The 70,680-nt window shown below is 47.9% G+C and overlaps 2 protein-coding genes across 9 annotated transcripts; both read right to left on the bottom strand.

Moving 5' to 3' along the window:
- Window positions 1-10,854: 10,854 nt before the first annotated feature.
- On the bottom strand, window positions 10,855-54,968 carry ISG20 (interferon stimulated exonuclease gene 20). 8 transcript variants are annotated; one of them, XR_010317377.1, is made up of 6 exons: window positions 54,745-54,961; window positions 54,219-54,469; window positions 44,552-44,752; window positions 33,116-34,397; window positions 32,580-32,724; window positions 18,249-18,342 (listed from the first exon to the last, which is right to left on the bottom strand). XR_010317377.1 is itself a non-coding variant. In XM_064267113.1 (4 exons), exons 2-4 carry the CDS (start codon window positions 54,444-54,446, stop codon window positions 18,175-18,177), a joined length of 597 nt encoding a protein of 198 aa, XP_064123183.1. In that variant the 5' UTR covers window positions 54,447-54,469; window positions 54,745-54,966; the 3' UTR covers window positions 16,225-18,174. The 8 variants fall into 8 exon arrangements, 4 of the variants coding, with proteins under 4 accessions (XP_064123183.1, XP_064123181.1, XP_064123182.1 ...); XR_010317375.1 differs by lacking the exons at window positions 32,580-32,724; window positions 33,116-34,397 and adding an exon at window positions 10,855-11,748 and having other exon boundaries at window positions 17,632-18,342; window positions 54,745-54,966; XR_010317376.1 differs by lacking the exons at window positions 32,580-32,724; window positions 33,116-34,397 and adding an exon at window positions 10,856-11,748 and having other exon boundaries at window positions 17,681-18,342; window positions 54,745-54,966.
- Window positions 54,969-58,311: 3,343 nt separating this feature from the next.
- Window positions 58,312-69,227, bottom strand: AEN (apoptosis enhancing nuclease). Its single transcript, XM_010593839.3, has 4 exons — window positions 69,111-69,227; window positions 64,056-64,659; window positions 61,782-61,982; window positions 58,312-60,710 (listed from the first exon to the last, which is right to left on the bottom strand). Exons 2-4 carry the CDS (start codon window positions 64,593-64,595, stop codon window positions 60,531-60,533), a joined length of 921 nt encoding a protein of 306 aa, XP_010592141.2. The 5' UTR covers window positions 64,596-64,659; window positions 69,111-69,227; the 3' UTR covers window positions 58,312-60,530.
- Window positions 69,228-70,680: the final 1,453 nt, after the last annotated feature.

Genomic DNA, 70,680 nt, shown 5'->3' with positions numbered 1-70,680 from the left:
ATAAATCTGACCGTCACGAGGAGATCTGCAAATACTGGCATGGAAAGATGCACATGATGTGGAGAAAACAAGTCTACAAACTAATAGGTATGCTGTGGTTTTATTTGTTTAAAAATATGTCTATCTCTAAATATGTACCATATGAAATGTCTCTGAGTGTATAAAATATGTCTGGCAGACTTCATACCCAACCAACATTGGTTACATCTGGAGTATGGTTTTGGTGAGAATGGGTGGGACAATAAACTAAATCAGTGGTTCTCGGTGGGGATAGTTATGTTCCAAAAGACTGGCTTGTGTCTTGTTCTCTCTCTCTGCTTCTGCTGCCCTGAGGAAGCAAGCTTCTGTGCTGTGACTTTTATGGAAAGAAAGGCTCACGAGGCCTGCCAACAGCCATGTGAGTGAGCTGAGAAGTGGATATTCCCTGTCAAGCCTTGAGATGACCACAGCCCCAGCCCACACCTTGACTGCAGCCTCACAAGAGACCACGAGGAACCCCAGTACCACAACAGTTAAGCACTCAGCTGCTTAAAAAAAAGGTTGGCGGTTCAAACCCACCCAGCTGCTCCATGGGAGAAAGACCTGGTTGATCTGCTCCTGTAAAGATTACAGCGTAGAAAATCCTGTGGGGCAGTTCTACTCTGTCACATGGGGTTGTTATAAGTTGGAATTGACTCGATGACACGTAACAACGAGGGACTGTGAAATAGAAGCACTTGCCTAAACTGCACCCTGATTCCTGACCCACAGATACTGAGATAACAAATATTTCCTGTTTTAAGCGAACTTTTGGAGTAATTTGTTATGCAGCATTCAATAGCAAATACGTTCCCAGTGACTTGCACCCTCGTGTTACACTTTAAAGCAACACAGTTGATCTCTACTCACTCTCCATCTTCAAATAGTGGAAAGTTGCTCACACACCCATTTAAAATCTTTTATTTTCCACTTTCTTCACACACCCCTCAAGGGTATGGGATAGTTTTTAGATTCTCTGTCTTCTCTGGAAAACGTGGGTGTGCATACAGACTGTAACCTGGTGGTCTGACCATGGTCTGCTCAGGGGTGGCAGGGCTGTCACCTCTTTTTGGCTTCACTATTCCTGTGTTTGAATCCCACTTTTTCACTCACCAGCTGTGCAACCTTGAGTAAGTTATTAAACTTCCCCAAGCTTCCATTTCCTCATCAGTAAAATGGGGATAATAATAGTTTCCTTCACCCAGGATTATTGTGAGGATTGGAGCCCTGGTGGCACCATGGTTTAAGCATTTGTCTGCTAACCAAAAGGTCAGCAGTTTGAACCCACCAGCTGCTCCTTGGAAACCCTATGGGGCAGTTCTACTCTGTCTTATAGGTTCACTATGAATTGGAATCAACTCGATGGCAATGGGTTATAATGAGGATTAAATGAAATAATGCATACTAAGTGCTTAGAAGAGTGCACAGCATATGTTGTTACTGGCTGTCCAGTCAGGTCCAACTCAAGGTGACCTTATGTATAACAGAATGAAACGTTGCCTGGTCCTGCACCACCTTCATGATCTTTGGTATATTTGAGTCCATCGTTGTGATATTATGTCAGTCCATCTCACTGAGGGTTTCCCTTATTTTAGTTGACCCGCTACTTTGCCAAACATGATGTTCTTTTCTAGTGATTAGATTTTCCTAATGATGTGTCCAAAGTGAGCCCAGCATACAGTGGGTACTTAATAAATCCAGTTGCCACATTGTTGGTTTGCATTAAACACCTCCCTGTTCTGTTGAAAGCAAATGTGCAAAGACAGCTGAGGTCACAGAAAATGGGAGGAGAACTTATTAGTGCTGGTTCTTATTCTGCAGAAAACTCCGCGAATCATCATCCGTCCACTGGAGTTATTTCTCCACCTCAAGTCATACCAGCTGAAAGTAAGTGTTCTGTTAGGTAGAAACACAGGCTGACTCACCTGGCGAGGAGTTCTTGAATCAGAACAGGTAAAAGGTGCTACGCGAAGAATAAATTCAACTTTCTTGTCCCCACGTAGCCATCAAGGTCTGTAATAACCACTTAAAATTTTCATGGTTCCCCTTAAGTTCTGGGCATGGAGATCTTTGATTTGCTTTTGAACAGAACAGGGACCACTCTGAAACAGAGACACGCTAAGCATGATGCAACCCTCTGGACCCAGAGCTCCGGGCTGAATGGCATCAGTGTCTGAACGGCCTGGATTGCCTGTGAAGGGTGGGGATGCTGATGGAAGGAGGCCCTGCCATCTTGATGAGGCAGTGTCTGGGTTTACTCGGAAGTGTCCTCCCCTAGTCCTCATGCCCTGTCATTGCACACCGAGGACCGGGAGTCAAGTTTGGGTCTCTTGTAGTAAACTGTCTTGCAGTGATGAAGAAGCTGTGTATCAAGATGTGAAGGCCGATGAGAGAGAGGCAGCACCAGGGTGCACGGAGGTTTCCGGATCAAGCCTCAGGAGGCCCATGGTTGAGTGAAACTCTACCACTGACTCATTTTGTGACCTTTCTGAAGTCTCAGTTTTCTCATCTACAGTGTCTCTCTTATTCTTTCCCAACAAAGAAAAATTTAAAAAATGGTTTCTCCCTCTTCTCACACCCCCTGTCTAGTCTACCAGGAAGTCTGTATCTACATTTTTCTGGTAATTCACTTTTATTGTATTTTATGAAAGTCTTGGCCTATGACAAATGGAAAACAAGAAACAAACCCAAAAAATCCTGATCCTTCAGCGCAGGTATCTGCTCTACATCATCGAGTTCCAAAGGATGTCAGTAGGTGTCATGGATTGAGTTGTGTCCCCCCAAAATATGTGTATCCATTTGGCTGGGCCGTGATTCCGGGATTGTGTTGTCAATTCTGTCTCTATGACGTTAAAGAAAGGGGATGGGGAGCAGTTGTGTTGATGAGGCAGGACTCAATCTACTGGATTGGATTGTGTCTTGAGTGGTTTCTTTTGGGATATAAAAGAGAGAAGCAAGCAGAGAGACGGGGGACCTCATACCACGAAGAAAGCAGTGCTGGGAGCAGAGCGCATCCTTTGAACCTGGGACTCCTGCTCGGAGAAGCTCCTATTCCAGGGAAAGATTGATGAGAAGGAGCTTCCTCCAGAGCCAACAGAGAGAGAAAGCCTTCCTCTGAAACCGACGTCCTGAATTTGGACTTTTAGCCTACTTTACTGTGAGGAAATAAATTTCTCTTTGTTAAAGCCATCTACTTGTGGTATTTCTGTTACAGCAGCACTGTATGAACAAAGGGGTACCAAAGTCAACTACGGTTGGGAAATACTAGATTAAAAAGCTAAGCATATTTCTTTATCATGAGGCTTCATAGGCCCTTACATAGGGCAGTGTGCATTATAAAACTATCAAAAGGGAAATACATCAAGAATGATCAAAGAAGTTTCCCAAACTTTGTATGATCAGAGAGCTCTTCTTCATGGAGAATATTGAGGAACTATGTTTCATGGAATACACTTTGGGAACCAGTGATACTCAACATGAACAGTCCACCAGCATTGACCTGAAAGGCTCCAGTGTTACCGTACACAGTTGCCCATTCCATTCTCAGGCAGCTTTAGTTCTTTTAGGGGTGCAAAGCTCATCTGCCTCCTGTTCTCTCGAGCTGTACAGAACAAACCCAATCCCTATTCTGCTGGATGTCACTTTGATGACTAAGGTGCTCCTAACCCAAGGAAAATTGCCTTATATGCATGCAAAAGTTGGATAATGAAAATGGAAGACAGAAAAAGAATCAATGTGTTCGAACACTGTTGTTGCTGAAGAATATGGAATATATCTTGGATTGCCAAAAGAATGAACAAATCAGCCTCAGAAGAAATACACCCAGAATGTTCCTTAAAAGTGAAGGTGGTGAGACTTTAGATCGCTTACTTTGGAAAGGTCATCAGGGAAGACCAATTGCTAGAAAAGAACATTATGTTTAGTAGAGTGTCAGTGAAAACAGGGAAACCCTCAATGAGATGGAGTAGCCACAACAGTGGACTCAAGCATACCAACGATCGTGAAGATGGCCCAGGACTGGCCATTTTTCGTTCTGTTATCCATAAGGTTGTGATGAATCAGAGCTGACTCCATGGCATCTAACAACAATTTTGCTGGATAGTTGTTTTAGTTATCTAGTGCTGCTATAACAAATACCACAAGTGGATAGCTTCAATGTACAGGAATTTATTTTCTTACAGTTAGCAGGCTAGAAGTCTGAATTCAGAGCACCAGCTCTAGGGAAAGGCTTTCTCTCTGTGTTGGCTTTGAGGAAAGGTCCTTGTTTCTTTTCAGCTTCTGTTCTTGGGTTCCTTGGTGATCTCCATGTGGCATCAATCTTCCCCAACGTGTCCTTGATTACTTCTGTGCCTAAGCTGCTCCTTTATATCTCAAAAGTGATTGGCTTAACTCCATAGACACATCCAAAATCCCTGAGGGACCAAATTACTGGGCTGAGGGCTGTGGGGACCATGGTCTCGGGGAACATCTAGCTCAATTGGCATAATATAGTTTATAAAGAAAATGTTCTACATCCTATTTTGGTGAGTAGTGTCTGAGGTCTTAGAAGCTTGTGAGCAGCCACCTATGATACTCCACTGATCTCACCCCATCTGGAGCAAGGGAGAATGAAGAAAACTAAAGACTCAAGAGAAGAATTAGTCCAAATGACTAACGGACCACAACTACCACAGCCTCTACCAGACTTAGTCCAGCACAACTAGATGGTGCCTGGCTACTACCACCAACTGCTCTGACAGGGATCACAGTAAAGGGTCCCGGACAGAGCTGGAGAAAAATATAGAACAAAATTCTAAATCACAAAAAAAGAAGACCAGACTTACTGGTCAGACACAGACTGGAGAAACCCCGAGAGATGGCCCACGGACACCCTTTTAACTTAGTACCAAAGTCACTCCTGAGGTTCACCTTTCAGCCAAAGATTAGACAGGCCTATAAAACAAAACGAGACTAAATGGGCACACCAGCCCAGAGGCAAGGAAGAGAAGTCAAGACAGGACAGGAAAGCTGGTAATGGGGAACCCAAGGCAGAGAAGGGGAGAGTGTTGACATGTCGTGGAGTGGCAACCAATGTCACAAAACAATATGTGTATTAATTTTTTAATGAGAAACTAATTTGCTCTGTAAACCTTCATTTAAAGCACAATAAAAAACATAAAAATAAGAAAGTGATTGGCTTCAGATACACCCTACATTAACATAGGCTTCTTAACATAACAAAGAAAAACCCAGTTCTCAGATGGGCTTATATCCACCTGTATAGAGGTTAGGATTTATAACACATATTTTGGGGGGACACAAATCAATTCTTAGCTATAGTCTTCTGAAAAGTTCTCGTGTATCCTCGGATCTCCTCCTTTCATGTCTTAAGGACCGAATGTCTAGAGGTTTGGTGCTTCTTAAGGGAAGGAACTGGACTTTGCTTGTTGTATCTTCAGTGCCTGGCACACAGTAGGCACTTGGTAAATAGTTATTTAGTGTAAGTGAAAAAGGAAGAGTGAAGAATTGACACATTTAAATTATGGTGCTGGTGAAGAATATTGAATATACTGTGGATTGCTAGAAGAATGAACAATCTGCCTTGGAGGAAGTACGACCAGAACGTTCCTTAGAAGCAATGATGGAGAAATTTTGTCTCGTTTACTTTGGACATATCACCAAGAGGGACCAATTTCTGGAGAAGGACATCATGCTTGGTAAAGTAGAGGGTCAGAGAAAAAGAGGGACACCCTCTATGAGATGGATTGACACAGTGGCTGCAACATAGGGCTCAAACATAGCAACGATTGTGAGGATGGAACAGGATTGGACAACATTTCATTCTCTTACGCATAAGGATGCTGTGAGTTGGAGCCGACGCAATGGCACATAGCAACAACAGTATAAATGAATAAAGCTTCTCTCAGTTCTCTCAAACACACCTCTCTGGACCTTCTACCATCCTTGTTGCCTATTGCTAATGAACCGTGGAGCCACATATATTGGTTAGTGCATTTCCTATGATACTGAATCCCAAATGCTCATTGTTCCCTTGGACACTCTTAACTCTCCAAATCTCACAACCCTGTTACATATGATCTCTTGATAGCCAACTTGTTCCTACCTCAAGGCCTTTGCACATGTTCCCTCTGCCTGGAACATGGCGGCCTCTTACTCATTCAGTTTTCAGCTAAAATGTCTCCTCCACAGAGTGGCTTTCCAAAAGTAGAATCCCTCTGTCACTCTCAGTCCAATAGTGCTGTTTTGTTTTCTTCAATGTACTCACACTCATTGGAAGATTTCTTGTTCAAGTATTTGTTTATGTGCTTGTCCTCTGACTCCCCCACTAGAGGGAAGCTCCATGAGGACAAGCACCTAGCTTCTGGGTTCACAACTGGATCTCTGGAGCTACAACAGTCCCTGACATGGATGGTATGGATACTTCTGTTGAATGAACACCAAAATAAACCATCACGGAGGATCTTATCACCCAAGACAACATAACACAGGCTCCCCTTCCATGTGTTACCATAAATGCTCTTGTTCGTGTTCAATCAGACTCCCAGAGGCAGAACAAGGCTTCAAGCCACTGACTTTTCAACACAGGCTGATTCATGAAGAGCTGTCTCTGGCCACCTGGCCAGCTCAGGTCAGCCAGGGTCTGTGAAAGAGCCCTTGTCACATTCCCCTGTGTGGTCATTCACTGAGATGCCTGTCCGAGAATTTCAATTTTTTTTAAAAAAATGCAAACCATCTTGAAGCACACAAGTCAAGCATCCAGGCACAGGTAGGAGAAGGATGAATACATGTATTCGGGGAGGCTCCTCAAGGAGACCACAGAAGGCAGGAGCCAAGGCCACCGCTCTGAAGCCTCTACTTGTGCACCAACGTGCTTACACTTCTGACCGAAAGCACTCAGTGTCTCAGTGCTCAGATGATAGGAGAGGCTGGGAGGACGTGGGAGGGATCCAAGGGTGGCTGAAAGAGCCGGGGACAACGTGAGGCTACCATTGACCTCACGAGCTTCAAATACCTGGCACACTTGCCCTCTCCACATTTTCATGATTTGTTGAATGTAAGCTCCCTAAATATTTCATGTATCTGCCCCCTGCCCTCCATTTCTGAATGGCCTTGACTCAAGACCCATCATCACACATCTGGACTGTGGAATTGGCCTCCAAACTGGCCTCCCAGCTGCCAAAGTGACAGTTCCTTACCCAAAATGGGCATAAAAAGTAAGAGTTCCAAAGTGGAAATCTGATTGAATGACACTCTTTAAAAGATACTTACCATCTACAACCATTACGGAAAACAGTATGGTGCTTTCTCAAAAAACTAGAAATAGAACTACCCTATGATCTAGCAATCCCACTCCTAGGTATATGCCCTAAAAAAAAAAAAACCCATTGCCGTCAAGTCGATTCCGACTCATAACGACCCTATTGGACAGAGTAGAACTGCCCCATGGTGTTTCCAAGGAGAGCTTGTTGGATTCCAACTGCTGACCTTTTGGTTAGCAGCCATAGTACTTAACCACTACACCCACCAGTATTTCTAGTATATGACCTAGAGACTTAAAAATAGTGACATGAACAGACATATGCACACATATGCTCGTTGCTGCTTTATTCAAAGTAGCAAATAAATGGAAACAACTAAAATGTCCAACACCAGATGAATGGATAAGCAAACCCTGGTACATACGCACAATGGAATACTATGCAACCATAAAGAACAATGATGAGCCCATGAAACATATTATAACATGGATGGACCTGGAGGCCATAATGGTTAGTGAAATAAGTCAAGCATATAAAGACAAATACTGTATCATTCCTTTTTTATAAGAAATCAAGAATAGATAAATATAGAGAAACCAGTGTTCACTGATGGTTACCAGGAGGAGAGAGGATGGGGAAAGTACACTTTATACAGTAGAGACCAGTTGTTTTTGGTGATGGGAAAATGGCACCGAATGTGGGTATAGCGAGCACAGCACAACCAAAATAATGCAGAGCATTTCAGCATGTATGGATAGGTACAGGGAAATTAGAATACGGGTAGGTATAGAATATGGGTAGGTATACACAAAGGTGAGAAGAGATACCTATAAAAAAAAAAGTATGTGTAAATACAAATATGTAGGTGTAGACACATATATTCACTGAAGACACAAATACGGATACTCATCAGACAGAACCAAACACCTTCCAACATTGCTTTTCTGGTTTTAAAGGCTTAGGATCATAGTCTCATGGGATAACTCAGTCAGTTGGCCTAACATAGTTCACAAGAATCATGATCCGCTTCCTAGTGAAGTGAGTAGCATCTGGGGTCTTAAAAGCTTGTGCATGGCCAAATCGAAGACACAACAATGAGTCTGTACTCGCCAGGAGCAAAACCGTAAAAAGATAACTGAAAGCACGGAGAAGAAACGAGCCTACAAAAGCCACAACCTCATCCACCCTGAGACCAGAAGAACTAGATGGTACCCAGCTACCACCACTGACCTTCTGACTGGGCCACAATAGTTGGTCCAGGATAGAATAGGAGAAAAATATGAAGCTGAACTCAAATTCTTAATTAAAAAAAAACAAAAAACAGACTTACTGGAACAGTAGAGAACAGAAGACCCTCTGATACTATCATCCTGAGACACTCTTTAAACCTAGAACAGAGCCTATCCCCTGAGTTCACCTTTTAGCAAAGTAGCAGAGTGGCACACAAAATAAAGGATACTACCTGTAAGATAGAATGCCTCCTTAAAAACCATCAGTATGAGACCAAAACGTCAACAATTTCTCAAAAACATAAATGAGAAGATACAGGGGCAGGGAAACTAGAGCAGTGGAAAAGGAACAATGAGAATACAATTAAAGAGAATGTTGACATGCTGTGATAAATGTAACGAATGTCACTGAACAATTTGGGTGGTAATTGTCAAATGAGAGCTTAACTTACTGTCATGATTGAATTATGTCCTCCCAAAAATCTGTGTATCAACTTGGTTAGGCCATGTGTGGTTGTCCTCTATTTTATGATTGTAATTTTATGTTAAGAGGATTAAGGTGGGATTATAAAACCACCCTTACTCTGGTAACCTCCCTGAGCCAATGTAGAGGGAGTTTCCCTGGGGTGTGGCCTGCACCACCTTTTATCGCTCAAGAGATAAAAGGAAAGGGAAGCAAGCAGAGAGTTGAGGACCTCATACCACCAAGAAAGCAGCACCAGAACAGAGCACGTCCTCTGGACACGGGGTCCCTGAGAAGCTCCTCGGCCAGGGGAAGATTGATGACAAGGACCTTCTTCCAGAGCTGACAGAGAAAGAAAGCCTTCCCCTGGAGCTGACGCCCTGAATTTGGACTTATAACCTACTAGACTGTGAGAAAATAAATTTGTCTTTGTTAAAGCCATCCATTTGTGGTATTTCTGTTATAGCAGCACTAGATGACTAAGACACTTGCTGTGCAAACTTTCACCAAAAATTCGATAAAATATTATTTTAAAAAATACCAGTTACCATGGAGTCAATGTGGCTCATGGTGATGTCATGTGTGTCAGAGTAGAACTGTGCTCCATACGGCTTTCAATGACTGATTTTTCAGTAGATCACCTTTCTTTCGAGGTGTCTCTGGGTATACTTGAACCTCCAACCTTTGTACCACCCTGGAATCTTACCCCTCCTTAGAAAACTTCATCAAGCATCATCACTTACAGTTAAAATCTCACTTATTCCCTGGCTTTCAGGCTGTCTAAGCCATAAGCCCTCTCTGCTGCTCCTGCAGTGCCTCCCTTACTTTTTACATCTCACTTGTCATGTTTGGGTAAGGCTAAGTAGCTTGTGGTGTCCTGTGCACACCATGCTGCTCACAGCAGTGCAAAAGGTCAGGTGTATGAAGGTGGGAGCTGATGGAATCCAGATAGAGCTGATGAAATCTAGGAAGGCATCCTGGAGGAGGTGGTGTTGGCATTAAGTCTTAAAGGAAAAGTAGGGGTTAACAAGGCAAAAAAGCCAGGGGGCAGTTTCAGGATTAAATGATAAGCTCAAGGTCCCACAGATCTCTGTGGCAGAGTTGATGTCACTACAGTTTGAGGGGGGAGTGTTGGGAGGTGGTAGAAGGGAAGTTTGCACATGGTGACCTGAAGGCTGGGTGTTTATGCCCATTTGGGGTCAGGAAACAAGGCAGGGGGATGGCACAAGGTAAGGAGCTGGACCTGAGCCAGTACCACATGGGTCTGCCGCCTCAGAACATGGGTAGACAAGGACAAGCCATGGCCATCAGCAAGAGGGAATGACAAGGCTGCACATTGGTCTCCACATGAGCTTTGGGTTAAAAACAAAAGGTCTCCACAGGAGAAATCAAAATTCCAGGTCTACTCTTCACAGGGGTTTGGGCCCAAATTTACATGACCTCTCTGGCCCAGCAATCCCCACAACCTGAGAAATTAGCAACAGTTTGTGGCCTGGTGTGCCTGGCAGAGAAGCAAATGCAGAGCTGTTCTGGGTGGGTGCTCCACAAGTCCAGGCTAAACTCTTCAGACAGGGATTGGGCTGGACAATGGGTTGGAGACGGATGCTGGTGAGGAGTGAGCTTCTTGCATCAGGTGGACACTTGAGACTATGTTGGCATCTCCTGCCTGGAGGGGAGATGTGAGGGTAGAGGGGGTTAGAAGCTGGGGAAATGGACACAAAAAGAGAGAGTGGAGGGAGGGAGCGGGCTGTCTCATTAGGGGAAGGATAATTGGGCTTATGTAGCAAGGTGTATATAAGTTTTTGTGTGAGAAACTGACTTGATTTGTAAACTTTCATTTAAAGCACAATAAAAATTAAAAAAAAAAAAAAAAAGTCCAGGCTATAAGGTTCCCATGGAAAACCAGAGTCCTGCTGAATCTGAGCTCACAGTGCAAAGAATGACGAACTACAAGGAAACGATCCCCCCGTGAGTGAAGGCCAGGGAACTAGGGCCACAAGAGCTTCAATGAACACGACACTAATTCAAAAGAGTCAGTAAATAAATACACTCTGATTGATTAAACACATTAGAAAAAAAAAAAGAAAGAACAGGAAGATTTGAAAGAGAACTGTAGTGTGTTGAATAGTGTCACCCAAAAATTCATGTCTACCTGGGGACCTCAGAATGGGACCTTATTTGGAACTGAAGTCTTTGCAGATGTAATCAGTTCAGAATCTTGAGATAAAATCAGCCTGGATGTAGGGCGGGCCCCAAATCCAACGACTGGTGTCTTGATAAGAAGAAGCAGAAGGAGATTTGGACAACGAGAAGGCCGTGTTAAGATGGAGGCAGAGATGGGAGTGAGGCTGCCACAAGTCAAGGGCTGCCAGGCGTCACCAGAAGCTGGAGCAGCAAGTCAGGATTCTCTGCTAGAGCCTCCAGGGGGAACACGGCCCTGCCAACGCCTTGATTTCAGACCTCGGGCCTTCAAAACAGCCGCTGTTGTTGTTAGGTGCCATCGAGTCCATTCTGACTCATTGCAACCCTGTGTGACAGAGTAGTCCTGCCCTCACAGGCTGTAATCTCTATGGGAGCAGATAGCCAGGTCTTTCCTCCTGTGGAGTTGCTGGCTGGGTTCGAACTGCCAACCTTTCAGTTAGCAGCTGAGTGCTTAACCATTGTGCCACCAGGGCTCCTTCTTCAGATGGTAGGAGAATAAATTTGCTTTAAGCCACGAAGTTTGCTGTAACTTGTTGTGGCAGTCTCAGGAAACTAACACAAGAACCGCGATGAATTTCTAGAAATGAAAAATAAAATCTTGATCATATTTTTAGGAAATGTACAGAAAAGTTTGCCCAACCCTGCTCTAGAGTATGTTGGTCACACAGACCCAAGGGTCCTTTATTATAACCCAGTGGACCTATGAGTAGGAATCGACTCAACGGCAACAGGTTAACAGGTGAACCCTTCACGTCTGAGACTCAGAGACTGAGAACCACCAGTCAAGAGAAGAATTGTGGTTGTTGTGTGCCGTTGAGTTGATTCCGGCTCATAGCGACGCTATAGGACAGAGTAGAACTGCCCTTTATGATTTCGAAAGAGTGGCTGGTGGATTTGAACTGCTGACATTTTGGTTAGCAGCCACTTCACCACCAGAGTTCCACTGAAATGTTAGTCAGCCCAAATACCAGGCTGGGAACAGAAACAAGTAAAGGGGATAAGAGGGGGCTAAGGCCAACTGAAGCGAGAAGCTGCATTTGTAAGGGGGATGGAGTGTGCACAGAAAAACAAGATGCAGAAAAATGTATGTAACATAATCTCATATTTGTAAAGTGGGGGAAAGTCTACAAATACAAACATGTGTGCATAATATACATAAACCAAACGAAACCATTGCTGTCCAGTCAATTTCAACTCATGATGACCACACGTGTTGCAGAGTAGAACCGCTCCACAGGATTTTCTTGGCTGTAATCTTAACAGAAACAGATCACCAGGCCTTTCTTCCGTGGCACTACTGAGAGGGTTCAAACAACCAACTTTTAGGTTAATTAAAAAACCCATTGCTGTCAAGCAGATTCTCTGACTCATACGCCATCAAGGGGGTATGTATGTACATAGATGTCTAAACATGACTTGGGAGTGTATGAAATATACTGAAGGCTGTATATTAGGTTGGTAACCTGGGTATTACCAGGATGGAGGGGGGTGAAGGGTCCTATGAATGAGGAGAGAGGCAAGCCAAGCAAAAGAGGGAAAACGAACCAGATGTGTTATGATCACATTCCTGCTTTATGTCAAATTATGTAGTCAGTCTTCATTATTCACGGATCCCATGTTTGCAAATTTGCCTACTTGCTAAAGTCTATTTGTAATCCCCGAATCAATACTTATGGCGCTTTCTCAGTCATTCAAGGACATGCGCAGAGTGAAAAATTTGAGTTGCCTGATGCACACCGAGGTGAAACAAGGTGACGCTCTGCCTCCTTGTTTCAGTTCTCATACTCTAAACAAGTGTCTGTTTATCCCCGTTTGTTCCTTTTCAACTTCCCTGAACCCATCCTGCAATTGCCAGCTCAGGCTAAAAGACAACTCTGGGTCCACTTAAGGCTGCAAAGGGAGGGCCAGGGGAAGGAGTGAGGAGGCATGAGAGTTCCAGCTGGGCGACCCTGGGCAAGGCATGTGCCCTCTCTGGGCCTCAGTTTCCATGTTGGGTAACAGACACAAGGGTGCCTCCTACTGGCTGTGGAGGTCAAGCGTGCTCCCTGTTTGGATCCATTTTGGTGCAAATAGTTAACGTTCTCAGCTGCTAATGGAAAGGTCAGAAGTTCCAGTCCACTACAGGCTCCTCGGAAGAAAGGCCTGGCAATCTACTGCTGAAAAATCAATCACCGAATACCCTATGGAGCACAGTTCTACTCTGACACACATGGAGTCGTCATGAGTCAGAGTCAACTGAACAGCAAATGGACTGGGGAAACTGAGGCTCTGTTAAGTAACTTGTCCAGGCTCAGCAGGTATTAAGTGATGGAGCTAGGGTCAAACTGAGAGCTGCCCCCCTGAGAAACCTTTCCTCCAAGGCCCACGGCCTCCTGGTAACTCAGAGCTCTCCACTTCCACTCTGCAATTCTTCCCTTCCTTTCCTTGCCCCCCTTCTTTATCTTCCCTGCTCACTCCCTTCCAAGTTCTATGTGTGTAGGTGGTAGCAGGTGGGGCACAGCAAAATCTGAGGTGTGCTTGGATGGGAGCACCATTTATATGCTCTTAGATAGAACTGAAAGGGGGCTGTTAGGCACGACCCTCCTGCCTTGCCCAGGGCCGCCCAGCTGGAATTCCCATACCTCCTCACTCCTTCCCCAGCCCTTCCTCTGCAGCATTAAGTGGTCGCAGAGTTGTCTTTTAGCCTGAGCTGGAGATTTCGGGATGGGTTCAGGGAAATTGAAAGGAAACAAACTGGGGTGGGGGTGGGGGCTGAGGGGATGTGGTGAATGGCTTGACACCTCCCAACCTCCCTAGCAGCTATCACTGGGACTCAGTGCAGCTCCTTCCCACACCCAGGGCGTGGCCACTAGAAGGCCAAGTGGCTCTGGCCAGGGCCAGCATGTGCTCTTACCCGTGAACTCTCTCTCTTTCTCTCAAGGGCTCAATAGCAACTGGGAGCTGAAGGGGATTTGCGAGTCACCCAGGTAGGACCTTGGGGCTTGCTCTGTGTTTCTCTTTCCAGCCACAGCTTTTCCTCAGGGTTTATTATTAGCAAAAGTGACAAAGCTCCTAATGGCCAGAGGCTGGCTGCCCAAGACGCTGGTCCTGCGGGCGCCTGTCAGCAAATAGTTTCTTTGAAAACAGGGCAGTTCTCCCTGAGGAGGGATCCAGGGCGAAGGAGGGGGCAAACAGAGGAGATGCTCACACCCCCTCAAGCCAGAGAGCCCTTGCAGGAGGCCCTTGTGTGAGACACAACTGCACCCCTGTCTTAGGCAAGCGACCCCAGTCTCCAAAGGAGTGGTCCCTACCACTGTCGCCGTGCTGTCCCCTGTCACAACTTTGAAACCCCTTTAGGCCCCTGGATCTGCCTCTCTCAGGTCCTTCTCATAGCATGGGGAAGCTCAGCTACATCCCTCCATCCCACCAGGACACAAGAATGGGCTGCCTCAGGCCATTCTGAACCTGCATCCCACCTAGCCATTTCCACTCTGCTGCTCCCTCCCCCCCGCAACCCCAGTCCTGGGTCCATCCTCAGGGCTGCCACTTCCAGAGCTCCAGATGAGAATAGGGCCACAAATGGCCCCATTTTCAGATCCTGTGCTTGAAGGGGAGCGATCACCCTCTGCCCACCCTCCCTGGGCTGCAGTGAAAGGTCTTTCACATCAGCATCCAAACCCTGCTCCAGGGCTCATTTCCACCTCCTGGCTCCTCCCCAGCTGAAAGCTACTAACCAGTCTCCCCAGCCAGAAAAATCTTGCCAATCTATCATCACCCCTAGATCTTTCCAGACTTGTACCCGAATGGCAGCTTTGAAACTTAAAAACCAAAAAACCAAACCCGTTGCTGTTGAGTCGATTCCAACTCATAGTGACCCTATAGGACAGAGTAGAACTGCCCCATAGGGTTTCCAAGGAGCGCCTGGTGGATTCGAACTGCCGACCTTTTGGTTAGCAGCCGTAGCTCTTAGCCACTGTGCCACCAAGGCTCCTTTGGAACTTAAAAGCCAAACATTATATTGATTACATCTGGTGGTTCTTTCATGGCTTTATACCTTGGAGTAATGTTGGGTTTTTGTCTCCCTTCCCAAATGGGGTAGGGTCACACGTTAAGGTAAAAGTAGGGGGAAATTGAAAACAGTTAATACTTCACATGTCATCTTGTCGCCATTATACTGCTCTCATTGTGCTAACTGCCATCTAGCTGGCCCTGACTCAAGGCCTTCCCACACACACCGAAATGAAACTCTGCCGGGTCCTGTGTGCTCCCCATGATCCGTTGCAGACCAGCCTGTTGTGATCCGTAGGGTTTTCACTGTCTGACTTTTGGAAGTAGATCTCCAGGCCTTTCTTCCTAGGCCATCTTAGCCTGGAAGCTCCACTGAAACCTGTTCAATATCATAGCAACACACAAGCCTCCACCGACAGACAAGTGGTGGTTGCACATGAAGTGCACTGACAGGGGATCGAACCCAGGTCTTCCGGGTGGAAGGTGAAAATTCTACCACTGAACTACCTGTTGCTGTTACCCCATCACATACCCTGTTTACCCTTGAATCTCACCCCTTGATAAGTTCCTGCTTTCCTCCCAGCAGAGGCATGTCACCTCAGATGACAGTTCCTTGTAGTGACGGCTGCAGGGAGGAAAGATTGGAACAAGATTCTCTTTGGGTCGCTGTGGTAACGTCCATGCCCCTGAAGGCCCTGGATCTCTGCAGCCTGTACACAGCCAGGTTCCTAGAGCTCCTAGTTCTGCTCTTGCGGCTCCCACACTTGGACCCTGCTGTAACGCTGGGCTCTAAAGCAAAGGGTTTAAATGTCATGGCTTTGACATGTATTTTGGTGATACCACTTCCTAGCCATGCGCCCTTAGGAAAGCTACTTAAGTTCTCTGAGCCTTAGTTTTCTCATCTGTAAGGTGGGGTAGCAATATAGTCCAAAATCCCTTTTCTGAAATTCTTGGGGTCAACTATGCCTCAGAATGCAGAATTTTTCAGTTTTCAAACATATATATGGTTCATGTGCTATATATTACATAACACCACAGTGAGCTCTGAAAGGACCAGGTAATCAAACACAACTGAACATTTGAACATTCACACTAAGTGAGATAAATAATAGATTTTGTTACCAATAGAAATTTTTAATTTTTCATTTTCACATAAAAATTGGGGTTGGAGAGGTAGGTGGATGGGGAGGGCTCATGGAGGAAGTCCCCATGGCAGCCAAATCTCAGGAAGAAAGTGTTCATTTTATTCCATAAGTCCAGGTGCAAGGAATCTCATATTTTTATATTTTCTAAATAAAATTGAACGTCATCTCGAGACCTCGGTTCCCAGGATGATGAGAAATTCCATCTCAGAATATCCTCTCTGCTTTAGGAAAACTATCTGAGAGACGGGCTCATCACAATCACCCCGAGGAGTTTGCTGTCCAAGCCCGTGTGGGTCACGAAGGTGGCTGCGCCATCCTTTCCTGCTAGTGGGGATAAAAAGGTCCTTTGCCATAGCTCCAAGGCCAGAGCTCTCAGTGCCCTGCCCCCTTGCTTTAGAGCTCGAAAGAAAGTTTAAAAGGCCCCGCTTAGTCCGGCTCTCCTGTGTTACAGAAGGTGCATCTGGACCCCACAGAGCTGACGTGACTCATCCGGAGTCATCCCATGAGTAGCAGAGTCAAGGATTTGCTTGCTTTGTCCACCCTCAACTCATGGCAACCCCATGCAAAACGGAACGAAACACTACTCAGTCCAGCACCATTCCTGTGGTTGGTTGTGGATTAAACTGTTGTGAGCCATCGGGTTTTTACTGGCTGGCTTTTGGAAGCAGATGACCAGGCCTTTCTTCCTAACCTGTCTTAGTCTGGAAGCTCTGCTGAAACCTGTTGAGCATCGTAGCAACATGCAGGCCTCCACTGACAGGCAGTCAGGTGGTGGCTTCGTTTGAGGTGCACTGGCCGGGAGTTGCTCCAGGCCTTCTGTATGGAAGGGGAGAGTTCTACCACTGAACCACCAGGGCCTCCAGACTCAAGGATAGGACCTAGGCGTCCTGGCTTCCAGGCCACTGTCTTTCCACTGCTCTCCTGTGCTTGTTACAATTGTGGGAGCAGCATCCTTGGGGCAGGGATTACACCACGTCCATCCCAGGTCTGCTGCAAACTTACCATGCTATCCCTAGGAGGACACCTCTCCACTCGGCCAGCCAGTTTCATTATCTACAGAGTGAGGGCAGATGGTGGCAGAGACCTCTGGCTCCCCCCAGTCCCTCCTCTTCCCTGTGTCTCTAGATTGTGCCAGACTTGCAGGTCTAGCCTTTCAGGTGTAAACTGACCTCCCTCACTTCTGTACTGCCCATCATGCTCGTTTTCCTCTTGGCCTGCTGGGTTTATTGGTTAAATCCTTCCTGATTAGACAGACCCACCCTCTCCCCAGTCTTTGCTTGGCTGTAAACGTATTTCTCTTTCATCAATGTGTTTCCTTATTCACTTACCAGTTGTAAAACTCTCCAGTGATTCTTTTTAAAAACACAAATTGCTTACATGTGGCTCCAAAGTCCGAAGCCTCCCAGACTTCCTTGCTCTTATGCATTCTTGACTTTCCACTTCTGAAGAGCCCAGCTCAGCAGCCATAATTCTCCCGTAGTGTTTGGGTAGCTCATTTGTCCTTTAATCAGCTCAAAGACCTCTCAACTGGGAGGTGAAAGGGCTGACCCTAAACAATGGAAGAAGAAACAGAAGCCCCAAGTAAAAGAGAGGCAGATCCAGGGTCCACAGCTGGGTCATGGCTGGGTCCACAGCTGGGTCATGGCTGAGTCCACTGCTGGGTCCACAGCTGGGTCATGGCTGAGTCCACAGCAAGGTCATGGCTGGGCCCACAGCTGGGTCCATAGCTGGGCCATGGCTGAGTCCACAGCTGGGTCCACAGCTGGGTCATGGCTGAGTCCACAGCAAGGTCATGGCTGGGCCCACAGCTGGGTCCATAGCTGGGTCATAGCTGAGTCCACAGCTAGGTCATGGCTGGGTCCATAGCTGGGTCATGGCTGAGTCCACAGCTGGGTCCACAGCTGGGTCATGGCTGAGTCCACAGCTGGGTCCATAGTTGGTTCCATAGCTTTGTCCATTGCTGGGGCCACAGCTGTGTCAATGTCTGCATCCATGTTTGGGTCCACAGTAACATCTGCCTCTGCTTCCTGGTCTGGGACCTGTGGGGATGAAACAGGTGTGATGAGCAGAGCCCAGGGGATCTGGTTTCTACTTCCAGTTCTGCCACAGACTAACCCCGTGACCTCAATTTAGTCTTGTCCCTGCTCCGAGCTTCAGTTCCCTATTTATAAAAGGAGGAGATTGGGCTAAAACTGTGGTTTTCAAACTGTGTTCCATGGAGCCTTAGGCTTCTGGCGAGGTTCTTCCAAGGCCTAGCAGGGTTGGCGGAGGTTGTTGTCCTTCTCCGCCCCCCACCCACCTTCTCTAACCAAAACAGCCTGGAAGTTATCTATGATACAAATCAAGCCTCCACACAAGACTTCATTTGTGAAAAAACTTTGAAAGATTGGTGACCACCTCTATGTTTATCTTTAGCATGCTGGTTAATAAACTATAGTACAGCCACAAAACAGAATACTATCAAAAAGAAAAAGAAAAACAAACCCATTGCCATCGAGTTGATTCTGACTCACAGTGACCCTATAGGACAGGGCAGAACTGCCCCATAGGGTTTCCGAGGCTGTAATCTCTACGGAAGCAGACTGTCATATATTTCTCCCGTGGAGCAGCTGGTAGGTTCAAACCACCAACCTTTTGGTTAGCAGCTGAGCACTTAATCACTGTGCCGCCAGGCCCCCCCAGAATACTATACAGCTGGAAAATATAAGGTTGCTCTCAAAGCAATGATAAAGAAATAACTCCAAGATATAATGAGCAAAAAAATGCAAGATATAAAAGGATGTCTAATACGCTACCTTTCGTGTAATAAATGGGGGAGAAATAAGAATAAAGATACCTGCATATGCTTGATTTGCATAAACACTTGAAGGATACACGTGAAGTGATTGAAGTAGTTACCTGTGATGTGGGGAGAGGAGAGGAGAGAAGGGATGGGGGGGTGAAAAGACAAGGGGGAGAGCGGATGGAGCTATATGTGGGAACGAGGTCTCTCCATCTCTACCTTTTTATAGAATTTTAATTTTTGAGCCATGCAAGTATGTTAACTTTTCAAAAAAAAAATTAAATATATGTTCAGAAAATATACCAAGTGATAAAGAGCAGGTGGGAATTAGTTGACCAGATGTTCTCAAAGTACCCTTACAGCCTTGCTGAGTGGGTTGGTGGAAGAGATAAGAGATGCCAGAAAATGCTGGAAACAAAAAGCAGAAGGGGAGGGAGAGGCCTTGGGGTCGGGGGGGTCTGGGGAGAAGCTGTGGCCCCCAGGTCTACCTGCTGGGTCCCCAGGGCCTCCCACAGCCCTTTTGCACAAACAGTGGCTGTAGAGGGCCTTGGTGCTAAGCTCAGGCCCTTCCCTCTATTCTCCTGCCTGGCCTGAAGCTGAGGCCTGCTGGGAGCAGTCCCACCCTCGGCCAGCAGGACAGAGCCCCCTCCACGCAGGGCTGTCTCCCGCTGACGCCAGCCCCAGACTGTGGCCTGAGCCTTGTCCAGGCCAGAGCCCAGGGCACAGATGTTCCCATTCTCTGGCTCTGGACAAGCTTCTTGGAAAAATCACGGAGCCAACCTTCCTCAATCCGCCTTTGAGTGGAGAGAAGAGGGGCCCTTCTCTCCCGGCGGCCGCTGGCACCTGGCTGCCTGCCCTCGGGGCCGGCCACAGGCTGCCAGTCCATGCAGCCCTTGTCTGTGTGCTGGCTCCTTCTGAAGGTCCCTGCAGGGAGGCGAGTGGGCCGAGGAGAGGGCGGCCAAGGCTCCAATCAGACCCTGTCTAAAGGTCTCCATGCTCTCGCTGGCTTTTCCTGACAGGGTTGCCAACAAGAAGTGGTCTGGCTCAGACTAGGGGTAGGAGGTGATAGCAGTTGGGGCAAGATCCCTGGGTGGGGCACTGTACCCAGACCAGGGCAGACATGAGACCAGGAGATGATTCCTGGACTCAGAGAAGAGGAAAGGGACTCAGTGTTTATTGAGGTATGTTTACTGAGGTACTATTAGGTGCCAAGCTTTGCAGTGTGAGACAGGCTCATCATTTTCAAAACCAGCCTCTGCCACGGAGTAACTGTGGGCTTGAGCATGTTACTTTCTGTGCCTCAGTTTTATCATCTATGAAATGGGGATGACAATAATAATAATATCTCTGAAGATGAGATGAAATAGTGGTAATAAATCACCTACACAGACAGTTAGTACTGAGAAAATATTGGCTACCCTCTCTGTCTCGGGAACTCCAGTGGTACAGTGGTTAAAGAGCTTGACTGCTAACCAGTTCGAATCCATCAGCCGCTCCTTGGAAACCCTGTGGAGCAGTTCTACTCTGTCCTATAGGGTTGCTATGAGTTAGAATCGACTCGACGACAATGGTTACTATCTCTTTCTGAGGCGCTGGGTGCCAGATCAATGTCTGGCAGGGCTTAAGATCCTGGAGCCACTGCCTGGGTTCAAATCCCACCTCTGCCACTTACTAGCTGTGTGACCTTGAGCAAGTTACTTAACCTCTCTGTATCTGTGAAAATTGGGATAATGGCTCATAGTTCAAAGGACTGCTGGGAGGAGTAAATGAGTTTAGAGCACCCAGTGGGTGCTAGATGTGTTACATGTCATAAATGTGTGTCAACAGCTGCCTCGCCTCAGCCCTAGTCCTTCTAAATCCTTTGTTAGTTGACAAAATGTGTGTGTCGCCTATAACCTGAGGGCCTCTTCTGTAACCAGGCTGGACTGGGGAGCATTCTATCCAGTTGGTCTTTTTTGGATCTGCTTCTGACCACGGGTGGGGAGCAAAGCTCATCTGACCCTCACCCCGCAGGGAGGTGGAGCCAGACCTCCCCAGGCCCCTAACCATCTGGTTTTCATAAACCCTTCCAGTGGTATGGTATGCCTGGGAAGGAGACTAAGTTTCCTTAGGCAACATAGCCCTCCAAAACCACCCATCTGGGCAACCAGGCTGCTCATGGGGCGGGCGGATACCTTTGGGCCTCCTTCTCACCCTGCCTCTGGCCCCAACTCAGGCCCTGATAAACCTTAGGGTCCTCGCTACCCTCTCAGCACTATTGCCAAGGGTAGTCACACCCCTTCCCCTGGCTGCAGCTTGCCTGCCCCTCCAGCTCCCCACTGGCCACCGCCGCCAGTGCACCATCCCCCAGGCCGTCTGGTGACCGCAGCCTTCAAGTCCACGCTGAGTCAGGAGCCAGCTGCCTGTCAGCCTGGAACCGCTCCCCTCAGAGTGCGCTCGCTGCCAGCTGGGATGCTCTTTACCCGAATCCCTTAAAGGAGGGTGTGGTTCTTTCTGGTGCCTCAGGCAGAAGGAAGGACTTCCAGAGTATTCTGCTCCTGAACCCTGGCAGAGGCTAGCCCCTTCTATCATCTCCCCACTCCCGTGGTACCTTTGCACCCCAGCTTTCTCTTCTCCCCTCCCACAAACTGGGTTTAAACTTTGTTCTTGATGTCAACCAGAGCTTGTTCAAACACAAGTACGTAAAGACACAGTTTTCTGTATCTTTAAGCAAACAAGTCAGGGCAGCTTCCAGCCCACTGAATCTCAACACTTTTCGTAGGAAGCCATCATTTTTGTATGGAAGTAACCCCTGATATGTCATGGGTACATTACTCTGGTCCCATTATGGAATGTCGTTGTGAGCTGCTGTCGAGTCAACCTCTGTAAAAATGGTTTGGAGTTGTCAGACCTGTCTTACTGCAGGGGAGGACAGAAAATCACCAAGATCAGCATCAGCCCAAAGCTGATTCCTATGAGGTGGAGGTCAGGCATGCCTCCACTCTCCAGCCTTTTCACCAGTTCTGACACCAGATGCCCCTCCCACAGCACTCTATGTTTCTCTGCTGGGTTTGATAATTCGATGCAACAGCCACACAGATCATACGCACGATTATGGGGCTTATTAGGAAAGTAACAGATTACAATTCAGGATCAGGATTAACCTGGACGTAACAGGAACAACTCAGGATGCAGTCCTTCGATCAGAACGGCTTCTTCTCACCGTGCTCGCAGGCAGGCCTCTCTCTCAGTCCTCGCTCTCAGCCTTGGGCCTCTGCCCTGCTCAGGTAAGTGTTACAAAGCTCTTTAGCTCTGCTTATAAGTGCCTGGAGGCATCCCACTCTGCCAGGAAGCCTCCTGCCAGATGGCCCTCAGCTCTCTCACTCCATGGGTCAACAAGTCTAGCCTGTCAGTCCAATCCTGTGCTGTTGCTGTCTAGTGCAGTCTTCAGTGTTACAGCTGTCTCTCTGTCTCCTGGGTTTAGGAAGTTCTCAGTGCAGGGACTCTGGATCCAAAGGACTTTCTCCGTTCCTGGCTCTTGTTCTTGATGGTAGTGAGGTCCCCCTGCAACCTCTGGGATGGGCTCCATTTAAGCCTAGTGAAATGGCAAAACTGACCAATCTCCTACAAGGGTTCCATGCAACTTATTTGCATGGCCCCACCTCTGCAAGGGTTCCATGCACCTTATTTGCATGGTCCCACCTCTGCAAGGGTTCCATGCACCTTATTTGCATTAGCAAAACTGTCTAATCCCTTTGGTGGACCACAAGCCCTTATCTGCATAGTCCCACCCAATCATATGCGGAAGCTATAAGACCATGGCTAGAAAGACCATGTAATAGTAATTCACTGCACCACAACCCCTTACTCATGGTGACTGCATGTGTTACAGAGTAGAACTGCTCCATAGGGTTTTCTTGGCTGTAATTTTTTATAGAAGCGGATCACCAGGAGCCACTGGGTAGGTTCAAACCTCAAACTTTTGGGCTACCAACCAATCGTAACTGCTTGCACCACACATTAGGAAATAGAATGCAAAAATCTGCACGCATTTTAAAATAAGGCATGGGACTCCAAAGAGAAGTTCTAGAATGGATAAGCAAAATGCGGTACATACATACAATAGAATATTGTTTAGCTATGAAAAGGAATGAAATCCTGATACAGGCTACGACATGGACGAACCTTGAAAATATTGTGCTGAGTGAAATAAGTCAGACATAAAAAGATGTATGATCCTGCTTATAAGAAATATCTAGAATAGGCAAAAGCATAGAAACAGCAGATTAAAAGTTACCAGGGGCTGGGGTGGAGGGAGGGAGAAATGGGAAGTTTTTCCCTAATGGGTACTGAGTTTCCGTTTAGAATAATGAGAAAGTTTTGGACGTAGATAGTGGCGATGGTTGCACAACATTGTGCATGTAATTAACATCACTGAATTGTACACTTAAAATGGCAAATTTATGTTGTACATTTAATTTAAAAAAATAATAAAAGAATAACTCTAGAATATAGAATATAGTCCACCAGAGAAGGCTTTGTCTACTTTGTGCATTGATACAATGATACAACATTGAGAAGAGTGCCTGACACATGGTGGACACCCCCAAATATTTGAATATCTCCAGGCTGGACCTCTTGACCTAGAGGCAGACATTCCATCCCTCTGCCTTTATGAGAAATGTTTAAGAAGCACCAGGTCATGTGTTTTCTTTTTTAATCCTGATAGCCCAACGGTGTTGCGTGATAGACATCTTCATGATAAGGTTCTCTTGAGCACCTGAACTAACTCTCTACCCATATTTGAAAATGTCCTTGTCATGTGAGTCTTGGTGAGAGACACAGCCTCACTCTCAATACAGAAGCTTGAAAGTACAGATAAGTGTTTGCTCTTCCCCCTGGAAGTGGGGCCTAGACACACCAACCTAAGCAGCAGGTGACACACAGACGTAGGGTCAGATTAGAAGTCACTGTGCTGGGACCTGCAGTGGTGTGCAGTCTCCACTGCCAGTGGCCATGAGGCCTGAACCAAGCCTTCCCTAGGCTGTGCTCTGGCTGCCCACTCTGCTTCCTTCCTGCCGTGTTCTCAGCCTGCCTCTCCAACCTCCCTGCCAACTCTCCAAGCTACCCAGCATCTTTTTAGTAAAGCTGTTCTCTGCTTAAGTTGCCAGAGATGTTTCCTGGTGGCTATAATCAAGAACCTCTAAAAGTAGGTACTATTATCTCCATTTGCTAGACAATGAAACTGAGACTTAGAGTGGCATTTACTGCTCATCAACTTTGTGCCAAGCTGTGCTCTGGCCTTCGTTCAGTGAGGGTTTAGACATGAAAAGAGACCATTGCAGTGCAACGTGATAGAGAAGTATACACGGGGGTTGTGGGAGATGGAATGCCTAGGGGTGGCAAAGGAGGCTTCTCAGAGAAGGTGGCAGAAGTTGAGACTTGGAAGAGAAAGAGGAGGAAGAATTTTCTAGGCGTAGGGGTATGGCATGTTATTCTGGAGGCTGAAGTAAAAGGTGCACGGAGTCTCTGACCGGAGATGATGCCGGAAAATAAGGTGGGGGCCAGTTACTGAGGAGCCTTGAGTGCCTTATTAACTAGTTTGGATTTGAGAACAGGCAACCTAGTTGTAAGCAACAGAAATAGATTTTGGCTAACTGAAGCAGAAAGGGATTTACTTGAAGAATATCCGGTAACTCATAGAATTGAAAAAAAAAAAAAAAAAGGCTCATGAATTAGGCTTGGAAAAGAACAGGAACTAGGAAAGCGCCAAGAGTCTGGGTAGTGAGAACCGATGATTTGTCAGAGCGCTGCTGCGGAAATAAATGAGCGATATTTTTGCATTCTTGAACCAGTACATAAGATTCAAAGCCCTTGGAGACAAAGACAAATTGGTTTAGCTTGGAAAGGTCAGGAATTCTTGATTTACAATTCCATTAGGTCTGCATACTATAGAGAAGGGGTAGATCCCAAAGAAACATGGAAGTGCTATTTCCAAAAGAAGGGGAAATTAATAATGTGCAACAAATATCCACTAGTCTTTAACATAAAAGCTATTTTGAGTAAGGGAATGACAAGCTTTTGACTTTTAGGAAGACAGTATGAAATAAAGAGTGAAGAAAAGTAAGCTTATGGGCAGGAGGCCAGTAGAAGACAAGTAAAATAACGCAGGATAGTGATGATGAGGACGTGAGCTAAGACAATGAAGATCACCATAGGGATGAATGCAAGAACTATTTGGAAAATGGAATCTTCAGAATTTGGAGAGTGATTGCATGTGGAAGGTGAAAGAGAGAAGGAGAAGCCAACAAAAACTCCGATTTCGAGCTTGAGTGACTGGAGATCATAAAACCAAGCTAGAAATATGTAAAAAAAGGAGGGGGAAAATGGGAATGATGATACTAGGTAAAATTTTGGACATGTTGAGTTTGAAGTGCTTATAAATTGTGCAGTTGAACACACAGGTTCAAAGTTCAAGAGAGAGGCTAGTGAGGGTCGTATTTCCTATGAAGGATATTCCTGTAAGGGATAATTGAAGTTATGAATATAAATGAGACTAGGTAGAATAAGAAGCAGAGATGGCTGAGAAGGAAACACTGATATTTAAGTGGCAGGCAGAATAGGAATCTGCAAAGAAGTAGGCAAAAAGCTAGAAGGAATCAGGAGAGGCTTGTGTTGTAAAAAATAATGGGGAAAAGAGCTTCAAGGTGGGCATGGTCAACATTGTTAAATGCTGCAGAGAAGTCACATAAGATAAGCACTGAAAAGTGTCCATTGGATTTGACCATTGGAAGGTCATTGAAAGCGCTGGTTATAGCTACTTCAGTGAAGTCCTGAGGACAGAGCCAATGTGTTAAAGAGGGAGAAAGAGAAGACAGTAGATACAGTCTTCTCCAGAGACAAAGACGTGCTGCAAAGGAAGGGAGATATGGCAGTAACTGGAGAGGAGCCCAGGTTCAAGGAGACATGGAATAAGGGTGTGCGGTGGGGCGGGGGGGAGGTGGCACTTACTGTTTCTTGACTTTAATCCAATAAAACATCCAAATATTGACCTGCAGTTCCGAAGGGGAAAAATATTTTTTTAATGCCAAAAACATGATAAAATATGAATCATGATGACAGTGGATGAAATCAGCTATGTAAATAGTGGAATATATCTGTTTGTTGTTAAACAGTGTAAACAGTCCAACTTTTTTGGGTCAAAACAGGGAATAAAAGCAAAGACAATAAAGATTATTATTGTGGAGAAATCTACTACAACCCATTCAGAGTTATCTTTCTTGCTTGCTTCATCAATGCAGTTCTGAGAGAGTACAGTATCTCCAACCATTATTGTTGCTTTAATATTTCTTCTCATCATTCTTCCAGTTGTTGTTTTATCTGCACCATCCAATATAGTAGCCAGTAGCCACATGTGGCTATTTAAGTTCAAATTAAAAATTCAATTCTTCAGTAGCACTTGCCACATTTCGAATGTTCAATAGCTACATGTTGCTAGTGGCTATGGTTCTGGACAGCACAGATATAGAACATATCCATCACTGAAGAAAGTTCTATTGGATTTCCCTGCTTTATATATTTCAAGGCTGTATTGTTAGATGCCTCCATCTGTCTGTCAGTTTGTCGTACTGTGGGGGCTTGCATGTTGCTGTGATGCTGGAAGCTATGCCACCGGTATTCAGATACCAGCAGGGTCGCCCATGGAGGACAGGTTTCAGCTGAGCTTCCAGACTAAGACAGACTAGGAAGAATCACCCGGCAGTCTACTTCTGAAAAGAATTAGCCAATGAAAACCTTATGAATAGCAGCGGAACATTGTCTGATATAGTGCTGGAAGATGAGTCCCCCAGGTTGGAAGGCACTCAAAAGGTGACTGGGGAAGAGTTGCCTCCTCAAAGTAGAGTCGACCTTAATGACATGGATGGAGTAAAGCTTTTGGTACCTTCGTTTGCTGATGTGGCACGACTCAAAATGAGAAGAAACAGGTGCAAACATCCATTAATAATCAGAACCTAGAATGTATTAAGTATGAATCTAGGAAAATTAGAAATCGTCAAAAATGAAATGGAACGAATAACATCAATATCCTAGGCATTAGTGAATGGAAATGGACTGGTATTGGCCATTTTGAATCAGACAATCATATAGTCTGCTATGCTGGGAATGACAACTTGAAGAGGAATGGTGTTGCGTTCATTGTCAAAAAGAACGTTTCAAGATCTATCCTGAAGTACAATGCTGTCAGTGATAGGATAATACCCATACACCTACAAGGAAGACCAGTTAATATGACTATCATTCAAATATACGCACCAACCACTAGGGCCAAAGATGAAGAAACAGAAGATTTTTATCAGCTGCTGCAGTCTGAAATTGATCGAACATACAGTCAAGATGCATTGATAATTACTGGTGATTTTAATTTGAAAGTTGGAAACAGAGAAGAATCAGTAGTTGGAAAATATGGCCTTGGTGATAGAAACAATGCTGGATATCGAATGATAGAGTTTTGCAAGACCAATGACTTCTTCATAGCAAATACCTTCTTTCACCAACATAAATGGCAACTATACACATGGACCTCACCAGATGGAGCACACAGAAATCAAATTGACTACATCTGTGGAAAGAGACTGGAAAAGCTCAATATCATCAGTCAGAACAAGGCCAGGGGCCGACTATGGAACAGGCCATCAATTGCTCATATGCAAGTTCAAGCTGAAACTGAAGAAAATCAAAGCAAGTCCATGACAGCCAAAATATGACCTTGAGTATACCCCACCTGAATTTAGACACCATCTGAAGAATAGATTTGACGCATTGAACACTGGTGACCGAAGACCGGACGAGTTGTGGAATGACATCAAGGACATCATACATGAAGAAAGAAAGAGGTCATTGAAACAACAGGAAAGAAAGAAAAGACCAAGATGGATGTCAGAGGAGACTCTGAAACTTGCTCTCGAAGGTCGAGCAGCTAAAGCAAAAGGAAGAATTGATGAAGTAAAAGAACTGAACAGGAGATTTCAAAGGGCCTCTTGAGAAGACAAAGTAAATTATTATAATGACATGTGCAAAGAGCTAGAGATGGAAAACCAAAAGGGAAGAATATGCTTGGTGTTCCTCAAGCTGAAAGAACTGAAGAAAAAATTCAAGCCTCAAGTTGCAATAGTGAAGGATTCTATGGGGGAAATATTAAATGACGCAGGAAGCATCAAAAGAAGATAGAAGGAATACACAGAGTCATTATACCAAAAATAATTAGTCGATGTTCAACCATATCAAGAGGTAGCATATGGTCAGGAACCAATGGTACTGAAGGAAGAAGTCCAAGCTGCTCTTAAGCCATTGGCGGAAAACAAGCCTCCAGGAATTGATGGAATATCAATTGAGATGTTTCAACAAACAGATGTAGCGCTGGAGGTGCTCATTCGTTTATGCCAAGAAATATGGAAGACAGCTTCCTGGCCAACTGATTGGAAGAGATCTATATTTATGCCTATTCCCAAGAAAGGTGATCCAACTGAATGTGGAAATTATAGAACAATATCATTAATATCACACGCAAGCAAAATTTTGCTGAAGATCATTCAAAAACAGCTGCAGCATAACGACAGGGAACTGCCCGAAATTCAGACCGGTTTCAGAAGTGGATGTGGAACCAGGGATATCATTGCTGATGTCAGATGGATTCTGGCTGAAAGCAGAGAATACCAGAAGGATGTTTACCTGTGTTTTATTGACTGTGCAAAGGCATCCGACTGTGTGGATCATAACAAACTACGGATAACATTGCAAAGAATGGGAATTCCAGAACACTTAATTGTGCTCATGAGGAACCTTTACATAGATCAAGAGGCAGTTGTTCGGACAGAACAAGGGGATACTGATTGGTTTAAAGTCAGGAAAGGTGTGCGCCATAGTTGTATTCTTTCACCATACCTGTTCAATCTGTATGCTGAGCAAATAATCTGAGAAGCTGGAGTATATGAAGAAGAACGGGGCATCAGGATTGGAGGAAGACTCATTAACAACCTGTGTTATGCAGATGACACAACCTTGCTTGCTGAAAGTGAAGAGGACTTGAAGTACTTACTAACGAAGATCAAAGACCACAGCCTTCAGTATGGATTGCACCTCAACATAAAGAAAAGAAAAATCCTCACAACTGGACCAATGAGCAACATCATGATAAAAGGAGAAAAGACTGAAGTTGTCAAGGATTTCATTTCACCTAGATCCACAATCAACAGCCATGGAAGCAGCAGTCAAGAAATCAAAAGACGCATTGCATTGGGTAAATCTGCTGCAAAAGACCTCTTTAAAGTGTTGAAGAGCAAAGATGTCACCTGGAAGACTAAGGTGTGCCTGACCCAAAAAAAAAAAAAAAATGCCATGGTATTTTCAATCGCATCATATGCATGTGAAAGCTGGACAATGAATAAGGAAGACCAAAGCAGAATCGATGCCTTTGAATTGTGGCGTTGGCGAAGAATATTGAATATACCATGGACTGCCAGAAGAATGAATAAATCTGCCTTGGAAGAAATACAACCAGAATGCTCCTTGGAAGCAAGGAAGGTGAGACCGCGTCTTACATACTTTGGACATGTTGTCAGGAGGGATCAGCTTCTGGAGAAGGACACCATGCTTGGCAAAGTACAGGGTCAGTGGAAAAGAGGAAGACCCTCAACGAGGTGGATTGACACAGTGGCTGCAACAATGAGCTCAAGCATAACAACGATTGTAAGGATGGCTCAGGACCGGTCGGTGTTTGTTCTGTTGTCCATAGGGCTGCTATGAGTCAGAACCGACTTGATGGCACCTAACAACAACAACAACAATTGTTAGATGCATATATGTTCATGTTTTTTATGTCTTCTTGATCTTTGTTCCTTTTATCAATTCATAACATGGTCCTACGTCCCTTATGATATTTGTTTCCTCAAAATTTCCTTGTCAGAATTTAAATTTGTAACCCAGACTTTACTAGATTTTCTAAAATATCTTTCTCCATCTCTTTTTTTGCTATCACACCTAAAATTTACACATTTTCTAATAAAATATTTCAATTTCCTTGCTAATCAAAGTGATAGTAGAATCACAAGAAACAAAAATACCTTTGACATACAATTGAGTCCTCCAGTTTTGTTGAAAAGTTCACAGAAAATTCTTGTTGGTTGATTTGGTTTAGCCTCATTGTTACTCAGCAATCTTTTTTCTGGTCTTATTGATCCCTTATTGAAATTCCCTTGGAGGATAGTCCAAATGTTCTATTTCCTTCAGTGCAATTACTCCCTGAGAAATGATCTTCTAAAGGACCGACAGATGCATGGAAAACTAAGTCAAACAAAAATCTGAGATAATTATTGTCAAGAAACAAAAGAAGTTTAAAAATAAGAGTATATTGCTCTTTTGTCAGTATTTACATAGTCTTAACAGTGAACGTTGATTTGACAAAAAATGGTGATATAACCATTTTGAAAGGATGAGAAGAGGATAAACGTGTGTGTGCCTGCCTATAATCTCCATATTTCATAGGAGTAAGTCAGTAGATAATATTCCAAAAAGGAAAACAAATATGATATCAGCATGCTATTTAGCAATATAGAGACAACTACTAAAAGAAAGAATTACGGTGTTGGTGAAGAATATTAAATGTATCATGGACTGCCAGAAGAAGAAACAATCTGTCTTGGAAGAAGTACAGCCAGAATACTCCTTAGGAAGGAGGATGGCAAGACTTTGTCTCACGTACTTTGGACATGTTATCTCTGGAGAAGGACATCATGCTTGGTAAAGAGTCAGCAAAAATGAAGAAGACTCTCAGCGAGATGGATTGACACAGTTGCTCCAGCAATTAGCTCAAACATAACAACAATTGTGAGGATGGCGCAGGACTGGGCAGTGTTCCGTTCTGATGTACATAGGGTCACTAAGAGTCGGAACTGACTCAACAGCATCTAACCATGCCACCATCAGAAGAAAGAGTTAAATGAGTTGAAAGTGGTTTCCTTTGGGTAGCAGGTATAGGGTCAGACCATGATTCACTGCTTTTTTTCTTATAAGCCCTGTCATGTTATTTAACTTTAAAAAATTGCTCAGATACTTGATTTGTAAACGTTCACTTGAAGCTCAATAAAAGTTAATAAAAAAAAATTGCTCAGATATTTTTTTCAATAAAAATTAAAATAAACAAAATGCAACAAGGGGTACATGGTATGCAGCTGAGGAGAGGTATACAGGGGGCTTCAACTGTATTAACCCATTGCCGTCGAGTCGATTCGGACTCATAGTGACCCTACAGGGCAGAGTAGAACTGCCCCACAGAGTTTCCAAGGAGCACCTGGTGGATTCGAACTGCCAACCTTTTGGTTAGCAGCCGTAGCACTTAACCACTATGCCACCAGGGTTTCAACTGTATTAGTAATGTTTTATTTCTTAAATGATAGATACATGGGTATTTGGTGTATTATTTATATGCATCTCAAATATCTCAAACATTTATAATTATTTTAAACAGCAACATCAAAGCTATGCTATTCAGAGAGAATAACTGAAGGTCCCAATCAAGGAGTATAGACGAAGGTGAGACGGAGTATGAAGGCAGAAATTAGCCTTGGAAAGCAGGAAGAATAGTATCAAAGGAAGATGAGTTAGTAAAGATGGAGATAGAGATATTTTTGAGATAAATAAATTATGGTGTATTCACACAATGGAATACTACGCATCAATAAAGAACAGTGAGGAATCTGTGAAACATTTCATAACATGGAGGAACCCGGAAGGCATTATGCTGAGTGAAATTAGTTGCGAAAGGACAAATATTGTATAAGACCACTATTATAAGAACTTGAGAAATAGTTTAAACTGAGAAGAAAATATTCTTTAGTGGTTACGAGAGAGGGGAGGGAGGGAGGGAGGGTGCGAGAGGGATTTCCACTAATTAGATAGTAGATAAGAACTATTTTAGGTGAAGGAAAAGACAACGCACAATACAGGGGAGGTCAGCACAACTGGACTAAATCAAAAGCAAAGAAGATTCCTGAATAAACTGAATACTTCAAAGACCAGTGTAGCAGGGGCAGGGGTTTGGGGGCCATGATTTCAGGGGACATCTAAGTCAATTGGCATAATAAAATCCATTAAGAAAACATTCTGCATTCCACTTTGAAGAGTGGCGTCTGGGGTCTTAAACGCTAGCAAGTGGCCATCTAAGATGCATCAATGAGTCTCAACCCACCTGGATCAAAGGAGAATGAAGAATACCAAGGACACAAGGCGATTACGAGCCCAAGAGACAGAAAGGGCCACATGAACCAGAGATACATCATCCTGAGACCAGAAGAACTAGATGGTGCCCAGCTACAACTGATGACTGCCCTGACAGGGAACCCAACAGAGAATCCCTGAGGGAGCAGGAGAGCAGTGGGATGCAGACCCCAAATTCTCATAAGACCAGACTTAAGGGTCTGACTGAGACTAGAAGGACCCCGGTGGTCATGGCCCACAGACCTTCTGTTGGCCCAGGACAGGAACCATTCCCAAAGCCAACTCTTCAGACACGGATTGGACTGGACAAGGGGTTGGAGAGAGATGCTGGTGAGGAGTGAGCTTCTTGGATCAGGTGGACACTTGAGACTATGTTGGCATCTCCTGCCTGGAGGGGAGATGAGAAGATAGATGGGGTTAGAAGCTGGCAAAATGGACACGAAAAAAGAGAGAGTGGAGGGAGGGAGTGGGCTGTCTCATTAGAGGGAGAGTAAATGGGAGTGTGTAGCAAGGTGTATATAAGCTTTTGTGTGAGTGACTGACTTGATCTGTAAACTTTCACTTAAAGCACCATAAAAATTATAATTAAAAAAGAGAGAGATTTTTGAATTAGAGTTGAGGAAAGGTGAGAAATCACAAACTCCTCTTCAGGAAATAGAGCTGGAGTTCTGGTTTTCAGCTGAAGATAGGGAGTTGGGGGTGGGTATCACTTTCCTGGGGCAACCATAGCAAATGACCACAACCCTAGTGGCTTAAACAACAGAAATGTGTTCACTCACAGTTCTGGAGGCCAGAAGTCTGGAACCAAGGTGTCGGCAGGGCCGTGCTGTCTCTGGAGCCTCTGTGGGGAGAGTCTGCTCCTTGCCTCCCCTAGCTTCTGGTGGCTGCCCGCGATCCTTGGGCTTCCCTGGCTTGCCGCTGCATCACTCCAGTCTCTGGCTCTGTCTTCACATGGCCTTTTCCTCTGTGTGTGTGTGGCATCTAATCTCCCTCTGCCTTTCTCTTATAATGACACTCGTGGTTGCATTTAGGGCCCACCTAGATAATCCAGGATTAGCTCTTCATCTCAAAATCCTTAACTTAATTACATCTACAAATACCCTTTTTCCTAAGGTAACATTCGCAGGTTCCAGCTAGGTGGTGAAATTTACGCTGGACTGGGCTCCCCTAAAGGTTGGCAGTTCTAAGCCACTTAGTGGTACCTTGGAAGAAAAGACCTAATGATCTGCTTCCATGAAGCTGACAGCCAAGAAAACCCTAGGGAGCAGTTCTACTCTATAACACATGGGTTTGCCATGAGTCAGAATCAACTCAATGGCAACCAACAACAACCATAACAGTTTCCACAACCACCCTCCGAGGTGGGCACTATTATTCCTATCTGGATGGACATTAGGGCTGCAAAGGCCCTCTGAGATTCATCTTGCCTGAGACAAGCTCAGAGAGGTAAACCCACTCACCTAGAGTCGAACAGGTTTTTTTTAATGGCAGAAAGAGACCAGAAACCTAGATCCTTTTCAGTTCATTGTCCTGCCCCTGAACCCCAGGGTAAAGAGAAGGCGAGCCCCATGTCCTAGAGATTTGCTGTGAGAAAGTTTTGCTTAATATTGGGTCCCTAGTAACACACCCACCACTCGTCTGTCAGTTTGTCATACTGTGGTGGTTTGTGTTGCCATGATGCCGGATGCTATGCCTCTGGTATCTCAAATACCAGCAGGGTTGCGCATGTTGGACAGGTTTCAACGGAGCTTCCAGACTAGGAAGAAAGGCCTAGAGATCTACTTCCAAAAGCTAGCCAGTGAAAACCCTATGGAACACTGCCTGATGCAGTGCTGGAAGGTGAGCCCCTAAAGGTTGGAAGGCACTCAAAATACACAGGGGCTGCAACAATGGACTTGAGCATATGAAAGATTGTGAAGGTGAGGCGGTACTGAGTAACGTTCTGTTCTGTTGTACGAGAGGTTGCCGTGAATCGGAGCTGACTCGATGGCAGCTAACAAGACGAAGCAACAAATGAGGAGCCACAATCTGTCAAGTTGGAATGTTTCTTCCAGCCACAGCCTAAGGGGTAGGTACAACAGGGCAGGGATAAAAGAAGCTGTCTTAGTGGAAGACACAGAAACAACCTGGCCTGGGGCAAGAGCACCCGTCTTAACACTAACCCTGGGAGGCCGTAATTATTTTCCCCAGTCTACAGATCAGGAACCACAGACCCAGGAGGTCATTGCTTGGCATCCCCCAGCCAGGACACAGTGGAACCGGGGCTGAGCTCCAGTCTGCTGCCTGCAAGACCCTGCCCTGTCCCTGTGCTGCTCCACAGCCAGGCCCCTGGGGTTTCCCAGAGGATCACCAGGTTTTGTCACTGTCTTCTAGCCTGTTCACGTCCCTTAGAAGAGCCTAGCTCAAATAGAAAGGGTTTTGATTTTAAGTCTGCCCCTCCTTTCTCTAGACGCCAAGAAACCCCAAGCCAGTTAGTTCCTTATGCAGTTACACTGAAAACAGCCAGGCCCAAGCCCCGGGCACAAGCTGTTCTGCCAGAGGTAGGGTCTGGATAGGGATCAGTCATGCAGAGTTGCTCCAGCGCCCCCTGGAGGACGCGGCTGGGACTGAGCTGGGACTGGCTGGCAGCGCTGAGTCTGTCTGTCCCCTCTGTCCTACCACTAAACGTGAGGAAATAGAAGCGGGGGAATGAGGAGCCAAGGTCATCCAGCCCTGAGCGAGGGGACCAGCTCAGTGTCGTAAACCAAGGGACCCGTCCGGTGTTCCCTGGGCCTCTCCTTGTGCCTGGGAATAGACGCCAGCAGGGTTCTGCCACGAAACACACACCGCGGGACTCCAAATCAGGGTGCTGGGGCCAGGCCAGGGTTTTCCTTTCCCTCCACGTCTCCGCAAAGCTACTAAGAACCCTCTCTTCCGCCAGCAGGAAAAGCATACGTTCTTTCCATATAGAGGGGAAATTGTTCCGCCAGTGAGTAAGCCTCTTGGCAGCGGAGCCGCACTGGCCCGCAGCGCGCTGGGCAGGAAGCGGGAAGCGTCAGTCACCAACCCTGGCACTAGGACGGGCTGGCTGCACCCCCTGGAGACAATGGGCCCCGAGGGTGGGGCCAGAACAGTAGGAGAGCAGGTCCGGGGATGAGCCGGAAGACCGCAGACCAGGGGAGGGGGAGCAGGAGGACATTTTCCCTGAATAAAACCACTTTTCTCCACCCAGGCTGGGGCTGGGATGGAGGAAGGAGGGAGGGCAGACCAAGGGGTTTGAGGGGCAGGGACACTTTTCCAATCTTCACACTCTGCTGCCCTGGAGTCTGGGTCAGCAGAAAAGGGGTCTGAGTCAGAGGTGACTCAGGTGTGCCCAACAAGGCAGGGCTGTTTTTTAGACTCGTTTCCGGCCATCCTCAAGTTCTTGGTGCCTGCTGGAGTTAGATGGCAGAAGGTGACTCCTGTCCCTGACATCTCAGTTTCTCTTCCAGTGCCACATGAGTGGGCAGGTCTTCCTGGGCCGGAGGACACCGCTCTTCCCCTTGGATCAGCTGGTCCTAGACTCTCTTTTCACCTTCTCCCTATTTGTGGTAACAGGTCTGTTAAGCACTCACTGAGCATGTGGGTTGGGGGGAATAGAAGAGAAGGGACAGGGAAGCCAGGGTGTTGGGACAGGTGGGTCAGCTGTCAGTGGGGCAGAGGAGAAATGGGGAGGGAGTTCACATAAGTAGAAAATGTTGAAGAAATTGGGAGGAGTCCCTGGGCGGTGCAAACGGTTAACTGCTTGGCTGCTAACTGAAAGGTTAGGGGTTCAAGTCCACCCGAAGTTGCCTCAGAAGAAAGGTTTGGCGATCTGGGTTTTTAGACTCAGGTGAACTTCCCTGGTACACAGCACTTCATGTGTGTTGTTACAATTGGTTGTTGAAGGAATTAAGTGTATCTTGTGTGACTCCACCAGGAGAGGACCCTTGGAAGCTTGTGCCTGGTTTCCTCCGGGCTTTGCCTCATGAGCCTTTTCCTTTTGCTGGTTTTGCTTTGTATCTTTTTGCTGTAATAGATCATAGCTGTGAGTACAACTAAAAATCAAACAAACTAAAAAAACCTAGGGGCACAGTTCTGATATGTGTGGGCCACCATGAGTAGGAATTGACTCCATGGCAACTGCTTTTTTTGTCATTGTTATTATCACTTATTTTATTTTGGTTACCCGGAAAGTCAAATACTCAGGAGGAGAGGAGGAGGTAGAGGTGAAAACCAACTTCAGACGTATGACAGGTCACAGTGTGTGAGTGCGATTGGTTTGATCCTGGGTGGGAGTTGCAGGGGGGCTAGACAAGGAGGTTCCAGCGCTCCAAGGAGGGCTTTCGAAGGCAGTGGATTTTCTGTCATTGGGCACATGTGGGCCCCTAGTTGAGAGGAGTCAGGTATCAGATGGGAGTGGAACTACAGCTAAGATCTCAAATTAGTGGCCCCTGGGCCAGACACAGCCCTGAAGACATGTGTCTACTGGCCAGCATTTCTGCACAGCTGCCATCAACTGGGCCTGAGTGACACTTGCCCACTTCAGATGGGCATGCACTCCTGGGTCCTGAGGCACATCAGACTGGTTCATCATTATTTTACTGGACTGGTCCCTTAGGGATTGACGTGTGTGACCCTTGGAGTAGAGCCCTTCATTCCCTGACCACACTCTCTTCTCCTTCTGGAGGTTCACTCTGGAGGCCCACCTGGGGTGGGAGGAGGAGACAGTACATTATAAGATGCAGGCTCTTCCCCTGTGCTCAGGTGAGACCAGGTGGCACGGGCTGCCCTCCCCTTACTAGGACTGTAAAAGCTGGGATGCCAGACAGAGCTCCCACCTGCCTAGGAAATAGTTTCCTCCCCCACCCTTACCCCACTCCAGATGCAGATTATCCAATAAGCAAAGTAAGCACAGGCTTACTTGTGCTTACTTACTAATCTGTAGTGAACTATTTTACATGGGCTTCGCCATGCCACATTGAAATGAAACCCATGTAAAATTGTTCACTAGATTAGTAAGTAAGCACAAATAAGACTGTGCTTACTTTAGTTATTGGATCATCTGCCCCTGCCCCACCTCCACACTGCCAGGGCACTTGGGACTTCTACCATGGTCTCCAGAAACCACTCACTCCCCGGCCTTCCTGGCCCCAGCAGATACAGTCCCCCAGGGTATCTAGAACTCTGGAGAAGGGGACCCAGGTCAGGAGGAGCGTGAACCGAAGAGAAGGGACAAAGTGAGCAAGGTAGCCTCTGTCCCTCCCTCCACAACCCTCCTGCCAGGTCCAGGAGGGAGGCCAGGAAAGTATCCCGGCTGCAGTAGGTATGAAGGGGTAGGACTGGGGACAGATTAATGTGGGGAAGCAACGTGCGGGAACTAAACGGTTTGGGAAGGAGAGACTGGAGGCCAGGCAGTGCCAGGAAGCCCTGTGCACCTTCTCCCTGTGTGCCTGGGGTGGAACCTGACTTGCACTTTTCAGAAACGAAGGGTGGAAGACCAGAAGGGAGTGGCATCCCGGGACAATGAGATTCTACCTGATATCTGTTCAAGCTGCTGCAGATTTCAAAGTGGTTCCACTTTCCTGGTCCCGTTTGCTCTGGGAGTTGGGACTAATACCATTTTACAGATGAGAAGACTGAGGCAGATGATCCTAGCCACCCTGTAACAGCCCAGTTCCTGGGAGTTTACTGAGAGGAGTCCCAAGGTGGAGCAAATGATTAATGTGCTTGGCTGCTAACTGGAAGTTTGGTGGTTCAAGTCTGCCCAGAGGGGTCTAGCAAGAAAGGCCTGGCGATGTACTTGTGAAATATCAGCCCTTGTAAGCCGTGTGGAGCCCAGTTCTACTCTGGCACACGTGGGGTCCCCATGAGTTGGAATTGACTTGACAGCAACTGGTGTTTTGGCTTTCTGAGCACTGCCCACCTCATCATCATCAGACTGCCACAAGCAGGTGTGCTGGGCATGACAGAGGTCGGAGCTGGACTTGGTTTCCTCACCTGCAAAGTGGGAAAATAATCACCCCCACTCAGGGTTCCTGGGAGGACTAAGATTACCTGAGTGACGCATGAGCACAAAGCTGGTCCCACAGCAGCCACTTGACAGGTGCCATCCTCCCTTCCCTGGCCCTTCACGACTATGCCTGAATAAACCTAACGTTTGCAAGCATCAGCCTGGATTGTGTTGGGGGTCCAGCTGGGTAGGTCAGGGGTAGAGAGGGGGAAGCCCAAAGCAGCTCTGTACTTTTATTATGATCAGTAGTGGTGGGTGCTGTTTCCCAGTGTGTACCACACACCCAGTGCTGGGTATGAGATCACCAACCTCTGCTCAGCCCCTTTGATGGATGAGGACAACAAACTCACCGAGGTGAGACTCTGCCCACCGTCACTCAAGCAGGTGTGGAGCCCAGTCTGCCTGTCTCTGAAGCTGGCACTCTTTCCAGGCCCTCAATGTCTGTGCCTTTTACGTGATTGTTTTTCACTCAACTGAAAAACTGCCTGCACAGTAGACACGGAGCCCCCTCCACATGCCCCCCAGCCCAATGTTGGGGGCGGAGCCAGTAGCATACAGTGCTTTCTGGGGTTCACGACCCTCGCTCTGGCTTCAGCTTCCCTCCAGCTGCCTGGGAGGCGGGGGTGGGAGATGGGGCAGTGGGGAATGGAAAGGTTGGGGATAGAGGGGATGGAGGAGGGGGTGCCTCTTCAGGCTTTCTCTCGCCTTGGGGCATCGAGCATCCCAGCCTGAAGCAGGAACTCGGGTTAAAGCTTTCCTATGGGAATTCTTCTTCTTTGGGAATCCTGGTTTGTCTCTCCTTTCAAGCAAGCCTGAAGTGCTGGAAAGAACCTTGGACTGGGAGTCGGACAGCCTGGGGTTACCTCCCAGGCCAGGCTTGCATCGCTGTGTGACTCAGGGCAAGTCCCAGTGCCTCTCTGAGCCTCAGCTTCTGAGGCTGACTGAGGACAGCCTTGAGGGTCCTGCAAGCTGCGCCCTTAGGCATATTTGAAGAGAGCCCTTCACACCCCATCCAGAAGTGTTCCCTAGGTTTGCAGTAAGGTGGACAAATGGCCCAAGCGCACCCCCTAGTGGCCAGTCACGGCCAGACATGGAAGGTTCATAAAAATCATAAAACAGCAGATGGCTGAATCATGATCCCAAGACTCCGGAGATAGGGTGGGAGAGAGCAAGCTGCTCCTCCTAGGCCTCCAGATGTTGGAGAGAGCCCCCCACCCAGGTTCCCAGAGGTCTGTGGTGCCATTATAAAGCACAGTCTGAGTGAAAAGAGGAAGCCCTGGCTGGTGCAAACTGTTAACACCCTCATTTTGCTAACCAAAAGCTTGGAAGTTTGATCTCACCCAGAGGTGCCCTTGGAAGAAAGGCCTGGCTTTCTACTTCTGAAGTATCAGCCATTGAAAACCCTACAGAACACAGTTCTACTCTGACACACGTGGGTTGTCATGAGTCGGCATTGACTCCGTGGCACCTGGTTTTACTGGTTTGGGATCAGGCAAATCTGAATTTGAATCCTTTAGTTCCTCAAGCTCCCCTCATCTGTGTAGTGGGGTTATTTAGGACACATCTTGTGTGACCAGAGACCTCTCTGTACAAGCAGGCAGCCAAGGGAGACAGCAAAGAAGTAGAAGTCCACCCCTGGAGCGCTGAGTCCCTTAGGCAAGTGGCTCTCAACCTTGGCTGCACATTGCAATCCCCTGAGGCTTAGGCAGTGATTCTCAAAGTGTGGTCCACGGATCAGCAGCATCAGCATGAACCGGAAAACTTGGTAGAAATGCATATTTTGGGCTCCACCCTAGGCCTGCTGAATCAGCACTAAGGGTGGGACCTAGCACTGTGTGCTGTAAGGATCAATCCAGGTGACTCAAGTGTGAGACACTGGGCTTGGATATTTGCTTAAACAGAACTTGAAGTGATTCCAATGTCCTAGGCATCAGAATCACCCATGAAAGTTTAAAAAATGACAGATGGCCAGGCCCCACTCCTGAAATTCTGGGTTAGTGGATATGAAGTGGGACTCAGGCACGATTAAGACAACGGTTGGTTCCAGTGAGCAGGAACATTCTGGGGCAGACGCTTCTCCCCACACACTGTGCCCTACCCACAGACGGCTGTGCAGGTGATCTAGGGAATAATAACTCGTTATTAACGTGTGGTGGGTGCTGCAGCTATGATGGAGTCCGTGGGTGGTACAAACAGTTAACATGCTTGGCTATTAACTAAAAGGTTGGTGGTTCAAGCCCACTTAGAGTTGCCTTGGAAGAAAGGCCTGGTGATCTACTTTTGAAAAATCAGCCATTGCAGGCCCTACGGAACACAGTTCTACCTGTCACATAGGGTTGCCATGAGCTGGAACTACTTGACAGCAACTGGCAATAAGCTACAACAGGCATGGTGCTAGGGGCTTTGTGTGCAACATTTCATAATAACCCCAAGTTGTTACAATCTTCACTTTACAGATGGAGAACTGCGGCACAGAGACATTAAATAACTCACTCTAGGTGACACAGTTCATAAATGAAAGGGCCAGGATTCCAACCTAGTTCTACTTAACTCCAAGTCCACTGCCTTTGCCTCCTCGTTTTACAAACGAGACTTGCTCAAGGTCACTGGGGTGGCACCCATCATGCTTCCTGTACCTTTGATTGGAAGCTCACGAGTGCCATGGTACCAACTACAAGATGGAGTGAGTGGACCTCCAAGCCAGGTGCCACCTCCAGGAAACAGTGCCTCCCTCTGGGCATAAATGCAACAAAAAAAGAGAGGCAGAGGGAGGGCTTATTAATGTAGTCATGTGCCACCTTGATTCTGGGAGCTTCTTGGACCCACAGGATTCATGTTACCGAGAAAACATGCTTCCCCACCTCCTCGGCACATGTCTTTGTTCCCCTCTCAGTATCCTGCAGACTGCATTCCCTCCATCATTTACCTAGCTCAGAGAGAAGAAAGCAAGAGACAAGCAGAAGATCCAAGGACTGAGTAGAGAAAATATACAGCCATTTTACTACTAAAGATGCATTTTCAAAAGCATGAGAGTCGCTGCCCCTGAAGAGGTAAAGGTCTCTGGTCCCTGTGGAAGGGGCTGGATTGAGCTTCAGCCCAAGACATCCAGGCTGGGCTGCCCTCTGCGGGCCCGGATTCGCAGGGAGATTTGGTAGAGCTCCATAGTTGCCTTCGCATCTTCCACTGAGCTGTGTCCCATCAGGCTGTTCTGCAGACACAGGTACAGGGTAGGGACTTGGTGGGGGGCCTGAATCTAGAACCCCGGGGTGGGAGAGCCGGGGGAACACAGCTCAGGCCTGGCTGCATTCTCTGGGTGTCCCTCTGTCAAGAGAGGCCTTCCTTGCCTCACAAGGGCTCCTTTTCCAGACACTCCGGATTGGGTGCTGGGGACACCTGGTGAGATTCTCCTCGTTGCCATTACTTATTCCATATTATTAATAAGCAAGTAGACAGAGTTGAAGGAGCATTGGTGGTGCAGTGGTTAAGCGCTCTGCTGCTAACCGAAAGGTCTGTGGTTTGAACACACACGCTTGCCCCACAGGAGAAAGATGTAGCAATGTGCTTCCGCAAAGATTACAGCTTTGGAAACCCTATGGGGCAGTTCTCCCCTGTCCTACTGGGTCACTGTGAGTTGGAATCAACTTGGTGGCAGTGAATTTGGTTTGGGTAGACAGTGTTGTGGCCCTGGCTGGCATGTGGAAGGGCACCTGTCCCATGCACTGGGCGCTGAGCTAAGTACTTCACATGTGGGATTTCCATGAATCCTCCCCTATTATAGCCTCGCTACTATAGATGAGTAAAAAGAGGCACAGAGAGGCTACCCGCTCTCTTCCACTCTGTTCTATGGAGAAGGAAGCTGAGGACCAAATCAGAAGGAACTTCCAGAAGCAGAAGACGGCATGAGCTTCCTTCTCCGGTCATCAGCAGGATTGGGAGACGAGGACAGGGGCGGTGGGGTTTGAAAGAGCCCAGGATTTGGAGTCAGACCCAAGTTCAAATCCCAGTTTCCCTCTTACAAGCTGGGCTGTGAATATGGATGGGCAAGGTCCTTTCGTCTCTGGGCCTCGTTTTCCTCTTCTGTATAATGGACCTGATCGGGCCTCCCTTAGAGGATTGAACTATAGAATGCTACGTCCCTCCTCTCAAGGATTTCCTGACTGTAGGAAGGCCCTTTCCCTTCCTTGTGTGGCGTGGTCCACCGTGTGGGCAGCTTGTAGCTGGAGCCCGCAGCTCCAATACGATTATTGTCTCCAAAGGGAAACAGGCCCCGGACGTAACACCACCCCACAGTAGCTCCAGTGTCACATGGGTGTGTTCTGGCTGCAGCAACCAGCAATGCCAGGCCCATATGCAAAGGGCTAGGGCAGGTCTCTAGGGGCATTGATGCAGGCAGGAGACATGGGGCAGGGCTGGGAACCCTGGCACAGCCAGACTTAGTGAGCCCAGGGGTAAAAGGACAGAGCCCGAGAGGGGGCCCAGGCCCATAAGGGACCCTGAGTCAGGCTCAAAGCCCCCAGAACCAGGCCCCAGACTGACAGCCACGAGGTAACAAGGGCTCCAAGGAAACCTCAGACTGGTCCTTCTGTGCCAGAGGCTAAGAGAGGCCCCAGCTCAGACCCATTCCCTGCTCCGTATAGCCTCCCTCCCAGGCACCCGGTCAGGGCAGCACTCTCCTCCAGGCTCTGCTCACGCTCCTCCTCTCCCTGGGTGGCCCTCTCCCGGTTATCCTGACTAAGACTTCTTGTTCAAACTCAGTTCAGATCAAGCCTCCTCCCCTGCCACCCTGTGCTCCGTCCCTGCCCCAGGGCCCTTCCTGCCATCAGAATTCCCACAGTGAGTGATAATGATCTGATTATGGGCCACCTTCTCATTCCACCAAACTCACCTGTGTCCCCAGCACCTGACCCCTTAGTTGGCACAGAGCTGTTGTTATTTGTCATCAAGTTGATTCCAACTCATAGCGACCCCATGTGTGCAGAGTAGAACTGCTCCACAGGGCTTTCAAGGCTGTGGCCTTCTGGGAGCAGATCGCCAGGCCTGTCCTCTGAGGTTCCTCTGGGTGGGTTTGAACCATTTACCTTCCAGCTAGTGTTCGAGGGCTTAACAATTTGTGCCGCCCAGGACTCCAGGGTAACCAAGCCAAACCCATTGCTGTTGAGTCAATTTCAACTCATAGCGACCCTATAGGGTAGTGCTCAATAAACAGCTGTGGGCTTGAAAGGTCCCCACCAGAAGCAGCAGGCTTTAGTGTCTGCCTCTGCCCTGTCCCCCCCAGTTAGACCAGCCTACTGCACTCCTTTGCCCGGGGGCTTTGGGAGCCTGCTCTGCCTGCAGCCTTGCAGGCCCCCCCAGAGCAGCATTCAACCAATGGCTAATGGGAGTTGATACATAAATACCCCAGCTCCCTGGGCCCTCTTATGGGACAAATCCAAGGTGTGTGATTTGCACCATTTTCCAGAGTTCCCTAGTGGGATTAAGCTGCAATTTTCCATTAGGTAATTTCTCCAGTAGGATTAAGCTCCAATTATCCAGTGGGTAATCCTTGAGTGGCATAAACAGTTAGGCTCTTAGCTACTAACCGGAAGTTGGCTGTTCAAATCTACCCAGGGGCACCTCAGAAGAAATGCCTGGAGATCTACTTCTGAAATATCCAAACCAAAAAACCAACCCAGTTGCCATGGAGTCAATTCCAACTCATGGCAACTCCATGTGTGTCAGAGTAGGTAGGACTGCTCCATAGGGTTTTCAGTGGCTGCGGTGCAGTTCTACTCTGACACACATGGGATCACCATGAGTCGAAATCAACTCAACAGCAACTGTTTTTGTTTGCTTTTTTTAATCCACTGGGTAACTGATTTCATTAAGAAAACAAAAACAAAATCCTTTACTGGGTGCCTTCCCTTCCCTGTCTCACCCTCATTCTCCTAGGGTTACCTCTCACGTTTCTTCCACTTGGATCCTTGTCTTGTGGTCTGCCTCTGGGGGAGCCCAAACAAAGGGAACCTCTCTCTCACAAGCACTCAGATTCTCAGGAGAATGGGGAAGAAAGTGAGTGCATCTTTGGCGCCAAATATTTGCCCTGGGCCATTGGGAGTTCTTAGAGGACCAGGCCGCTAAGGAATGCCTTGCCGGGTGCCTTGCCCCATACTCCTGGTCAAGGCACCCCCCAGTGGCCCAGCCTGTGAGGGGAGAGGTAGATACACACCTGGATGCACCTCTTGAGGAGGCGCTCACTCAGCACCCGGAGGGAGACTCGCCTGCAATGGCCCAGGTTGGCCTGGCGCCTCAGCAGCATGTCCGTGGATGTGTCATAGATGCTGTACCTGCTCATGTCCTCTTTCAGTGCCTTGAAGTCGTGCTTCAGGTCGTGGCCCACCACCAGCTTGCCTTTCAGGAGCTGTAGGATCTGGCCAGGAAGACAAGAAGACATGTGCCCCCCATGCGTCACCTGGGGCCTCTGGGTGGATAGTGCAAATGTGGTCACAGGGCTGTCAGAAGCAGCCTTCCTTGACTTGCTGTATGCGTGACATAGGGCAAATCACTGGCCTTCTTTGGGCTTCAAACTTATCATTCATAAAATGCAGAGATTGGATCATGTCCCTGCTCACACTCAGTAGTTTAGGTCTGTACCAAGTGACCTTGACCGCTCAGATGTGTGACAGGCTGTACACCCCTTAGATGTGTGCCTGGACCCCTTAGTTGTGTGACAGGCTGTATACCCCTTAGATGTGTGCCTGGACCCACAGAGCACTTGCCATGCCATTATGTCATTTAATCCTTTGAACAACCCTGTTGTGGTAGACAGATAATCCTCCCCCACAAAATGTCCATACCCTAATCTCCAAAGCCTGTGACATGTCAGGTCACATGGCAAAGGGAAATTCAGGTTTCAGGTGGATGTTGTTGTTGTTGTCTTTGTGTCGATTCAGACTCATGGCAACCCTATATGACAAAGTAGAACTGTCCCATACAGTTTCCTAGGCTGTGACCTTTATTAGAACAGATAGCCGCATCTTTCTCCCCTGAGGCCACTGGGTGGGTTTGACCTACCAGCCTTTCAGTTAGCAGCTGAGCGTTTAACCACTGTGCCACCAGGGCTCCTTTTTAGCTTCTGTTGTTGTGTGCTGTCGAGTCAATTCTGACTCATAGCGACTCTACAGGACAGAGTAGAACTGTCCTATAGGGTTTCCAAAGCTATAATTTTTATGAGAGCAGACTGCTTCATCTTTTTAGCGTGGAGCAGCTGGTGGGTTCAAACTGCCGACCTTTGTCTTAGCAGCCAAGCGCTCAACCATTGTGCCACCATGAAGTTTGCTTAGTGACCTTAAAATAAGATTATCCTGGATTATCTGGGTGGGCCTTTTACGTGGAAGAGGGAGGTTGGAGTGGACGTGTGAAGAACTTCACCTGCTGCTACTGGCTTTGAAGAGGGAGGAAGGGGCCATGAGCCAAAGAATGCGGGCGGCCTCCGGAAGACAAAAACGCAAGGAAACAATTCTCCCCCAGAGTCCCCAGGAGCAGCCCAGCCCTGCCGACACTTTGATTTTAGCCTCGTAAGACCCATGTTGGACTTCTGACCTACAAAACTGTAAGATAATTAAACTATTTTCAAGTCGCTAAGTTTATGATTTTGTGACAGCCATCCTAGAAAACTAATATGCCAATGAGGGAGGGCCACTTTTAACTGAATTTTACAGATGAAAAACCTGAAACACAGAGACATGAACTCACTTGCCTAAGGTTACCATGAGTTTGAAACAAGTTCACAAGTTCCTGACACTCATCTCACCAATTCCCCTAATTCTAGTTCCTAATTCCCCTTGCCTTGAATGGGGGCTGCCTGTGTGACTCCTGAGGCCAGGTCAAAACAGGCCATAGGGCTTCCTCTTGGCTTGCTCTGTCTCCGTCTTTCTCTGTCTCTTGTCTGTCTTCTCTGTTTCTGTCTGTCTCTGTGTCTTTCTCTGTCCTTCTCTACCTCTCTGTGTGTGTCATTCTGTCTGTCTGTCTCTCTCTCCATCCATCTCTCTGTCTTGTCTTTTCCCCCGTTTCTCTCTTTCTCTATCTCTCGGGGCAGGTGCCCTGGGAGCTCTGAGCCAACATAAAAGAAGTCCAGCTACCTCAAAGCCACCATGCTGGAGAGACTGTGGGGAAAGGTCTCATGGAGAGAGATGCCCCAGGAGCCCAGCACCGACCACCCAGACACGTGCACCGCAAACCTTCCCAAGAGTCCAGCCCAGCCTGTTGATAGACGCCTCGGCTGATGCTGAGTGAGGCAGAGACAAGCTGTCCCTGCCAGCCCTGCCCAAACTGCAGGTGAGAGAGCAAAATAAATGCTGGCGTTGTTCTAACTGCTAAGTTTTGGAGTAATGTGCTAAGCCCCTGAGACAACTGGGACAGTCCCACAGCAGAATGGCAGAGCCAGGGTTCAAAGCCAGCATGCTGGACCCTGCGCACTTGTAACCACCTGCTGGGCTGGAAGAGCAGGCCTGTCCAGACCTCCATAGCCCACTGCCAGGCTGAGAGTGAGACCCCTCTTGCCTCCTCTCCCATGCTGACTTTATCCACAACAGGCCAGTTACCTTCCTTTAACGTGGCTGGAGATGGGGAGGACGGGAACGGGAAACCTGAACATAGAATTGGGGTGGCTACACCGGGGAAGGGGCAGGGCTCTGAGCTCATAGCCAATTCAGGACCACCTTGGGCCAGCTTTCTGGCAACCTTTCTTTCTCTTCAAGCACAGCCTGGGCCCTCATCTGCACCCCGGCAAGAGCCTTCGGGTGGTTAACACCTTCTGCATGCTGCTTCTCCTTCTAGATGGTTAGTGGCCTCCTGGGGCGTCATGTTGTCCCCTTACACACTCTCCTTTGGTGACCACAGGATCATTATTGCCATTATACTAAGGAGGAAGCCGAGGCCCAGAGAGAAGAAGTGACTTGTTCAGGTCACAGTGCTGGAAGCAGGGTCTGTCCACCCACTGTCCTGTGTGGGGACCCCGTCAGGTGGACTTCAGCCAGCAGGCAGTTAATTCCACCTGATCCCTGGGGAAAGCAAAGCACCAAATGAAACAGCGCTTCCCAGACTTCACTGTGCTCAGGGGAATCTTGCCTGGGGAATCTTGCTAAAATGTGGATTTGGACTCAGTTCTGGGACAGGCCTAGGATTCCACATTTCTAGGAGATCCCCAGAGTCCCTGGGTGGCACAAACAGTTAACGGACTTTGCTGCTAACCAAAAGCTTCGAGGTTCAAGTCTACTCTGGGGCACCTGGTGATCTACTTGTAAAAAATCAGCCATTGAAAACCCTATGGTGCACAGTCCTACTCTGACACACATGGGGTTGTCATTAGTCTAAGTCGACTCAATGGCAGCTATATTTGTTTGTTTGTTTGTTTTAGGAGGCTCCCTTGTGATGCCGATGAGGCTTTAGAAGATAACAATGTGGGGCCCATGACTGGTGCAAAAACTCGCTGCTGCTTTAGGGAACTCGTCGAGGGAGGCAGCAACCCAAGCCAGGCGCAGAAGAATGAGGAAGGGGCCGGCTGAGAAGGAGGTGGTACCGGATGGGTGGCTGTGGTTCACGGGCCTCTTCTCGCTGAAATCCTTTCTGTTTCTGAACAATGTGGCTTGTTTTTCATCTAGGCTTGGCTCAGGCCCAGTTCACACAGCCCTGAAGCAACTTGTCAGCTGCCCCCAGAGATGACCACAGGCTTTACGTCAGAGGACCAAGTCATCGTGATGTGGGTTCCTGGGAGATTCATCACTTCCTGAACCCAAGGGTGGGGCTGGGGGACCCTATCCCATCACAAAACCAAAAGGGAGAAATAAACTGAGAGGGGGGTAGATGATCAGAAGAAATGAAGAGGAAGAAAGGAAAAAGAACAGAACGGTCCATTTAGCAGAGTGATACCAACCACCCCTCAGGACAAAGATGATGGGTACTGGTGGGAAAAGATCCCCAGGGCTTGCTGTGTAGCCTCAGGGATATCAAAGATCCACTCTGGGCCTCAGTTTCTCCAACTGTAAGGTCAAGCCTAGACAGGTGGAGCAGCCAAGGCTCCACTGGCTTCCTGAGGTGGGAATGGGATGCCGGACCTGCCGAAGCCCAGGGAAGAGCGGGAAGGTGCCAGCTGGCTGGGCCCTGGGGCTATATGCCCTGCTGGCTGCCCAACCTGCCCTGAGTCAGCCTCAGGAGGCAGGTGTGTCAGACTTTGCCACTGTTAAATGCAAGGGGGTGGAGACACTCAAATTCCTGGAAAGAACTGAAGTGGGGCAGGGACAAGGGACATGTATTGATCTCCACTCATCAGCCCTGCACTGAGCCAGGTCATTTCCTTATCTCATCACGAGGCCTCTCAACAAAGATATTCTTAGTCCCATTTTACACAGGAGAGAGCTGAGGGTGGGAGAGGTTACGGGACTTGCCCAGGTCACGAGGCAGTGAGTTGAGAGCTGTGATGCCATGTCTGGATCTGCCTGAGCCTCTCATTATTATTGTTATTGCTGCTGGTGTTCTTGTTACCAACTGCTGAGAACCTAACGTTGGATATTAACACTGAGTCCCTGGATGGAGCAAAATGTTAACCTGCACCGCTGCTCAAAGGAAGGTTAGACGTTCCAGTCCGCTGAGAGGTGCTTTGTTAGAAAGGCCTGGTGATCTATTTCTGAAAATCAGTCATTGAAAACCTTATGGAGCACAATGGCCTGATAACAACCAATCATGGAGTAACCCAGGACCAGGCAGTGTTTTGTTCTGTTGTGCATGGGGTCACCATGAGTCAGGAGCAACAACAACAAGCATTAGGAGGGAGTCTCTGGGTGCTGCAAAAGGTTGGCAGTTCACGTCCACTCAGAGGTGTCTTGGAAGAGAGGCCTGGTGATCTACTTTTGAAAAATCAGACATCGAAAACCTTATGGAGCACCAGTAGCAACTGATTTGCTTGTATTAACCAAAACCCAAACCAAACCCAGTGCAGTCAAGTCGATTCCGACTCATAGCGACCCTATAGGACAGAGTAGAACTGCCCCATAGAGTTTCCAAGGAGCGCCTGGCGGATTCAAACTGCCGACCCTTTGGTTAGCAGCCATAGCACTTAACCACAACTCCACCAGGGTTTCCTTGGTTGTATTAGCATCCTTTAATCTCAGAAGAAAGAATGCCCAGCACATGATGGCCCTCAATGAGAATGTCTTGAATAGGGAATATAAAAAAATATATATAGTCCCTATAAAAGTGAGGATTACACAGCCATCTAAGTAACGAGGTGGGCTGTGAGGTCACACGGCAGGGGAGTGAAAGATTCAGGCACAGGGGTCTGCCTGCATACTCCTTCCACTGTGTTCCCACTATATTTCCCAAATGTGCCTGATCCCCCCAACCAAAAAAAATTATCTAGGCCCTGGTTAAATCACCTCCCCTACTCCAGACCCACTGAATCAAAATGTCCAGAGAGGGGAGGGGGCATTAGCGAATGTTCCCAGGGCATCTTCCTGACTGACAAGTTTGGAAATCTCTGCCCCCAGACAGCTGCTTCCAGCCAGTATCCACCTATCCTTTTATTAGCTCATGCCCAGCCCTTCACTCTTGGCTGCCAGGGCAGGCCACTGTGGGTAAGGGGCTGTTATGGATTGAATTATGTATCCTCAAAATAGGTATTGGAGTCCTGACCCCGGTGGAGGTAATCTTATTTGGAAATGGCGGTTTCTTTGTTATGTAAATGAGGCCATGTCAATGTAGAGTGTGTCCTAAACCTAAATCACTTCTGATTGATATAAACAGCAGCATAGACACCAAACAGTGAGCACAAACGGGAGGCCGGGGTTGGCGGGGGCGGGGGGGGGGGGTCGCTGCCATGTGCAGACTATCGACTATCAAAGAACACCAAGGCTAAGAAGCTGAGATAAGACTCTTCCCTCAGAGCCAACAGACAGCCTACCCTTAGAGCTGGTGCCCTGGATTCAGACTTCCAGCCTCCTGAACTGTGAGAAAATAAATTCCTGTTCTTTAAAGCCACCTGCTTGTGGTTTTTCTGTTACAGCAGCACTAGATAACTAAGACGGGGCCCTGAAGAATGTCACCCTCAAGTAGGCCCATGTCCCTTACTGTCAACTTCAGGAGCAGCCCTGTCACTCTCACCATCTTCACAATCTTCGCTGTTTGAGCCCATTGTTGCAGCCACTGTGTCAATCCATCTCACTGAGGGTCTTCCTTTGTTTCCCAGACTCTCTCTGCTTTACCAAGCACGATGTCCTTCTCCAGGGATTGATCCCTCCTGACAACATATCTGAAGTACGTGAGACGGAGCCTGGCCACTCTTGCTTCTAAGGAACATTCTGGCTGTACTTCTTCCAAGACAGATTTGTTCATTCTTCTGGTAGTCCATGGTACATTCAATACTCCTTGCGAACACCATAATTCAAAGGCGTCAGCTCTTCTTTGGTCTTCCTTATTCATTGTCCAGCTTTTGCATGCATATGAGGGGATTGAAAATACCATGGCTTGGGTCAGGCCCACCTCAGTCCTCAAAGTGACATCTTTGCTTTTTAACACTTTAAAGAGGTCTCGTACGGCAGATTTGCTCAATACAATACGTGGTTTGATTTCTTGACTGATGCTTGCATGGGTGTTGATTATAAATTCAAGGAAAATGAAATGCTTGACAACCTCAATATTTTCTCGATTTATCATGATACTGCTTATTGGTTCAGTTGTGAGGATTTTGGTTTTCTTTACCTTGAAGTGTAATCCATACGGAAGGCTGTAGTCTTTGATCTTCATCAGTAAGTGCTTCAAGTCCTCTTCACTTTCAGCAAGCAAGGTTGTGTCATCTGCATACTGCAGGTTATCATGAGTCTTCCTTCAATCCTAATGCCTCGTTCTTCTTCATGTAATCCAAGTTTCTTGGATTATTTGCTCAGCATACAGATTGAATAAGTGTAGTGAAAGGATACAACCCTGAGGCACACCTTTCCTGATTTTAAACCACTCAGTATCCCCTTGTTCTGTTTGAACAACTGCCTCTTGATCTGTATGTACAGTTCCTCATGAGCACAACCAAGTGTTCTGGAATTCCCACTCTTTGCAATGTTATCCATAATTTGTTAGAGCCACACAGCTGATCCACACAGCTGAATGCCTTTGCATAGTCAATAAAACACAGGTAAACATCTTTCTGATATTCTCTGCTTCAGCCAAGATTCATCTGACATCAGCAAGGATATCCCTCATTCCACGTCCTCTTCTGAATCCAGCTTGAATTTCTGGCAATTTCTCATTGATGTACTGTTGCAACTGTTTTTGAATTATCTTCAGCAAAATTTTCCTTGAATGTAACATTAATGACATTGTTTGGTAACTTCCGCATTCTGGTGAATCATCTTTCTTGGGAATAACCACAAATATGGATCTCTTTCAGTCTTCCAAATTTCTTGGCATAGATGAGTTAGCACTTCCAGTGTTGCGTCCATTTGTTGAAACATCTCAGTTGGTATTCCATCACAATTCCTGGAGCCTTGTTTTTCGCCAGTGCCTTCAGTGCAGCTTGGACTTCTTCCTTCACTACCATTGGTTATTGATCACATGCGGCCTCCTGAAATGGTTGAACATCAACTAATTCTTTTTGGTACAGTGACCATGTATTCCTTCCATCTTCTTTTTTATATATATATATTTTATTGTGTTTTAGGTGAAAGTCTACAGAACAAATTAGCTTCTCATTCAACAAGCTGTACACAAAGTCTTCCATGACATGGGCTACAATCTCTATACTGTCATTTCTACCCTGGGTTTCTAGTTTCCTTTTGTCTGGTTTTCCTACCCCTTCCTGCCTTCTCGTCTTTACTTTTGGGCAAATGTTGCCCTTTTGGACTTAAATAATTGTTTGTTCTATGGAGCATGTTCTTTTCAGGTGTTATTGTTTATTTTGTAGGCCTGTCTATTGCTTGGCTGGAAGGCTGTTTCTGGGAATGGCTGCAGTTCCAAGTCAGAGGGGTGGTTTAGGGTCAAAGTCTCGAGGGTTCCTCCAGTCTCTCTCAAGCCAGTAAGTCTGGTCTTTTTTTATGAATTTAATTTTTTGTTCTACATGTTCTTCCTGCTGTGTCTGGAAACCTCTATTGTGATCCCAGTCAGAGTGGTCGGTTGCAGTAGCCAGGCACCATCTAGTTCTTCTGGTCTCGGGGTTGTGTAGGCTGTGGTGCATGTGGCCTTCCATCTTCTTTTGACTATTCCTGTGTCATTCAATATTTTGCCCATAGAATCCTTCAGTATTGCGACTTGAGGCTTGTAATTCCGACTCATAGCAACCCTACAGGACAGAGTAGAAGTGTTCCATAGGGTTTCCAAGGCTGTAATCTTTACAGAAAAAGACCGCCACATCTTTATTTCATGGAGCAGCTAATGAGTTTGAACTGCCAACCTTTCAGTTAGAAGCCAATTACTTAACCACTGCATCACCAGGGCTCCCCAAATTGCCTAGTAGCCATATTTAAAAAAGTAAAACTAAACAGATAAAATTAATTTTAAAACTATATTTTTTAACCCAATACATCCAAAGTATTATCATTTCAATGTGTAATTAAGATAAACTATTGAGATATTTTACAGTTCCTTTTTTTATACCAAGTCTTTGAAATCCAGTGAGTATTTCATATTTCAGGCATATTTCACTTCAGACGAGCCTTATTTCCAGTGCTCACTAGCCACGTGTAGCTAGGAGACCCTATTGGACAGCACAGCCCTACAAGTTTTAAGCCTGGTCTTTGAATCCTGACCAGCTTGTCCACATTCCAGCTATCTGAACTTGTTTAAGTTATTCAGTCAAGTGAGGCTCACTTTCCTCATCTATAATATGGTAATAAGGAAAACTATAATATTTATTATTATAGGCACTCTGCTCTATAATAAGAACAGTCCTCACACAACCCTATAAGGTCGCTACTATCATCATCGCCATTTTCTTTTACAGGTGAGGAAACAGTACAGACAGGATGAGGAACTTGCCCAAACCAAGGAACTTCGCTGGTGTTATGGACTGAATTGTTTCCCCTATCACAAAACATATATTGGAATTATAACCCATACCTGTAGATGTAATCTAATCTAATGTCATGTAATTACCTTTCCATAAGACAGTCACTTGCGGTCATACCAGTGTAGGGGGGATTTTAAACCTAATCACTTCTGAGTTATTTAAAGAGCCGCATAGACACAGAGACACACAGACATAGGGGAAGACAGACGCTATCTGACAAGGATGGAGGCAGATGAAGCCATACGCCCAGGAACTCCAAGGATTGCTGGAAACTACTAGATGCTGAAATAGACTAGGAAAGACCTCCTCCTAGAGCCACACCCTGAGTTCAGACTTCTAGCCTCCTGAACTGTGAGAAAATAAATTGCTGTGTTTTAAAGCCACCCACTTGTGGTGTTTCTGTTACAACACACTAGGAAATGAAGACAGCTGGTGAGTAACAGAGCCAGATTTCAAACCCAACCCTCTAATCAACAGCTCTGAGAACCCAGCATCTTACAGGGTGTTTAGTGAGGAGTGAATAAGCTCAGAAATGGCGGGAGAATGTCCGTTGCCTGCGTGGTTAGTGCTCAGTACACAGTAGCTATTATTTCTCTCCCAGGCCTGGAACCACTCCCACATTTACAATTCAAATATATTGATTATAGTTTTCATGTTGTGCTACCATAGGAGCTTTTTTTTTTAATTGCTCGTTCACATAAATTCACAGGAACTTTACTTCTTCTGCCCCGGGTCAGGGTAGTAGTAAACATTTGAAGAGTACATTTGAAAAGCAAAAAGTCCCCAAACTTCCCCAGGAGCTGAAGAACTGGGAGGCGTCCACAGCCCCCTTCAGCCCTTGACTCACCTCCAGCCTGGCCACGGCAAAAGGCGTGGCCCCCTCCATGTGCTGAGGCCTGACCCCGCTGACCAGGGTTCTGTAGTCGGTGATCTCGCCCTCAGGCCGGATGAACTTGTCATAGATCACAGCACCGCGGGCATCCACGAGGCTGCAGCGAGCCAGGCCGCTCTCCCGGCTGGGACCCAGCCCCACCATCTCGCAGTCCATGGCCACCGCCTCAAAACCCCTCGCCATGCTCCACGGGACCCTCAGATGCGCTGCAGAAAGGGGTGCAGGAGGCTCTCCTGTGTGGTTGAGCCAGCTTCCAGGCGTCCTCAGCCATGACCCAGCCTGCCTTCCTTGCTGCCCTGCCCTTTGTCACAAACACCACCTGGCAACAGGGGAAGTTGGCCTCTCCCCACCCCACCCAGCTTCCTCAGCCTCATGGCCCTGCCCAGCAGCCTCAGGACCAGGGAAACATCCTCCCTCCACCTCCCCCACAGCTACCTCAGAGAGACTCTCCGGACCAGTTGTCCTGGTCGTCCACTCTCACCTGCTTGCTTCCCGTGCCCTCAGCTCACGCCTGCCTCTCTTGTGCCACTTCTCAGCTACTGCAGTTGCTCTTAGCAGTGACTCATCTCTGACTCTAAACTGGGAATCCTCAGACTAAGTTTCAGTTTCTGGTTTGTCACCAAATGAAGTCGGGGGCGGGAGGCCGAGCACCTGGGGAGCTCAGTGACCTGATGTCCCTCTTTTGCCCGTTTCCACCTAATCAGAGCCCTCTCCCCCTCCTCCTCCTCCCCAGTGACGTATCTGATGTGAATAGAGTGGATTGCAACATCTTTCTTTTCTCACCCTCCACCCATAGAATAAACATCCCCAGGACTGGAGCCCAGGAATGTCCCACAACTTCCGGGGCCACTACCAGTCTGCCCCTCTGTGGGGTCTTTTATGAGGGCAGGGGGAGCAGACTCTTGGGACACTGAGGCTACTAACTAGAAAGGGCAGAAGGAGGGAGCTAGCCCCCAGCTGGGACCCAGGGGAGACATTTTGGGAACCCTACAGGTCTCCATTGGTACAAGGGTGCCTCAGAAAAAAGCAGTCTGTCCTCAAAGGGTTCTTTCTCCATCTGTGCTGACATTGCTTCAGGAAGCCCTCACCAAATCGACTATATCCCTTAGGGTCTACACTCTCCCAGGCTAGAACTTTGAGCTCTTAGAACCGTGCCCGGCACATAGTAAGCACTTGGTATTTATTGAGTATACAAATGAGTTACAAGTGGGGCGAAACTAGGATCAGCTTCCAATGAGGAAAATGCCCACCAACACAGCCAGACTGAACCAAAGGTGCCCAGAGGAGACTCTTCTCGTAGTGTCATGCTTCACTGGTGTCTGGAGATGCGTTTCAGTTCCCTGCCAGGGCCTGGGGCAGACTCTGACCCTCGAGGTCTGCTGGTCTGGAACCTCCCTGCCCACCATCATCACTGGGGAGACTAGCACCGCTGCCCAACCAGTACAGGCTGCTGCAGGCTGAGTACTGATGGTGCGCTGGGACTTGGTGAGTCTGAGTGGAAGAGCACTAAAGCTTTACAAATTCCTATTTGTTAAAAAAAAAGCCGAAAGTATACTGTGGTGAGCTTTCAACAACAATGAGTTGAGAGCCTCCATACCTGCCTCCTACCCTCAGAACTACATGAAACCAGCAGTGATCAGCCTCAGATTTGGTGGGTTGGAAAGGAACATGGTGTGTTCACCAAGTGGGACATCTGACTTCACAAGTCTGAAAAGCAGAACCAAATCCCGGGTTATGTGTAAATGAAAAGGCATCTTTCCTGTTGTTCAGTGGGTTCCAGTTGGAGGTATAAGAGGTTATTTTCGGTGCCCAGCCAGAGTGAGCAAACTTGGCTTGAATTCAGCCAGGTTGAATGCTTTCAGGTTTTCAAACGTGTAACAGTTTGCTACCCTGCTTTAGGGGAAGATGAGGTAAAGTTGCTGTGAATTTTTTTGAATGCGCATTTAAAAAATAAGCCCCTGTGGTGGCAGGACATGAAAAATGTAATCTATGTCTTTGAATTGTAAATGTGGAAGTGGTTGCGCTGGCGAATGTTTTGGTGTATCTTCCCCAGTTAATCAATAAGGCCCAATGAAGGGCTCTGTTTCCACAATCTGCATAGGACCCCCAATGTCCTGTGGTGGTTCACACATCCACACCCCAGCCCAGTCCCTCACCTCTCACCTCCCCCTCATTTCCGCTGCATGACCCCCCCTCCACTCACTTGCCCCCTCAGGTCTGACAGAAGCATCCCCGTCCCTCTAATTTGTTCCCCCAAGGGTCCTGTGCTTGCTCCTTGGAATCAGCTCCAAACCTCCTCCTTTTTCGCTGCACTGCCTGCAAGTCTTGTCATTTCTCATCCCAGCGCACCCTATCTGGTCCTTACCTGCCACAGGCCCATGTAGCCACAGGAGTCCTCTCCCAGGCCTTCCTGCCTCCACCGCTTGCCCTGCTCTAAATTGTCTTCCAAGACCTACAAGATTAAGTTTTCCCAAATCTAACCTCTGACTCTTTGTCTCGGCACTTCTCCGCTCAAGAACCTACGGTGGTTTCCCATCATCCAACAGAATCAAACCTCAACTCGCGGGCAGTTTCCAGAGCCCTCTTTCAGCTGCCCTACAGGCCTTTCCCGGCTCATCTTATACCTCCACCCCATTTGAGTCCTCTTAGGTTTAAAGCCAAACCCAGGGCCTTTGCCTGTTCACATGGTGGCTCCTCCCACACCATCAGCAGATCTTCCTGGCCTCCTTCAGTTGTGATTCCATATGGCTGGAGGGCTGAGGGCGTCAGGCGTGCCTTCAGGTTGAAGGCAGGCAGTAATGCCACCAGCTTCCCTCCCACTGGCTTTTTCATTGCTCACCAAATAGCCTGGCACACTCCTGCCTCAGGGCTTAGGCACTTGCTTTTCCCTCAGTCTGGAAAGCTTGTAGCTGGCTTGCTCCCTCTCTGACAGGTTTCGCAACAAGACCTTCCCTGACCTATTTAAAATCGCACTTCTTAGCCCCTACCCTCATTTTTCTATAGCAGTTAGCAGTATGAGAAATGCTGCCTATTTTACTTGTTCATTTACTGTTTCCCCCATCCTTTGTTTTGTTCACTGCTAAGCCCCCAGCACCTAGAAACCAGCCTAGGCTAGTTGAGTCTTCAGATGTGTTGCGTGCTCCGATGTTGGGTAGTCAGGCCCTGGTGAATAACAGCCTAGAAGAGGGAGCTTGACTCCAGCCTGGGGGATGATTCCGGGGGCTTCCTAGTGGCGATGCTTCCAAGTTTAACTGGCTTCATCCATCGGCCACAAACCAATGTCCACAAATCTTGCACTAGGTGACAGCAGATCACTGAGAGCAAATTTCTCAGCCCTGCAAGAAACATCTTCCTGCCACCGCTGGCCCACCTCTCACGGCCTTAGCAGGTACAAAGGCGGCCACGGTGTGGCCTTCTCTGGATCCCCAGCACCCAGCACAGGTAAAGTGGATGACTCATAGTGGCACTAAGAAGTACTCCTCCCTTTATACAATCTGCCCTTTGGATTCCAATTCAGTCGTCTCCAAGCTTGGCTGGACACGTACCCCCCTAAAATGTGTGCATAATTTCTAAATTGTATACCCTAGATTAAACCACAGGAAATCATAGGGCAAAAACAGGTGGATATCGGCAATAGCATAGGGTTCAGTTTAACACATGTAAAACCATGCTAACAGTGTCCCAAAAAAACCCATTGTTGTCCAGTCAATTCTGACTCACAGCAACCCTACAAGACAGAGTAGAACTGCCTCAAAGGGTTTCCAAGGCAAGCAGACTGCCTTACGGAAGCAGACTACCACATCTTTCTCCTGTGGAGCAGCTGGTGGGTTTCAACCACTGACCTTCGGGTTAGCTCCACCGATCTTTGGGTTAGCTCCACCAGGGCTGCTTTGCTAATGGTGTACAAGTTATAAAATACATACACATAAAAAGCTGCCATCTCATGAGCCAGTGCCCCCAACAAGGCTTAGTGCCCCAGGCTTCCCTCCCCCGATCAAGTCAGCCTCCCACCCTATCACTTGAGGAATCACAGAAAAGGCCACTTCACTCACTTTCCCAATTGAGTTTTATTCCAGAACAGAGGGTTTTACAACAAAAGTTGATTTTAAACCCTGTACAACCCATTTCCCCACTGGTCACAGCTCCATCCGCCTGGATCAGCTCTTCAATCCACACTCCAAAGGACAGAAGCAACCGCTCAGCTTTGAATCTGGTGTCAGCTGCAGACTTAAGGAACTCCAGAACAAATTCCTGAAGCCAGGCCAACAGCAGGAAATGGTCCCCCCCAGCTCCCTACTCTGTGTGCTGAAAGGGAGGGACTCTGCCGGAAACCATTTCTGACACCGGGTTCACGCAGAGCTGGCTCCTCAAATGAAGAGCAGAGCAGTGTCCTTTCAGTAGTGGCTGCCTTCTGACCCCTCTGCTTTGCCCGGAACAATATGAAGAACCACTGTTATCGCCTCTATTTATCTATCCTGCACACAGTCGTGAACAGTGACAAGAAACCAGCCCCTGGTGGCCAGAGACAACACTGAGGAGAGCAGTTAGAACCCCTGAACCTCCACGCTGTGTCTCGCCCTGACCCCAGGCCCCACCTGCTGGGATTTTCAAGAACATCTCTATCTGGGCCAAGGCTGCCCAACCTGAGGGGCTCAGTGTTCAGGTTTTCAACCTCCTGAAAAGGCTGAATCTAATCCTTAAAGAAACAGCAGCTCACATTGACTGAGGCTTACCACGTGCCACGCACTGTGGTAAGCACTCAGCACTGACTCCTCATAACAACCCTATGAGGTAGGTTGTATCATCGCCCCATCCTACAAATGAGGAAACAGGCTCAAGAGTGAAGTTACATACTTGCATGAGGTCTCAAGGCCAGCAAAGTGGCAAGCAAAGTCAGGGCTTGAAACAGGGTCTGTGTGACCTGAGCTCTTGGTTACCCTAGTCCCTCAAACTGCCCCTAAGGAAACAAGGAAAGGAGAGAGGAGTGGGGATGAAATCCAGAAAATATTTTTAGAAATAAGGAGAAAATCCAACAATCACAGTGATTGTCAAAGCGCCTAAGGGCTGCAGCCCAAGTGCAGGCACTGTCTATAGGGGACAGAGTCCACGACAGTCTCAGAGTCCCCAGAATTCAAACCACTGTCTTGTTTCTCAGGCTTCTGCTCATGAAAGCCTAGTGCTGGGTACCCAAACAAAACCCAGTCAAACTAGCTGATGTCAAGTTAATTCTGACTCATGGCGTCCCCATGTATGTCAGAGCAGAACTGCATTTCATAGGGTTTTCAGTGGCTGAGTTTTTGGAAGTAGATTGCCAGCCCTTTCTTCCAAGGCATCTCTGGGTAGACTTGAACCTCCAACCTTTCAGTTAGTAGCCAAGCACATTAACCGTTTACACCACCCAGGGACTCCTAGCGCTGGGCAGGCAGGGGCAATCCCTGACATAGGTCAAAATAAACATGCCACAGCCTTCATCCAAAGCCTGTCTGCTTTTCCTCCTCCTCCAGTTGTGCCTGCTGACTTCAATGCCAAATGAGGGGCAGCAACTCAAGGGCAGCCTGTGGCAGAGGCCACTCCACTACAGCCTAGCAGGGAGGTGACAGCCACATGGTGGTGCTCCAAGTGACACTGGCTGTACCCAGAGTTCCAGTTCAGAGAGATGGGGAAGAAACATCTTCTTCAGAGACCTTAACTCTATTAGTTCATGGCGTATTTACTCTGAACTCAAAAATGGCTCTGGAGGAGGAGGTAGGTGGCAATGACAAGAACAGAACTTTACTCCAAGTCACCAAGGAAGCTCCTGGATACTAGATAGTGACATTCTCAGCCCCACCCCCCGGGGGAATTATCTCTTTAGATGGCACAGCACGGTAACCTTAGGAGACCTGGTTGGTGGAGGGAGAGGGAAGGCCAGTGACAGCCTGGGACAATGTTGGCATATCCCCAATTCCGGATGGGCCCAGGAAAAGTCCACCCGACATCTCCATGGCATCTGTAAAGTGCCATTAGGCAAACCATACGACCCAAGGAGAAAACCAGCAGAGGGCTGAGCTGTGGCAGAGTGAGTCAAGAGGACAGACAATGGCCCCAACTCCTGACTCTCAGGGCTGGCTGGTGGCATCCTGTCCTGCCCAGGATGAGCTGCCCCGTGCCCTCCTGGCCCCTACTTCCCACACGTACACATGGAAGGCAGCCGGGAGCCTCTCCTCATCCTTACTCCCTTCTGTCCTGTGCCTGCCCCACCCCTCCTCCGCTGCCTGGGGCCAGGTCCTACGGCCAGTACTGGTCCTCCATGTACTGCTCCACGTCTGTGCTGCTGTCAGGCTCTCTGTCCTCGGGGTGGGCCCAGGCGCTGCTGGCCTCTTGCTGCTCCCACGGCACCTCCACCAGCCGGTAGAGCTCCATGGCTGTCATGGCATCTTCCACCGACGAGTGCCCACGGTGGCCCACCTGCGGGCAAGAGCCAACACTTCAGTGTGGGCAGTCCCTGGTGAGAGACGCCCCCACTGGCGCAAGAAACAAGGCCTGCCTCCCTGGGCTTTGTACAGATCCAGGAACACATATCCCCACAAGGGGTGCAGAGCTTGGTACGGCGAAAGGGCATGGGTCTTATAGAAAGGAACTTGAATCTCAGCCATACCACAAGCCTTCAATTGTCTCTAAGGCTCAGTTTCCTCAAATGTAAAACAGGGTGAAAAGCTACCTCAAGGACTTGTTAGAAAGCTCAGAATAATGTAGGTGTGATTGTTCGTTTGACTTGGCTAGGCTATGGTGCCTGGCTGTTTGGGCAAACACTGCTCCATGATGTTGCTATGAAGATATTTACATGTGATTAAAATTTAAGTCAGCTGCTCTTAAGCAAATTAGCCTCCAAAATGTGGGTAGGCCTCATCCAATCAGGTAAAAGCCTTAAGTGCAAAAACAAAGTTTCCCAGGGGAAATAAACATCCTGCCGGAATTTCCATCTTGCTGTATCACCTCTAAATTTTGGACACAAGACTGTTTTCAGCCTATTGCCTGACCTGTGGATTTTGGGCTTGTCAGTGCCTACAACTCACGAGCCAATTCCTTAAAACAAATCTCTCTCTCTCTCTATGTATCTATCCTACTGGTTCTGTTTCTCTGGAGAACCTGGACTAAGACAGTATGTAAAACACAGTAGAAGCATGAGTTCCTAGCTTCCCCTGCCTGATGGCTTCCATCCTGGTTGCAAATGCAGGGACAGAGTGAGAAGCTGGGTGGAGGACAGATCTGGAAGAATGTGGCTGTTTGTTGTAATACACACTGGGGAAGAAGGATGGTGGAGAGAGAACACCCACGGCTACCTGCACAAGCGGGAAACCTGTGCTTTATGCCAAGTGCCCTGCACCTGGACTGGGGACGGAAGAATGACAGGCGGCTGGAGGCACAGGCGCAAAGCCCTGGGCACGGCTCACCTGGTCTATGGCCATGGCTGCCAGGCCCAGCACTGAACATATGCTGTCCTTCCGACTCCCTCCCAACCGCCAGTGCACCACACACCTGGATCTTCTTGTGCAGCAGCTGCAGGGCCAGGTCCTTCAGGGAGACCCGGGCCCGGGAGTGGAGGCCAGGTGGGCTGAGAAGGCTTGGAACATAAGTGGTATCGCGGGTCTGGCTCCGAGGGTGGACGTACTTGAGGGCCCGGAAGTCATTGTGCAGGGCATGGCCCACCACCACCTTGCCCTTTAGGAGCTTAAGGATCTGCAGGGGGAGGAAGGAGAGGCCAGGCAAGCTCCATTGTCAGGCTGGCACAGAGCGGAGGGATCCATCCTGAGCTCCCTGACCATTTGGTGCCTGGGTCTCTCCAGAGGAGGCAGCCCCGAGTGGAGAGACCATGAGCTCCACCATCAACCAAGCTGCCCTGAGTTTGAATCCAGGCCCTTCTACGTACTAGCTTATAACCATGGGCAGACTCAAGTTCTCTGCACTTTAGTTTCTGCCCCTGTGAAAAGAGAATGCCCCCAACTGCATCCCCCAGTGTAGGGTGGGGATTAGAGAGGGTCACAGACGGCTAGGTCTTCCAATTAGTTGTAAGAGCCTCCTGCTGGACAGTTCCGCTCTCTCAGCCTGGAGGACCTCACCTCCCATCCCACCCCACCCCACCCCACTCTTCACCCAACTCCTAGCACACTGCAGGTCTCAGGTGAACGTCACCTCCTCAGGTGCCCTCTCCATGACTCCCCCTACCCCTCTAAATTAGGAACTCCATTGTTCTATCTCAGCACCTGCTCTCTCCTTCAGGGGAGCCATCCCATTTTCTAATTACACATCCAGCTCTCAGAATCTCTACTCTCCATCCCCCACCGTCAACTCTGTGAGTGGGGGAACCATGTTTGACTTGATAGTGAGGCTCCAATGAAAGCCCAGCACCCAGCAGGTGACCAGTAAAGACCTGCTGGGTCAAGTCAATAGACCTGTGCCTGGCACTAGGAGTGGGGGGTACTAATGGTACTAATGGTTCATGCTCAGCTACTGACCAAAAGGTTGGTGGTTCAAACCCACTCAGTGGCACCATGGACGAAAGGCCTCAAGAGTTACTTCCAGAACATTACAGCAACTGAAAACCCTATGGAGCACAGTTCTACTCTGACACACGTGGGGTCACCATGACTCGGAATCGACTCGATGGCAGCAGCTAACAATATTAACAGACCCTCAGTTTTCAGCCCCTCAGCCTCCCCCTCTGCTGTGCAGACTCCTACATCACCCTCTAACCTGTCCTCCTGCCTTCTGCACACACGTGTTCCTCTCCTCCCTGCTTGGGGCCCTCCTCAGACCCCAAGGAGGCCACATCCCAGCCCATCGGCCAGCACCAACCCCCTCACCCCAGGCCTCTCTGCTGGGCTCAGGCTCTCCTTATCGTCAGCCACTAGCCTCCCACGCCCTCTGCTGGAGACACATGGTTTATTGCTAACCCCAGAGTTGACAGAAGAGATGAATTTAAGACTTCAGTGGCTCTGCTTTTGGGAGCACCACCAACTGGGCAGACAGAAGTGACCAAGGGCTACAGGATTCACCATGGGCCTCCCTTCGGTTGTTTCTATTTCTGATTAGCCTGCTTGATAAATAATTTCTAAATCTTTTGAAAGAAATGTTTGCGACATAATGGAAAAATAGGACAACAGATAATATATACCAATATTTCCCAAGCTTACCTAATCCCAGGAATAACTCAGGAGCCTTGTTAAAAACTCGGTTCTGCTGTGACACTTGTTTTGAAAATGCAAATTTGTCCAAAGTGATAGCTATATTAGGACACCATCTGAGACAACTGCAGATTTCACCTTGGCTTATGCACAATTTCATCCCTGAGCGACACTAGGTGAACGGAGAGATCTGCACCCAGCTGACCTGAGCAATGTGGGAATAACACAAAACGCACACACCTCAAACACCGCAGACACCTCAAACGCTGCCCAGCGACCTCAGTTCACCGGGTATGTCATAGCCACACCCACACACATCCAGGATCACAACTTTCCTTCTCTTTTCAGACAACTCTCCTTCCACCACTTCACAATAAGCTCCACCCTTTCTGTTAGTGGCCCAGCCCACCACTCAGGGACTCCTATAAGCAGATAGGGTCAGGATTTTTATTTGTCCTATTCTATAGGAAAGGGATCTATTATTTAGAAAAGTAACTTTCCCAAGGTCTCTCAGCCCACAATGGCAAAGTGGCGACTCAAACCCAGGGTTCCTTTTCCCTGCCCATCACACTGCCCCAAACATGCCAGCAGCCTGCTCAGGGCAGGGCCCTGCCAACCTTGTCCTCACCTCTTTCTGGGCCACCCGGAAGGGGATGGCCTTGTGCATGTGATGCTGAGTGATGCCGCTCCAGCGGGTGCGGTAGTCCACTATGGGCATCTCAGGCCGGATATATTTGTCATAGAGCACGTCGCCATGGTAACTCACCACAGAGCAGCGGGCTAGCTCGCTCACCCGTCCACAGGGCCCCGTGCCCACCATCTCACAGTCAATGGCCACGAACTTGCTAGGCAAGGGCCAGGCGACGCTTTTGGGGGCTGGCTCTCTGCTGCATGAGGTGCTGCCAGACTCAGCACGTGGACGAGGACCCCCACTGCTGGTGGCGGCAGCACCTGGCGGAGCCTCTGACGGCGTGGGCGATGGGGAGAACCTTGGCTCCGGAGGCATGCTCAGCAGCCCCTGCTCCTGCAGCAAGGCTTTCCGTGCCATGAACCGCTGGTGCTGCCGGCTCCTCCTCTTGTGCCTTCTCCGAAGCATATCCTTGGCATTTGGGCTGGCGAGGGGAGGGCACAGGCACTGGGCAGATTCGGGGGCTTCCCGAGGCACCATCTCAGCCCACTCCTGGCTCTGGGCAAGGGAATCCTGGAGGGTGATCTTCCAATGGGGCAGCACCCTGGAGAGAGAAGATGCAGGCCGAAGGGCTGGGTGAGGAGTGTGCAGGCCAGCAGGCCCTCCCTCCCAGCAGTGGCTCCCTGCCAGGCTGCCCTACACTTTATCTCTTGGCTCCGAGACTAAAAGAGGACCGATTTTTTGTAATAATTGCACTTATACAGTAAATACCATGTGCAGCACACTGTTTTAAGTACTTTGCATAAAATCACCCATCCAATCTTCCCAACAACTGTAATACAGTATTATTACTATCCTAATTTCACAGGTAAGGAAACAGGCTTTAAAGAGAGAGAGCAACTTGCCCAATTAGTAAGAGACAAAACCTGACAGGACCCCAGGCAGCCCAAAGCCCGAGCTCTCAACCTCCAAGCCGTGCCTGACCGCCAACATTGTTACCACCATCAATTTTGATAGAGGTATGGTTACGGGAAACTAAAGGCTAAAGAAAGAGTATGCATACAATCCCACTAAAAAAAAACAAAAACCAAAGTCCCCAGCTGTAGGGTCAGCAGCATTCTGTGGTTCACTCCCACCAGGATCACAAGCTCCCCATCCCTGAAAGCTGGGTTGGGAAGAGACAGACATACCCAGCTTTGGCACATCACTGCTCAGAGGAAATGTTTGAAGTTCATGTGAGTTTGCAAACCCTCTGCAATGTTCTCCAAACAGCCACATCCCCAGCTTGGAAAGTCTACCTTATTTGCTATGCTAAATCTACCAGTTCTTTTTTTTTTTTTTTAAATAAATTTGTGTTGTTGTTCAGAATACACACAGCAAAAGATACACCAATTCAATGGTTTCTACAGGTGCCGTTTAGCGACACTGACTACATTCTTCAAGCTCTGCAACCATTCTCACCCTCCTTTTCTGAGTTGTTCCTCCCTCATTAACATAAACTCACTGCCCCCTAAGATTCCTGTCAGTTTGATCCCAAACAGCTATTAAAAGAGCATAACGCCCAAGGCAGGCTTTTTTCACAAGCTAAGCTAAATTACTGCTTGGTTTTAAGATGGCTTCAGGGGACACTTTTGCACCAGGTCATTTTTAACAGAGCGGAAAACCAGGGTTTTGAAAATATCAGGCAGAGCCGGGTTTAACTCAGCTCTAAACTGCTGAGCTTCAGTTTTGGGGCATGCAAAAAGGGCCTATACCTCCCTTGTATTCTTTCACCATACCTATTCAATCTGTATGCTGAGCAAATAATCCGAGAAGCTGGACTAAATGAAGAAGGGGCATCAGGATTGGAGGAAGACTCATTAACAACCTGCATTATGCAGAGGACACAACCTTCCTTGCTGAAAGTAAAGAGGACTTGAAGCACTCACTAATGAAAATCAAAGACCACAGCCTTCAGTATGGGTTGCACCTCAACATAAAGAAAACAAAAATCCTCACAACTGGACCAATGAGCAACATCATGACAAACGGAGAAAAGATTGAAGTTGTCAAGAATTTCATTTTACTTGGATCCACAATCAACAGTCATGGAAGCAGCAGTCAAGAAATCAAAGGACATGTTGCATTGGGTAAATGTGCTGCAAAAGACCTCTTTAAAGTTTTGAAAGGCAGGGATGTCACCTTGAAGACAAAGTGCACCTGACCCAAAAAAAATGCCATGGTATTTTCAATCGCATCATATGCATGTGAAAGCTGGGCAATGAATAAGGAAGACCGAAGAAGAATGGATGCCTTTCAATTGTGGTGTTGGCGAAGAATACTGAATATACATGGACTGCCAAAAGAACAAACAAATCTGTCTTGCAAGAGGTACAACCAGAATGCTCCTTAGAAGCAAGGATGGCGAGACTGCATCTTCCATACTTTGGACATGTTGTCAGAAGGGATCAGGACCTGGAGAAGGACATCATGCTTGGCAAAGTACAGGGTCAGCGGAAAAGAAGACCCTCAATGAGGTGGACTGACACAGTGGCTGCAACAACGAGCTTAAGCATAGCAACAATTTTAAGAATGGCGCTGGACCAGGCAATGTTTCGTTCTGCTGTGCATAGGATCGCTATGAGTCAGAACCGACTCATATATACCAGCACCTAACACCACCACCTCCCTTGCTGTCCAGAGATGAAAGGACACAATATATGTGCTGGGATCTGCATATATTATCTATAGTGGGGCACAATAACCATCACTCTTTTCCCTGAGAGGCTCCCACTCTAGCAAACGGTTGGTAACCAGCTCTCCCCAGGCCAGTGCTGCCCCCCGGACTCACTACCCTCCCACCCACAGACCTCCCTCCTCCCTCACTTCCTACCCAGCTTCCCCTTCAGACATGGCTGCTGCTCTGCATCCCCCAGGCAGCCCTTCTGGAACACCCCTTTCTCCAATGCCACAGCAAGGCTCTCTGGGGTCTCCTTGACTCTGTGCCAGGTGCTGGGCACAGAATTACTATGATGGATCCTGGACTCTTAGGAGTTCAGTCTATCCACAGAAACAGAAACAGAAGCAGAAAATTAAGGGCTGAATTAAGAGTCGGTAGAAAGCCGGAGAACAGACTGGAGGGCAACAGGATCATAACTGCCTTTACAGGGAGGTCAGGACAAGACAAGAACACTAAGAATTAAAACCATTTCATGACAGTTGGAATATCCAGTTGCCCACCCACTTTTCCCCCCTCAGGTTCATTGGGAAGCTGCTTTCCCACCAATAGTGCATGCTGCTGCAAGGCAGGGGCCCTGATGACTGTTTGAAACTGAAAACACAGGCACGTACCACAAATTGCTATTTCTACAAGGTGTTGTATGAGGTGTGTGTATGTCTGGTTGGAGAAAGAGAAATTTTGAAAATTTTTCTTTGGGACATCATCATATGTCCCTTTAACTCCAGGGAGCATCTGGGGTAATATTAGTGGGGCAACTATGTCCCTCGGGACTCAGAGGGTAGGATTGTTGGAGGGGGGCAGGAAAATGCATACTACCTACCAATAAAAAATCCAAAGCAGAAAATAACTGGGTCTTGAAACGGTTAAGAGAAATGGGAAGGGGGTGGGATACGAAGTAAGATGCCAGGATTTGGTGACCGGATGGGGTTTGGATGATGTCACTGTTTGCATGAGCAGGGCTCAGACACCCTAGGCCAGGGCAAGACATGATGACCCATCCTGACTCATCCACCCTGCGTGCTTGTCCCTTCCCCAAGAAGGCTTCTTTCTCCCTTTTAAAAGTTCTCTTAATACGTAACCCACTTCTTCGCGTTGGTGAGTCACATCTTAGAGCTGACAAATACAGAATCTCCACTTGCCTTAGCCCAGCAATGGGAAGAACAAAACTGACCCTTCTAATAATTGATTTGTGTTAGGGAGATAATATTTCCCTTTCCGTTCTCTGGGAGAGGGCTGTGTAGGTCAGGAGCTGAGTCTGGGACTCCAGTTGGTGGCCCTCCAGACTATGCTGGCAGGGTGTCAAAGCCAGAAATTAGGATTCCCTGAAAAAAGGCTTCTATGGTCTCATATTTCACGGGATGACGGCAACCTTTTCTATATGCCCAGACCTTGCTGCCAAATGTCACAACCAAAAGTTCTCAAGCGAAGCTGTAAAGAAGTTTCTCTCAAAAATCACAACTGTTTCAACAAGGACAAAAACAAATCTCTTTCTCCAGCCGAACCGAGCCCTCTGGGTCTTTGGGCAGGGTCCCTCGCCCAAGAGAAAGGCCCCAGCAGCAGAGTCCCTAGAGCAAGGGCCCCAAAGGAACCAGAATACAAAAACCGCCAGTGGCTTCGGGGTTACCAACCTGCTGGCTGATCAGAAGGGCAGCTCTAGACCCTGCTCTGGCACTCAAGGGCCTAACGAACCGGGGCAAGGGACGTCCCTTCCCCATAATCGGAGGCCTTTGAACTAGGTTAAGGGCTCCCCCAACGCAGTTAATTACCGGAAACATTTAGGACGCTTGTTTCCAGGCCATTCTGAACAGCCATTCTTGGAAATGGGCCTGAGAATCTGTATTTTAAACTAGAGCTGGCGCGACCCCGGAACCTATGATTCTGAAAAGCACCCAAATTTGAGACCATCTGGCTCGATGAAGGTCCCCGTGACATTAAAAAGTTCGAGGGATTAAAAAAGTGCGAGCAGAGCTCCGCAGGATCTCCTCTGGCCGGCCTTCTCCGAGGAGCGACGCGAGGCAGGCCTGACCTCACCCAGGGAAGGACTCGCGTGTTGCCCACGGGCCGCGGCGGCCACGCCAGCCCCGCCAGGCCGCGTCCCGTTGCCCAGCGCTGGCCCTCTCAGGCCCGGGACCACAGGAGCAGGCCAGGGGCCGGGCAGAAGCAGGGCCGGGGACCCGGCCTGCAACCTCGCCGGCCCAGAGAACTGGGCTGACTGAGCCTGGGCACCGCCCGCCGCAGGCCGGGGACGGACACGGCCGCACAGAGCCTCGCGGCCCAGCACCCTCCGCGCCGCCCACCCGGTGCCGGCTCCCCAGTGCGTAACCCCTACAACTCACCTAACGTCCCCTACGTCTCTTCCTGCCCGCACGTGGACCCCGGACCGGCAGCTGCCACATGCCCGGGCAAGCCCGGCTCCGACTGCCTGCCGATTGGCTCGCTGAACAGCAGCGCCCGCCTAAAGCTTCTTCTGATTGGTCAAGAGCTTGCCTCTCTGGAGTGGGCGTAAGACTGCAGAAAGGGAGGAGATTCCCGAAAGGGGTGTGGCTTTGCCCCTACGCCGGCCGCGCGGGCGGGAGATTTTTAACCGCGGGAAGAGAAGCCTGGGCTCCTCCAACCTGCCGGCTCCCACCTACGTCCCCAGGGTCGGGAGCTGGACGCCTGTAACCTCTGAAAACCAGACGTTCTAGTCGATTCCGACTTCTAGTAACCCCATAGGACAGAGTAGAACTGCCCTATACGGTTTCGTCGGCTGTAAATCTTTACGGAAGCAAACTGCACATTTCTCCTATGGAGCAGGTGGTGGCTTTGAACCATCCACCTTTCTGTTAGCAGCTGAGCCCTTAACCTTTGCACCAACAGGGATCCTATTCCCCCTCCCACCAGTGACTTACAGAGTCAGATTAGGAGTAATACACGGACCACTCCAGGTGATGTGAGGGTTTCGTGAAATAATGCTTATGTTGTTGTTAGGTGCCTTCGCATTGGTTCAAGCTGGGCTGGGCTGGGCTGCGCTGGGCCGGGCCAAAAAAACGGGGCTCAAAATACTACCCAGTTCTGGGCCGTCTTCACAATAGTGGCTGTGCTTGAGCCCATTGTTGTAGCCGCTCTGTCAATCCATCGCATTGAGGGTCTTCCTCTTTTTCATTGACCCTCAACTTTACCAAGCATGATGTCCTCCAGGGACTGGTCCCTCCTGATAACATGTCCAAAGAATGTGAGATGAGTCTAGCCACTCTCACTTCTAAGGAGCATTCTGGCTGTATTTCTTCCAAGACAGATTTGTTCGTTCTTCTGCCAGTCCATGGTATATTCGATATTCTTCACCAACAATATAATTCAAAGGCATCAATTCTCCTTCACTCTTTCTTATTTATTTGCCCAGTTTTTGTGCACATATGAGGCAACTAAAAATTCCATGACTTGGGTCAGGCACACTTTAGTTCTCAAGGTGACATCTTTGCTTCTCAGCACTTTAGAGAGGTGTTTTGCAGCAGATTTGCCCAGTGCAATGCATCTTTTGATTTCTTGACTGCTGCTTCCATGGGCATTGATTGTGGATCCAAGTAAAATGAAATCCTTGACAACCTCAGTCTTTTCTCCATTTATCATGATGTTGCTTATTGGTCCAGTTGTGAGGATTTTTGTTTTCTTTACGTTGAGGTGTAATCCATTCCAAAGGCTGTTGTCTTTGATCTTCATCAGGAAATGCTTCAAGTCCTCTTCACTTTCAGCAAGCAAGGTTGTGTCATCTGCATATGCAGGTTGTTAATGAGTCTTCCTCCCATTCTAATGCCACGTCGTTCTTTATACAGGCCAGCTTCTCAGATTATTTGCTCAGCATGCGGATTGAATAAGTATAATGAAAGGATACAGCCCTGACACACACCTTTCTTGATTTTAAACCAC

This window comes from Loxodonta africana, chromosome 13 (genome assembly GCF_030014295.1).
Source record: "Loxodonta africana isolate mLoxAfr1 chromosome 13, mLoxAfr1.hap2, whole genome shotgun sequence".
NCBI classification, from domain to species: Eukaryota; Metazoa; Chordata; class Mammalia; order Proboscidea; family Elephantidae; genus Loxodonta; species Loxodonta africana.
Note: the sequence above shows the minus strand (reverse complement) of the source record. Positions and strands in the feature narration are given on the sequence as shown.

Bases quoted from the DNA above. Each gene is read 5' to 3' on its own strand.
- ISG20 (XM_064267111.1), bottom strand. From the start codon at position 54,446: ATGGCGAGGGGTTTTGAGGCGGTGGCCATGGACTGCGAGATGGTGGGG. The intron at 44,753-54,218 runs GTGAGTCAAGGG...CTTCCTGGCCAG, and splicing joins TTGCCGTGGCCAGGCTGGAG to ATCCTACAGCTCCTGAAAGG. The intron at 36,364-44,551 runs GTGTGTATCTAC...GATCTATTACAG, and splicing joins TCCTCAAGAGGTGCATCCAG to CAAAAAGATACAAAGCAAAA.
- AEN (XM_010593839.3), bottom strand. From the start codon at position 64,595: ATGGTGCCTCGGGAAGCCCCCGAATCTGCCCAGTGCCTGTGCCCTCCC. The intron at 61,983-64,055 runs GTGAGGACAAGG...CTCCCCCTGCAG, and splicing joins TCCGGGTGGCCCAGAAAGAG to ATCCTTAAGCTCCTAAAGGG. The intron at 60,711-61,781 runs GTGTGTGGTGCA...TCTTGCCCGCAG, and splicing joins TGCTGCACAAGAAGATCCAG to GTGGGCCACCGTGGGCACTC.